This window comes from Lutjanus erythropterus, chromosome 6 (assembly GCF_056507025.1).
Source record: "Lutjanus erythropterus isolate fLutEry1 chromosome 6, fLutEry1.hap2, whole genome shotgun sequence".
Taxonomy (NCBI): Eukaryota; Metazoa; Chordata; class Actinopteri; order Lutjaniformes; family Lutjanidae; genus Lutjanus; species Lutjanus erythropterus.
The window spans coordinates 17913004-17985092 of NC_139322.1; the positions used below are offsets into that span (position 1 = coordinate 17913004).

At 40.5% G+C, this 72089-nt stretch overlaps 1 protein-coding gene and 1 pseudogene across 1 annotated transcript; one reads left to right on the plus strand and one right to left on the minus strand.

Moving 5' to 3' along the window:
- Window positions 1-26209: 26209 nt before the first annotated feature.
- LOC146325120 (uncharacterized) lies at window positions 26210-55521 on the minus strand (annotated as a pseudogene).
- mafba (MAF bZIP transcription factor Ba) lies at window positions 33897-37779 on the plus strand. Its single transcript, XM_084720946.1, has one exon. The coding sequence runs from the start codon at window positions 34368-34370 to the stop codon at window positions 35589-35591; it is 1224 nt and encodes a 407-aa protein (XP_084577072.1). The 5' UTR covers window positions 33897-34367; the 3' UTR covers window positions 35592-37779.
- Window positions 55522-72089: the final 16568 nt, after the last annotated feature.

The following is a 72089-nucleotide window of genomic DNA, read 5'->3' on the forward strand; positions in this document are numbered from 1 at the left end:
TGTTTGCATCAACCAAGCTCCATTCCATATCAACAGACTCAAAATCTATTTTGGGAGCACCTTCAGTTTATTTTTGTCATGCTAATGTACTGTGTCATGCTAATGAGGGCTTAACATTAAAGACAGAGGGTGTCATATGTTTTACAGATTAAAAAACCTCCTGAGGCAAATTATGATTTGTGATTTTTGACAAATTTCTGATGTGTATTAGTTATATGTATTAGTTGGAAACAAATATGTTCAGTTTATTGAACACATAATTAACTTTATGTTCTTTGGACATTTGTGGTGTGCATAGCCATCTCCCCTGTTTGTGGACAAAGTTTGTTAACACCTGCCTTCATTTTGTAACCTTCAAACACTATGTAACTTGATGAGTGAATGGATCTCTCCAGTGACGTTATTCCCAAAAGCAACTGACAACTGTTCAGCAGGACGATACTGAAGTATTCCAAAAGTAATTCAAAGTATTTTGAATACATCACTTAACTTGAGTAATCTAACGGAATATGTTTAAAATTAAATTTCAGGGCATGTATTCTGTAATCTGTATGTGAATATGTTTTAAAAGAAGTCTTCCCAACACTGTCTCTATCTATGTCTGCACAGGACACAGATATCTATCACAAATGTGAAAATAATGGAGCACATGAACACAGATAACCTCAGACAGTGTAACAAACAGACAAATCAGAAGCACAAGTAGAAAGATTACTCACTAAGTCGTTATGATATAATGTCTTTCAGCAACTTTATTATGGATCTATTTAGTTGCCATTTATTTACATGCAGTATTGATTCTATTATCCTGCTGGTAAAAAGGCTTCATAGAAGCCTGTGTTCATCTTAATGATGGAGCGTGTTTGTGTGTATGTCTGTGCACTGAAGCTCAAATCTATTTAAGCCACAGAGTGTATGTTAATGTTTGTGTGTGTGGGAGACAGAGAGAGAGGGAGAGAGTTATTTGGCCATCCCCGGGGGGACAAGGCTTCTGCTCCTCTCTCTTAGGTAATGGAAGCAATGTGTCCATAATCCCAGTGAATGACTAATAAAAGAGAGTAGCGCCTTGGGCCTGTTCCCTCAGCAATATTATGGCTGGGTATTAAACTGAGTGCCTGTGTAATACTGTCAAGTCACTGTTTTCTGAAACACATTCCACACACACACACTTTATTTATTTATCTTTCTTGCATATCTCCGTATTCACAAATGAAATCGAAAGTGCTCTTTATGAGGGGAGATTGTTCTCATCGGTGTGAGAGCTGTTTATAAAGTCCTGGATGCGTGAATCATCACATCACTGGCATTTGGATCCATCGAGACACCTGAGGCGCTCGTGAACGCAGCCTTAATGGAAACCAAACGCTGCTTGAATACTAATAAGCCATGACACCATAACCCGCAGCCCTCCACCCGATACCCCTGTACTCTCTTTAAACGCTCTTTAATGGCCATGTTAGTGTTATACAAGACGCTCATTAGACACTTTAATTGGTTTGGCCGATGTTGACAGCAGTGTTGATTGGCCGAGCCAGGCTATGGAGTTAGTGTGGTGGTTTGTGGGGGTCAGTAGTAGGGTGCTGAGGAGCTGATTAGGATGGGTGCTGGGTGGAGGGGGGATCTCCCTGTGGCAACATGAGGTCATACTGTCCTCTTCCTACCTTGTGAGTCTATGAAAACGTGGGCCGGAGGGGGGGCGGCAGTGTGGACTAATTAGAGGACAGCAGAGTTTTAAAATGATCGGCCTCCTGTTTTGTATTGATCATTCCAGTTTTGTGGGGATGATGTCACTTTCTCTGGATCTGTTGTCATGGCTGATATTGGTGATTGGAGAGGTGTGGTACTGCTGTTTTCTGACTTCATCTGTCCTTCATCTGTCTCTTGTGGCTTATAGACCAAAGTTAAAGGGGAACTCCACTGACTTCACACAACAAAATCGGTTTACAGGTGTTGGGTAGTACTACTATAGATCTTTAAAAAAACAGTTGTATAAAGCCTATTGTGCCTCCAAAGCAAGCTGCGCAAAGAGAGAAGTTGACTCATGTGATCACTTGAGGCTATTTGGGTCTGTTCTGAAGACTACAAGTTAAAAAATAACTAAATCTGGGCATGTGGAGTTACAAAGAAGTGATGGTACCAGACTTTGCATTGTGGGTAATAGTGCTCTAGTACTCAAGATGAGTTTTGAAGGGCTCTGTCTTGAAATCATTTGTATATTTCCTCAGTTTTGTCTCCGTCTCAGACAAAGAGAACGGCAGATTTTATTTCAAGACCAGTCAAGACCACAATGGTGGAGATATCACAAACTTTCCTGTGAAATGTCTAATTTATTTGTTAATGTCATACTATAACTCGATGCTAAACTTCCTGCTTCAAATGTAGCCAATAGCTTCACTCATTTCCAGTTTGATGCTTTTGTTACCATTACTGGCTGTCAGCCCTAACAGCTCTCATACCCTCCCTGCCCCCCATTTACACACACCACAAGAAAGTGAGTGTGGGAGAGAGGAGAAATAGTAATGGCTGTTGGGGAGGAGATGTCAGCCAAATCGTCTGTAATAAAGTTTGGCTACCTAAATCACAAAAAATTAATTTGCAAAGAGTTTTTATCTTCTATACTTCTATCAGCATTTAAAGAGGTTACATACAGAAAGGTACACTAAGTGGTAGTGATGCCATATTGTAACTATATAAACATAAGCTTTGTAACTAATGTATATGTAGTTATGCTTCATCAATATTAGCTAATGTCAGCGCTGACATAAACGCTACATGTCACTGTACCATTCTCAAACTGGGGTGAGACAGCTGGAGATGTGACAGCATCTGGTCTTGACTCAGTCTCTCCCTATCCTGGTCTTGGTCTTGACTTGGTCTCAACTCCTCAAAGTTTTAATCTGGTCAGTCTTTGACTACAACACTGGTGGGTAATGCTGACGCCATGTTTTGACAAGGTAGAAAAATTCATGGAATAAATTGATTGCACTGATTTTTGATCTGGTGAATCTGACAATGTTATAGGAGAGCAATGTTTGGTTCCAATTGTTGTCCTGGGTGTTACACCGGTGTTTTTGTTCATCATGGCTATTGATCATGCATTTTACTCACCATATCCTTGGGAAACACATGAACTCCAGCAAAAACAGTTTGAGTATGAAGCTGCCATGCACTGAGAAATTATCCCACATTTGTCTTTGGGTAATACACCTGGATGTGTCTGTAGCTGTTGGAGAACTGCATGGACAGGCAAGATCGGCGAAGTGGCCCAGAAGAGGATCTGCAGAACAATTTCCCTGAAAAGTCATGAAACAGCATTAAATAGAACTGGACATAAGAGTGAGGCTTGTGTAGGAGATTTATTAACTTCTTACCTTACTAGGCCTTGTTTACAGATGGCATTTGGACATGTCTCTGTAAGGAAGGACACATGTGACACTGTCAAGGGACACTTGAGTAGAACAGAGCCATTGGTAACGTTGTTAGTTAAACCTGTGCTTTTCCTACTATGAAAAGTTAAAATGTCTGCTGTGAAAAAGGCCCTTGACCATCCTGAGTACATGTAAGTACAGAGTAGATGCTCTTCTGTATTGCTCTTCAGTGAGCGTCTGACATGTAATTTTCTTTTTACTATTCATCTTTGATCAAACTATAAAAGGAGTGAATGGAGTCCAGTCATCCCTCTGTCCACTCGCTGCACTGTCCCGGACTGGCCTTCCTGTAATTATGATTGATTTGGGTCTGGGACATATATTGCTTGGCGGGCCTATTCTGACTGTACTTCATCACCAGGCATGGCTAAATGCTTTAAAAGCATTGATTTGCCTGAATTACAACATGGCATCAGACCTCTCACCTGTCTGTGGGAGACTCTGTGCATGTGAGTGTGTGTGTGTATGAGTTAGTGAATGTGTTAGAGAGGGCGTAAAGACAGATCTCACCTCCACATATCATAACACTCAGCTCTCCTCTCCCTTTATCCCCGTCATCCACCCCCCTATCATCTCCGTCCCATCGATTTGCCCCATAAAAGGTGTTTAATTCAATCAAGAGGAAAGTGAGTGCCTGTTTTTCTGGGTCCCTGTCGATAGCGGTATAATCAATTAGAGTGGACTTCCCTCCTTCTCTCTCTCACACACACACATTCACTCTTACACCGGTGGCTCAGTTTCTAAAAACTCTTGTCTATTTTTGTTCTGTGTGACCACCACGACTGCCTCACCATCTCTACACACATACCAACACGTGCATACATCCATGTAAGATAGGAAATCGGATTTTTAGATTGAATAGCACATCACTGTAAAACTGTTAATAAAATACAAAAATACAGGAACTACTTTCTTTGTATCATAAGAAAATAGTTCCTACATGAAACTGCTCACAACAAGGTCTGTGGAATATCTTGAATGTCATGATTTTTCATTATTTATTTATTTATTGCATTTTGCACCACAAGCCGCATGCCGTCAAGTTCCATTAGATTCAAGAGAAGGCAGAATTCTCTCTGGCCAATATCTCTAAAATTCTGTAACTCACACCAGAACAATCTAGATGGATAAACAACACTGAAGGCCAGAGGAAAAATATGTATTTTTGATTCTGGGGTCAACTGGCCCTTTAAAATTGCTCCTGCTGCTTTAAAAATTTGAGCTTCAGTTTATGACATAACTTGAAAAATTAATTCAAGTTCATCTTATGAGGCAGTGCTGATGTAAAGGCAATGAAGGAAAGTTTGCTGAACTTGAGATAATAAGAAAACTTAAGTTAAACTTTTCCAAGTCAAAAGACTTGAAGTTAGTCGGCTTTCTAAGGTCTGAGGTGGTCTAAACACTAACTTGAAATTAACAAAACCTAGAGGTATGAAAGGTTTACATTACATTTACATTAAGTCAGTGACAGAAGATGAGGTGATTCCTGCTGCAGGATATTACTTGTTATTATTACTAGATAACAAATAATTCCATTATTACAAGAAACATTCCTTGTTATAGTAACAAGTTTATTGTTATGCATGAACGTACCATAGTAAATTCCATACATGTGAAAAGTCACTGATTCTGATATCTTGTTATACAACTATGGATTAAGTTTCATTTGACACTTGGGAGACAGCTGATTGATGTACCATTTATCCATGACTTTATCTATCTATCTATAGACTACAACTATCTATATGACTTGTCCTGTGCAGGGTTGCAGAGAGCCTGGAATCTGACGTGAGCTTGCTCAGCCTGGACAGGTCATCAGTCTAACGCAGGGTTGACACAGAGAGACAAACAGACATACAGTTATACTTACATATCTACTTTCATATCTACAAATGGACAGCAAATGGACTGCATTTATAAAGCACTTCTCACACACACACACACACACACACACACACACACACACACACACACACACACTGATTGCAGACACTGCCGTGCAAAGTGCCTGAGACAAAACCAGGAGCCGTCTGATTGCTAGATGACCACTTTACCTCCTGAGTCATTCTGGGCCTCCAATCTACTGTCTACAGGCAACTTTTACAGGGGTTACAAGTTAAAATTTTGTTGTGTTTTTGTCCAGTTTTGTAGAAACTGGAGGTTATGGTAGATCTGTACTTGGCACTGCAAAATTTATGCTATTCAGTTTGCTGCATACTTTGAAACTGATGTATAGAGGTACAATATGGAGTCAGGAAGGGTAGGAAGGTCACATGACTACACATGCACAAACAACACCCTGTCACAAGTCCATATTATCATGTTTATCACTAACACAACATGCAGACTTAGGGAGTAACTGATTACATGTAATTTAATTACATAATTTGGATTTAAAAAAGGCAGCTGTATTCCATTACAGTTACAGACAGAAAAGATGTAATCAGATTACAGATACATTTTGTAAAAACTGGGATTACTTAACAGGATTACAATTTTAAAATACATTCAAAATGAAATATTACAGCCATTAACAAGTCTCAAGACCCTTCCGTCTCATGTGAAAACATAGCTTACCTAACAGTTGCCAATTCATTCTCATGACGCCTAGTGAAAAATTATTTTCACGGGATGGAAATTTCACCACGTTTTTGTCTTTAAATCAATCAACCAATAAATTGGGCACAACAAAGGAAGGAATGGCTAAACAAACTAATAAACCCAACAATGAACAGAAAATATTATACTAGGCTAAACAATTTTGCCATATTTTATATGAAGGTAATACAAAAGTATCTGAAAGTAATCAAGTTACATTAATTTAATATTGTGATACTTGGATTAGATTACTGAGTACATTTTTAAAGTAATCGTCCCAGCCCTGACCACATGATTAGTTTCAGTGTCTCTTTAGGCAATGATGGACCATTTTCTCATTTTAACATAATTTGTAAACTTCTTGTCATTATAACTTTTATGTTCTAAAAGTTTGTTTTAATAAAATATGTTGAGTTTGTGAATCAGTTTTGGGATATGAACAAGATGAAGTGATATTTTGTTATTATAAGAAACATTTCTTATGAAAACAGAACAATTTGGTATATTAACAAGACAATATGTTACAATAACATGAAAAATATCACATTATAACAGAACCAAATACATATTTTTTGTCATGGTGGCAGCAACACACTGCTAAATTCCTTTTACGGTGTAGATTTGTACTATATTTGTCATATATTGTCCCAGGGCCTTTAAGCAAGGCATCTCTTACAGTGCTTCTCCTCTGAGCTTTCATTTATCTAATATTTCCACAAATTAAACACACATTTTTGTCTGTTTGGCTGTAACCAGGATGTTGTAGTTCTATTCACATGGGTACCAACACTCAACACACTCGAGCGCACAAACGCACGACACCTAACCACTAGACAATAAAGGGAATGAAGAAATAAAAGGTCCGATTCATCAAAATCACACAAGACTCTACCACCCAGTAAATTAAACAATATTTCATAATCACTCTGACAATGAGACAAGAGACAGCAATTTGGGCAGAGAGCTCCTTCTCAGCGGAGGAGCACACGAAAATACACACACACACACACACACACACGGACACACGTAATTATCAGAGCGGACATGCTCTGGAGACCCCAGACACTCCCGTAGTACCTGCCCAATCAACTGTCCAACAACAGACACCCACCCAGCCTTCATTTATCTTGTCTGTGTGTGTGCGTGAGTGTGTGCATGTGTATGTGTATCAAGCTAATTACCACCATGAGCCATCCCACACACAGACCTAACCCAGACATTGTGGCGCTGTCCAGGGACATGGGAGGTGGGTAATTAGCCTTCCATTATTACACACACACACACACATATAACACACACATACACACACACACACACATAAGAGTCAACGGAGGGGCAGCAGGAGGGTTAGGAGGTTGTATTTCAGGGCTTGTTTTGAGTCTAAGGACACTGTAGGAGGTCAAAGTTAACAATCTGTGTTTAATATTGGTTGCCACGAAACAAAGCCAGTGATTTGATCATTTTGCATCGTCTTCGTTAAACAGACAACAGCTGGGCCAACAGTGGCATGAAGGACTTTTTGGGACAGCTTGGAACTAAGATTTTTTTTTTTTTACACCTTCAACCCACTTGACACCAGCCATCTTTAAACAGAGATCCCGCAATACTGCCACAAAAGAGGCTCGCCACCACGTTAGCTTTTTTGCCACACTGAATGAATCAACGGCAGTGTGTGATTTCTGGATGCAAAAGAGGCGGGACGTGTAACACAACAGGATTGGCATCTCGTCAGGGGTGGTTCTAGGGAGGACTGAAGCTGGACCCTCCTATTGCCCCCCTCAAAGAGTCTACAGTAATCACAGTTATCACTGTCTTATAATGGTATGGAGCTGACACCACGTTTCTGAGGCAATTTATTTAACTTTTTTTTGTGCGCTATTATGTTGTGTACCATTACTGTCCGGATCAAATGTACTCCTTTGACAAAACAACTTGCCCCAATCTGGCCCCCAAAGTAAAACTGGTCTAGCACTGTCACTGCGTCTAGTGTGATGGCTGCATGTCACATCCTGCCATCTCACCCTTTTTCACAGTATTTGATTCGGCTCTGTTGGAACCTCTGATGCTGGCTCAAGAGCAGAACAACAACGCCCCTGATTCTGTGTTTGTGTGATTTATACATAACGGTGAAAAAAAGTAACGGTGCAACTTCTCTTCCATAAACAGGAAGCATAAAAGGGGTTAGTCTCTCTTTGAAGCAGTAATAATGGCTGCTTTTAAGTAGCTAATGAATATTTACCAGTGTGCTTGTTTGCTTATTTACATATTTGTTTATTTATTTGCTCTATTGTATTGTAATTGCCATTGTCCACTTATTTAATTACTGTTTCTTTTGTTTTCTTACATGTGTAACAATGTCCATATGCCTCATTGTGGAATCAAAGAAAAGTCTAAAAGTAGTCATGATCACTATCATTGAATATGGCAACACAAATATTAGTTTCATTATGATGTTTCTAGTGTCAGATTTTAACCTTCATCCTAACAACATATTTAACGTAAACGGACAACTGACACGGGTCCCTGGAGACAGGGACATCATAGCAAAATGTTAACTTATTTCTTTTCTACAACATTATTAATTATACAATTAATTTTTGTAATACTGTGTAAAATGAAAATAGACAGAACACATAAAGAAATCTGTGACTGTCTCCCTGAAAATTACTGACAGGGTAAAATTAGGACCCATGGCAAACATGAACTCAATCAATGAATAGTTTCATCTGAGTGGTTAAAGTGTCATTAAACTGTAGTTTATCCACCTTGTTTCCCACCATTAATTGATACAGCTGATCAGCTGAATAGGCAAGGAAACTCTCAGCTTCAAATGGTAGATAAACTGAGTTTACATAGGTTTATCCCTCAATATGTTCCTTCTCAAGACCCCTAGTACACTGGTAACACTACTTAAAACAGAAAACATCGTGGGAACAAATTGATTCAAAGTCATGAAAATTTGGAATGATAGAAAAGAAAACTGTGATATATGATTAAAAACGAGTATACCCCGGAGTCTGCAGGTTCCACAGTTAGTAGGGTTAATGTTAAATATCTTAAACTATGAGGAAACGAAGAAAGTCTTCTGATTCTTCTGAGTCTTCTGAAAGTCTTCAATCTGATTTTTTTTTTTTTTTTTATTGTATCACGTTCAGTAGGAAAGTCAATGCAAAATGGATAACTCATTCTATCATTAAGTCAGTGGTACACATACTCAATAATGTCCTGCTTGCCACATACGTTCTCTGAATTGCTGCAGTAATAAGTCTGTTTATGCTTTAATTGTCATAATTATGTCCATTACATGGTCAGTTTTCTTCTGCCTGAATGGAGAGCAGATAGCAGAGGATGTAGAGAATAAGACATTAGTCATCTGCGATAAAACAGCCAACAAAAACACAACTCTTCTGCCCTCCAAGAAATCTCCACTTTGCGAAAGCAAACTCCACCTTGGGGCCATATGCAGAGCACGGGGAGAAGGTGCAGGTGGGCTGAAAGTGTAAAAATCTCATAACTCCAAGCTGGCCCGAAAAGTGCCCCATCCCACCGCTGGCCCAGCTGTTGTCTGGGGGTGTGTAATTGTGTCAAAACCTTCTCTTCCCCTCCAAGAGCGCCCCCCTAAAGCAGTTACACGCCTCCCCCCACATGGTCCTGGGCATCATCATTTTCCAGCAACCATCCATCTTCGGCCCGCGATTAATTCTCTTCATTTCCGAGCACAGGCCATAAATCCTGGCACACTTAATTAATTTCACGGCCAACGCGGGGCTCCCGTAAAGCGGGGATTGTTCTCGCAAAAGCCCATATTAATTATGCTATTTTACAGCCATCTCATTGAAGGCTGTGTTTCATCTTTCATAATTACATTTTCAACAACAACGGGGGCAACAAAAGGAGTCTAATTATGGATTTGGCGGCACGCACCCTTGTAATAAGTCAATGTTAGCATGGAGCCCTCGACATGGTGCTAAGGCGTTACGACACGGAGCGTAGTGTAGAATCAATGTGAGCCTCCATGTTTTATTATTGTTACTGTAACGATGGTTTTAGCTGAGATAATGCAGAACATACTGAAAGCATTTGGTGGCCTGCTGGCATAAATTGTGTTGATGAAGTTAGAGGAGATTATTGTCACATCGAGGCTCTGGTGATCATTACTCTTGTGACGGAGCTCATTGGGTCTCTGTAGTGAAGCACATCAGCTGCTCTCCTGATGTTCAGGCAGCAGCACCGCCCTCCCGTCAACCCACCACGCAACACATGTGTCTCTCATGTGTCCTAAATGTGCTTACAGGCCTGCAGAGAAGCACCACAGATTGAACATCTGAGCTAAAATCCAACAGTAGCCCCATTTGTGTCACGTTTCCCACTGTTGCACTCTCTCGCTGGTCTGTGCCACAGGTCACCACCCAGTCATGATGGGTGACAGAGCCTGTGTTAACAGCCACCCACACACTCCGTCCAGCGTCCACCCTTCCACCCACACACTCCTGAAACCGAGCAGTAATAATACACTCTCACACACATGCTCCTACAATGCAGAGCTGCCATAAGTATGCTGTGATGCATGGGCTGTCATGGCTGCCTGGTTGGTGGTGAGGTTGTGGCAGAAGGCCTGCACTTGTTAAGTCATGATGACGGGGCGTCACCTTTGACAGGAATAACTGACATGGCCGAGTGCTGAGATGATTAGCCAGTTAATCGATTAGTTGTTAATCATTTACTGGTCCCAGTTTCTCCAATGTGAAGATTTGCTGTTTTTCTCTGTTTTTATATCTTTGTGAATTTGAATGTTTGGATGTTGGTCAGACAAAACAAGAAATCTGAAGGAGTCAGCTTAAAGGATGTGCTTATAATTTTTAAAGTCTGTCTTACAAAAACAGTCAGGTGGCCACATTAGGCTTCTTAATTAGGCTAATTTAGGCCTTGTTCAGACTGCCAGCCCAAATCCATTTTTTTGGCATATCCAGATTTTAGCCAGATTGATTTTTAGAAAGTCTGAACGGCAAAAAAATAAATAAACAAATAAAATGTGATGTGCAAATTTGGCAGCGGTTTGAAATGTGATTCCACTCTGATTTCTACACATGCATCTCATTCAGGACACTCTGTCTGTCTCTGTCTCAAACTGGATTTCAAAGAGTCTTTTGCTCACTCACAACATGGCACATTTCACATCAAACAGTGAAGCCGGCTGTCACTACAGCATGGAACATTGCGGTGAATACCAGCCTCCTCCATCGCTGAGTTTGTCGGGTGCAACAGAGGAGGAGTGCACAGTGACTTGACAGCGTGATAGGTTGGAGGGTGAGATGATAGATTTCTCATTTCTCATTCTTCTGCGTTGTGTCACCAGTGTATGTAGTTACTGACGTCTGTGTCATTACCACATCAATGCGTGGAGATAGGTTGGTGACATCTGGACACACAAATCTGATCAGATCACCTACAGATAACTGTGGCGATCTGAGAGACAAATCTGATTTGCCTGCCAGTCTGAACAAAGCCTTAGACAAATCAAGAGGATATCTTCCAAAGTTAAAGCCTGTTTAGTACAAAATCTACCCTTCTTGTTATTATCCCTTCACCACAGCTCAACAGGAAAACACTGAAACTTTAAAAGAAACCTCATATTAGTTCCACATAAACTTCTGAATAGATGCTTTTATCACTCATTAATTATTTAAAGCAGATTAGAAAGAAAGTTACAGGAATAATTACAGCAAGCAAAAACAGTTTAAATGTTTATATGGGCACCTAAAAATGTTTACATCCACTTTACGTAACCTTACAATATCACATGTGCAGTTTATTTTGTATCCCCTTGAAGCAACTCTCTGGGTATATGATGCTGACAGTGAGGGAAATATTCAAACCCCAGACTCTATATTTACTATGTCTGCACCACTCCATCAGATAGAAATATTCTGGGATGTCCTGTGCATCATTTTATTCACATTTTCTCAAAATTCAGCCTCTCTAATAGAATTTTAAGTTCTGTGAACAAAGTTTGGCTGAATGGGTTTCTACTGACTGTCCCACCAGCGGTGTGTCAGACTTGAAAAACTATGAACCTATCTTTAAAACTCTGGGAAACTTCAATGGGTGTTTTTTTGACCATTCACATTGTATAGACAATTAATTAAAAACAAGAAATCAATAATGAAAATGACTGTTAGTTGCAGCCCTACATGGCACCTTATCATTGTAACACATGATTAACAAACAAACCTTGAGGAAACAAGTGTGGTTGAAATGTTCAGTGGAGTTGTGTTCAGTCACCCCATCTTCCACTACAGAAGACAGAGGACACATCAAGCTATAAAGATCATTGGTTCGATATTGCCATACCAAACCATGTGTTGTGCACGTTATCAGAGGGAAGACAATAACCCTTAAAGTGAATTTGTGATAGGGATGGTGGTAATAATGGCTGCCTGGCTGACCCGAGAGTGCAGCTATGTCACCTCTGATCAGTGGTGTTACAGTCCGCTGCCGGATAGTCCTTTCACTTCCTATTAGGCTCCTCACACTGAGAGTCTGCATGTGGTGGCAAGGGCCATAAGTCCTCTGACAGCGACCTTGAACATATGTGTGTGTGTTCATCCATGTGCAACAACGACCAGCGCGTGTTTGTGTGCTTGTGTATGTGTGTGATATCTCTTCCTCTCCCCTCCACTCCTTACTTGTCAAGGCCATCGGTGATCAGTGGAGGTTAAAAGTTACAAATCACCCCTCCTCCCCCACACTCTGCCCTCCAACCCACCCCCACCACGTTCCACCCCCTCCCCTCCCCACCTGTCCTCACACTCTCGCCCAGACGAGGGCCTCTGGGGGCCTGGGTCTCATTCGTATTTGGGGCCATGGCTCTCCTGTTGAGGGTCTGCAGGGGATCAGAGGCAGCGGAGGGCAATTACTCCTCTGCTTTAATTGGCATTATCATTTTAGCAGGCTGACAGAGATGGATCACCCGGCAGGACCCCGCTACTGTCGGTACAGAAGCGAAGGGAGGAGGGTGGAGGCAGAGCGGGAGAGGGAGAAAGTGTCGGCCTGGCGGGCACGATGAGAGAGAGGATAAGGGGGGAAGAAAATGTAGGTGGAAGAAGAGAGGAGCAGAAAATGAAGGGCAGAAGCAAGGAAATAAATCTGATACGAACAACTTGAACAAATAACCCCCATTATACAAGAAAGGTGTGTGGAGGAATTGTGTGGGCCAGTAGCTCTGCTTTGCTAGCCCTCATAAATGTGTGTGTATGGCTGATTTTATGTCCATGTGTGTCTGTGTGTGTGTGCAGGGGGGAAAGGGCAGGGGAGGAGGGGGGAAGGAGGTGTATTAGTGTAACCCAGTGTGAAGCCTGGCGAGAGCCTAACGAGCAGCATGGCTGTGGCTACATAACTCAGGTCCTGTAAAGCTGTCACTGGAATTAAGAGGCACCCATTATAGGTGCCCATACGAGTGCCTCAATGCAAAATACCAGTCTTCTCCCCGGGGCCAGCAGCGGCAGATAATTTTAGCTACTTAGTGAATCATCTTCAAAGCCAGAGCTGGAGCTTTTTCAGCTCTGGTTACAGTTTCTACTGTAAGTACACATTCTTCGGCTGCACTTTATTTTACAGCACACTAATAAGATGTAACAAGCTGTACTTTGCATCAAATCAGACAAAAACTAGAAATAATATGTTCTTTATTAGATAGTAAGAAAACACAGCTATGCCCTAATTAGACACTGTCAACTGTACTGTAAACTAAAGTGTATTATTTCCCACTATTACACCATTATTAGAGGGTAATTAACTAGGAACACATTAATACAGAGCTGCACTGTAAACTAAAGCATATTAATTCCCATTATAACATTATGTGATTTTACTTTAGTTTGCACTAATAAGGATTGAACACTGGGACACTTTAGTTTACAGTACAGTTCTGTTGTGTCTGTAATTACATCTAACAAAGTCTAATAAGGGTATAATAAGGGTCTACTGTCTATTAAAAACGTTACATTTTATCAGTGTACTGTAAAATATAGTGTGACCCATTCATTCTACTCTTTGAGCAGTTTCATTTGTGCTATTTGAGCTCAAGTTCTTTTCTTTGCTTCTTTCGTCACAGACTCCCAGGTCCTCCATCTAAGAATACCCCAAGATCCCCAGAGGCTGAACCCGACAACATGCCACAAAAACCCAGTGATGGATCGATGAAAAATTATTATGAAGCTGTCCAACCTGAATTATTGTGCTGTCTGTTGATAATCCCTTATTTGTCTCTTCCTGGCATCCAACAAAATCTGTCAGTCTGACTAAAAAAAGCGAGGGACGGTTGATGGAAGATGATGAAGTGAGTGGAAGGAGGGGGGGATGTGCGGCCCTCGCTTCCCGCCTCTTTTAGGGAAAGAACATACTTGAAGGGAATGCTGTGCGCGCTCTCCCCCTCTTTCTCTCCTTCTCTCCCCCGATATGAAAAATGAAAACTATAAGGGAGACAATAATAAAAATAGCAGAATGAGTGGACAGGCCGGAGCAGTCCATTACTCACAGCTGCTTTGGGCTGCGTGGTAAAAATGTGCTGCTTGCTGCAAAAGCATGCATCACCGCCGGCACAAAACAAATGGGCTGTCTCCAACGTATTTACCTCCAATTGTTCAAGCATTTGTGGGGAGAGCTACGGCCTGTCCAGACAACTCAGGCCTGTCCATCTGAGGGACGAGAGAGTGGGTTTTACTGGGAGACATGATGAGAGAGATGCCGGGTGCACTGGATGACAACAGCACAGGAGAGGAAGGACTGAGATGAAGGAAGAAAAACAGGAAGCAAGGAAAAATCTGTATCTGTGAGAATCTAAAAAAACACTTAACCAAGCTACAAGGAGTTTTTGACTGGTTATGAAACATTTTCAGTTTAATGCTGATGCCTCTATATGACATACATAAATAAACAAGACCATAAATGAGAAGATTGGCTATAGTTATTCTTAAAGCCTGTCTCCCGACTCCCCACAGAAACAGACAAATGGATTTACGGCACACAGAGTGGAAGAGAATGAGTGCATTTTCCCAGACAAAGTTTTTGCAGTGACTTGTACATTAAAAGGAAACTGGAGGATGAAGATTTTTCCTTTCGTTATATTTTGCAGTTATGGCTGATACTGGGGCAGGATCAGCAAAGAGAAAAAGAAAGGAATTAACTGAAGAACCATAAAAGCCTAATGGGACAGCGATAGAGCATAGTTAAAAACACGAGTCAACAAAAGTTTGTTCTGTCATGAAACAGATGGAGAGAAATGCGGGATTTGAACGTAAATCAAAACAAATCCTGTAATCATCCTCTTCCTTTGAGACAGACTGAACAACAGAATCTGTTAGTTGCAGGTTTGCATGTAAACTTGGTGTATGAATGGTACTAAAACAAAGTTCACTTTGTTTCACCACCATAATATTACAGTTATTCATCTTACATAACCACAAATAGACACATTATATCATCACTATGCATCCTGCAAACAGCTGTATTTACATGAGAACTAGAAGCACCACCTTCTGGTTGTATGCTTCTGCTGACCATTTCAGTGGCACTTTACATCCCTGTGTGTCCTTTTAAGGAACTTTATAAAAGGTATTAAGTGCACTCTGGCAAAATTTAAGTCTTCACTATATTGACATGTATGATTCTAGTTAATCATTTCCAGTGGGAAACATGCTGTCTTCACTTAGAAACTATTTTTCAAGTGTTTTTGCAGAACATTAAGAGGTCACAGTGATGCTGACCTTTTACCTTTTGGATGTAAAATGTCATCACTTCATGGTTTTATCCTATTAGACATTTGTGTGAAATTTTGGCATAATTTGTGTGTGAATTCTTGAGTTATGGCCAAAAACTAATCAGTTCATCCTCAAGTCAAAGTGGACGTGTTGGAGATGTTCTTACAGGAGATGTTCATGGGATTGGGACAGAAAGACGGGCAGACAGATAATCAGAAAACATAATTCCTGCAGCCATGGCTGTCAAGCTGTGGAGGCATAAAAAAAACATAAAAAATAAGTTGCATCTTTCTTCTGCATGCTTCCAAAGCAAATGCATGCCCTACCTAGATCAAGATTTTTCTTTTAGGAGTTGCTGGTGAACAAACCACTTTTGTCCACTGAGGTCACCAAAATCAACACTAAATTAAAGTTCCTTGTAGTTACTTTAAACCAAGAATGAGAGTAGTGGAATAAAATCATGTCCAACATTCACTGGTTCAAGGTTCTCAAATGTGATATTTAGCTGCTTTCTTCTGTTATATGTCACTATAGATTAACAACCGTGGGCTGTCAGTCGGACAAGAAAAGCAATCTGAAGACTATGTGGACATGAATGTACTAAATGATAATTAAAAAAAAGCAAAACGTAAGGTAATCATAGTTGAATAAAGCTTGAACCTTATATTCGGTTTTAAAAGTCTCACACTGGCTTTAAAGTTTGACTTGTAAAGCTTTTTTATTGTGAATGTCTCACAAAACCAGAAATATTATCGTTAATAAGTGGGAATTAGGTAAACAAGATAACTGTGGACAAGCTTAATGTCTTTCTTTCTAAAGCATGAGCATATTACTTATATATACATATATATTAGACTAAACGTTAAGTTCATTGATCTGGAAAGAGAAGCAAACCCTCCTTTAATTAGATATTTATTTGTATTGAGTGTGCATGCATATGTGTTAGTCTGTGTTACAGAGGAGTATGACTCCCATGATTATAGATCTATTAGTTTTCCACCGATGATTTTGGAAAGGGAGATGAGTATAAAAAGGGAGTGTTGTGTATAAACAGAGTGGAGGAGACAGAAGGAGCGAGGGAGTGAGATTCACATAAACTACAAATTCAACTCATCCCACCACCACCCGTCCCCCTCCTCATGCTATTGACTGAAGTTTGAGAGCGTCCCTGGGAGGCTGTGACTAGAGACCTTCAATGGTGGGTAATAATTTAACTTGGCTGCATGTTTCAGGCACTTATCCTTCTATTCTCGATCATTATGGATTTAAAGGGGCGATCAGAACAACAGTGAACCCCTGCGGAGCTCGAGGCAGGGGCCCGGGCCGGCTTCACAGTGCAGCTTTACAGCTCAACATCTCCCATATCCTGGTGTGATACAGCTGTGCGTAATGACAGAGCCCCACTCTTAAACGGCCCTCCTTGATTAAGATGGCTCTCCACATCGCCCCTGTTTATCTCCAGTGCGGTCGTTAGCCAGGATGGGCCCACTAATGATGAGTAGTTTACAATATGGCGCTCTGGCATAATCGGCCTCCTGTCATCATCTTGTGACAGCGAGGAGCCCGCCCAGCTCCAGCCTGTAGCTCTTTACACCAGCGTCCATCTGAAAGGCAGCAGATTTAGAGAGCATCACAGTGATGAACAGCAGCGAGTAAACATATTTTCACTTATGATGATACGTGCTTAAGTACGTCACATGTCGCCTGATGATGAGTGCATCAGATAATTTGCTGGAGGCAAAGTGGTAATCAGTGAAAAGCACCTTTATTGTCTCCATCACATTACAGGGAAATTTGTGATTGAAATGTATGTAACAACTGCATTATTATTATTATTATCACTCCCACAACATCAAGCTGACTGCTGCTGTGGGTTTGGGGTAGGGATGTACCCGAATCTGTATATGTTATTCAGGAGAGCACAAACGCAGGGTTTCTGCAGGTTTCGACAAGTTAAATTTAAAGGACAAATCTGTAATATATTTACTGTAATTTATTGGAAACTGATAACTCTGACAACAACGCCACAGCTACGGTGGCCTCGAGGCTGGAATAACTGTTTTTGTTTGCCTGTTTCACATTAGAGTTATGAGGCATAAGAAATCATAAATAATAAAGGAGTAGATATGAGCAATACGTTGATGGAGTCTGGCAGGCAGTGAGACAGGGAGTCACTGAACTCCAACTCCAAAGCGTCTATTTTCAGATCTTTTATTAAATAGGGATCCTACCTACTCAATATATCATCTATGGGTCCAACTCGCAGTACTCATTCTTGACATGCAGTTGCTACACATTGCTCTTTTAAGGCCTATTTCATGTCCATATTTGCAAAAAAAACAGTACATTGAATAATTTAGGAATGATTTAATATTAATTAAGGTCTTAATGAAATTTGCCAATCCAAATTGCATAATGTAAGAGTTCGTCCTTTCCACAAGGCTCCCAGTGTGCTACACTGTGAACAATACAAGTTTTTACAAAGAAAAAAAAAACATTTTAAAGTGAAACTGAAGTTAATGAAATGTTAACAATCATTTAAGGCACCAAGATTATTCGTCTGAAGCATATTTTCATATTGTTGTATATCTGCAGAGTTCCTATTTTCAATGTTTAATGTTTCTGATTTTTTATTTTCTCCCACCTAAAGGAGAGATGGAGGTGGAATTCAGACAGTTCATGAAACTTAGATAAACTAAAAGTAAAAAGAGAGCGTGATATAAAGGATGTGGAAATATTTAGTAATATGCAAATATCATTTGGATACACAACAGTTGCACTAACAATGAATATTAGGTAAGACAATACAATATCGTTCCAATTTAATGTGACTTCTGGTATAAATCTGTGGGTTGAACAAATACAGTTAATGACATGTCTGTGCACCTCTGATTTGGGCTTTGTGTGTGTGTGTGTGTGTGTGTGTGTGTGTGTGTTTGTTTGTGTTTGAAACAAGGAAACCAATATAAAATGTACAAATAAAATGACTAAAGCTTAGTGGAGTAGTATGAAAAGGGAATCTGGGAGGAACAGATGAGAGAAAACGTGAGAAGCAGAAGAGAGGGAGAGTGTGTGAGAGAGAGATGGTTATTTAATTTATGTGGGGAGTGGGAGAGAGTGGCAGTGATACATGGGTTTGTTAGTCAATTGATAAAGGAGAGGAAATTTCTAAAAAACATTCAGCACCGAGAGATATGGCCACCATACATCACCTATTTGCAAACAACTAGGGCTAATATTTATCCCTGGGAGGGACAGAATGACCCTCACACACACATAAACATGACTCACAGCTCACTGTGACCTAATTAAGCCAAGAGAATAGACCTTAATTGGAAAAAGAAACCCCTGAATTGTAAAGAAAACAACAAAATGGCAAACATCTCATCCCTTTATTGTAAAAGTGAATGCCTTTATGCTGTTGTGTGTGTGTGTGTGTGTTTTTTTTTTAAATACAGACACTTATTGCCCCACATGTGAGCTTTTAGTGTTTGTAGTAATGAAAGTTTCTGGAAGAAAAGGTCCAGATAAGGGAAGTGAAGAGCAGAGGTGGCAGAAGTACACACAATGTACTCGAGTACAAGTACAGATACTTGTGTAAAAAAGGAACAAGCACAGATTCAACTTCTTCACTCAAATAAAACTCTTCAGTCATTTTTGTCTTGTCATTTCTTTTACATTGTTTTCGTCTGTCTTGTTACGTCTTCTCAGTCGTTTCCATCTTTAATCTTTTCTTGCATCGTTTTCGTCTCATCACGTCTTGTTACACTGATTCCGTCTCATTATGTCTTTTACACCATTTTCCATCTTGTTGTGTCTTTTCAGTCATTTATGTCTTATTATGTCTTTTATGACTTTTCATCTTAGCGGAGTAATAGTTTTCATAATTTTATACTGTTTTTTGTCTTGTTACATTTATTTTGTCTTTTACTTCATTTTCACCCGTTTTGCTTTGTCTTTTCAGCCATTTTCATCGTGTTACATCTTTTACATCATTTTCATATTGTTACATCATTTTCTTCTCGCTACATCTGTCATGCTCGTGCATGAAAATCCACTGATGGTTACACCAAGGAATCTTCTTTTCTATGTGTTAATGTTTCATCCATTTAGGTCAGGAGATCAGTCTTGATGTGAAGGTGTTAATAAAAATATAATATAATATATATAATAATAATTCTCCTCAAATGTATTAAAACTAAAGTAACCAGCCTGTTTTCAAAATGTAATTAGTAAAAATTATAGTTACTTTTGTTAAAATGTAGGGAGTAAGAGTAAAATGTTATGAGAAAAATAAATACTCAAGTGAAGACACCTGAAAACTCTACTGAAGTACAGTAACAAAGTATTTTTACTTATTTACTTCCCACCACTGGTGAAGAGGAACCTGATAGGCCTACATGGTTTGTTGAAGGTACTTACTATGTCAGGAAATAACACTAGAGAGTGTGTGTGTGCATGAGCATAAGCTAAAAACAGTACAGCCGTGTGCTAACACACACACACACACAAAACACACACACACTTTCTCCCTGTAATGTATTAGATGTTGAATCCTTCTGATACATTGCTGCGGGCAGAATCTTTCATCTTTGCCTCTTTCCTCATTCAGTCGACTACGTGTGGGGAGACTTTTAAATTGTCAAGGCTGAAATTTAATTATTTAATCCCCCGTGATCGATCATTAGTTAAAACGCCCGATCCACAAACCCTACACCCCACAACCCCACCCCTCTGAACCACCCATTAAGACACAGACAGCATTTTTAAGGAAAGGTGGTGGTGAGGGGGGGGTGAAAAATCACATTTCATTCACAAAATAACAATAAATACACTTTCCAACCCCCCACTAGCAGTTTTCATTTAATTCAACAAACAAACAAACAAAAAAAGTGTAAATAAATATGGTTGCTGTGTGGGATGGGTGTTGGGTGTATGTGTGGACATGTGTGTGTGCGTTGGGGATGTATTGGGGGCGTCTTTGTTGCGACTCATAGTCCAGATGGATGACTTGTACGGGGGAGTGTATTTATTTTGCGGCGAGGCGACATCAGGAGATTTGTTATTCCCTGGCGTTGCCGAGTTTTTCACATTGCTCCACATCCCTGGGACCATATTTCATCCCCACACCCCCAATCCCCAAACAGATTTATTTACAGGCTCTCTTCCTGTACATATATACCCCCCTTCCAACACATGCATACATACTGCTACGGACACGTATACTCATGCATATACGCTGTAAACAGCAGACGTGTTCAAGCGCTCTGAGGACCACAAACACACCTTTTCTGAAATCAAATCTATGAACACACACGACATACATTTTTTATCTCGGTGGAGCAGTGCTCTCTATAAGGATACTCGACAATACTGCCATTTTACCATTCTGTTTAGGTCCACAGTCTCTTCATGATGGGGTTTTAATTGCTCTCATATATTCCACAAAGCAAAGGGCTCTTCCTCAACCTGGAAAGAGACAAAATGAGGAACCAAATAAGGTGCAACTGGGAAAGATTTGCTATTAATCCTGAATTATTATTATAAATATATCAAGGAAACTGTGCCAGAGGTTGTGTGTGTTTCACCTATACCTAAACTGAATGAGGGGAACATGGAAGTATTGATTTTGATGTGAATCTGTCTGCTGTGTTCATTAATATTAATTATGGTTATTTGAGAGTATCTCTACTAATACAGCCAGACAGCCTAGAAAATAACTTTTTTCTCTGTCTCACAATTTCTCTTTCAGCTGTCTCAGACTTAACAACTACTATCCCAAATTTAAGTAATTTTTTTCATTCTATATAATAAATATACTTTAATTAAACAGCACTTCTATCTATATAAAAAAATTAAATCACCTCAGGTGTTTGACCACTGTCAGTTTTTGTTATTCTTTTGATTGTTGGTTGAGTTACTGCTTCTTGTTTGTTTGTGACTGTTAGATTGATAAATGCATCATGGTAAACTGCAGTATAAAGTCAACCCGGTTTCTAATTGGAGTGCGTTGGTGGAAATTTACATGAACACACCTTGAGCATATCTCATAGTAAACATAATTTTATTTTAAACACCATGACAGTGTGTAAGTGCATGTGTGGCATAGCATAAATGTAATAATTCCATTTATAGTGATAAGTCTCTTCAGTTGTCTGTGACGCTGTATCCTTGTATTTTTATTATTGCCAGGACATCCTTAATCTCAAGCTCTGGTTCGTTGGGCGTCATGCATGATTGTTCTAATATTTTTCTTTTATATTTGTTCTTACACAAAGTAATAAAAAGGAAAATAAGAAAATCCTACATAGGATTCATGAAACATGTGCTCACAGTCAAGTCTGGTCTTACCCACCAGAGTATGTTGATGAATCGCATTTGATCTTAAATTGGATGTGTGTGCCAGGAAATCTGCAATTAGCATATGAAAACGCCCCAATAAATCTATATATGGGCAGCACACTTAAGCACCATGTGCAAACCACAAGCCAACAAGTCACTGACATCAGACAGGTAACGTTAAACTCAGACAAAAAGAAGAAAAGAAATTGAAAGGAAATTGCATCCAAGCGCAGCAAAAGGAACAAAAAACGTATTAACTGACATGGATGAGCACATTGGAGCCAACATTGGAGATGGGGTGCAGCAGGTGCAGTCAGATTGTGCGTGGCTTGGTATGGCTTATGTGTGGTCTAGGGAACTCTTAAAACTGTTTGCGCACACAATTTGAGATCAAAACTGGGCATATGAAGAGTTCATGCATGACACCCATTGACTTTTCCCGGGAACTGTCTGAAATGTCCATCATCAGTGTAAATCTATTATGTAGATCAGTGTTATGAACTTTTACAACAACTCTTGAGCCTGGAAGCTGCTGATAATTACTGTTAAGATATTTGAAACAAGTGTTCAAGCACATTTTGGTAGTTCATAGAGGTATTTTTTCATCCTTACCTTTGGTTTTGTGAAACAAGTAGCTGTCGGGGGCGGACACTTTCTCTAGAAGAAAGAGAGAAAAAGAGAGAACAAGACAGAGAGAGAGGGAGAAAGAGATGGAAATGAAAGATTAAGAGAAATGACGAGAGAACGGGTAAAGAGGAAAGGAGCAAACAAAGAGTATGAGGCCCAATCGAAAACCATCCCTCACTCCCCCTTTCCAAGAGGGAACCCGCAGCTTCAGTCTCTTAATAAAGGGGGGTGGATGTGGTGAAATGCCAGGCACTCTGCTTAGAAATGAATAACCTGGGGATATGTGTGTATCAGGGTGTGTGTGTTTGTGTGTGTGTGTGCGTGTGTGTGTGTGTGTGCGTCTGTGTAGGAAGGAGGAGGATGTTAGGGGTTCCTCGGCCCTGGGTCTCTCCCTATCTTCGTGAGTAATGATTCAGACTGCCAGTGTGGTGGTGTCGCCCCATCTATAACCATTTACACACGGGCGCACATACAAACAAACACACACACACACACACACACACACACAAAGAGCAGATTAATCAGACAGGAAACAGGGCAGGTGGATGGACATGGCGGCAGGCTGGGTTCATCTATTCAGTCTTAAAACAGATATGCTGTAAACACACAGGGAGAGCTGACCGACCAGCAGCCTCAGTGACAGCTTCACTAACACAGAGGAGAGAGGAATATTATGTTTTCACATGTACACACACACACACACACACACACACACACACACACACACACACACACACACACAGTTTCATTCACTGCTGCTCCATACATTTCACCTTAGAAGAATAATCCAGAGATAAAACAGACCCTGTAAGCTTTTAACAATAATATTAATAAGGGAGAAGACTATGAAATATGAGTATGAATATAATATTTGAGTTTTTACATACTGTATCACACAGAAGGTTGAGGAATTTTAAAGGTACTATGAGGAATTTTGAGAAAATTCTTGTTAATGACACTAGTGGCCATTAAAAGAACTGCAGTTAGCATCCTGTTGCTTGCTCTTTGTAGGTGTGAATGAGCATCCTGGGCATCATCCAAAACAGTGACATGGCATACAGTGAATGTGACTTACTGGCATTGGGTAGATAGGTAAAGTTAAGCTTCTGTTGTGGTGGATGCTGGTCATTTGTTGACGTTTGGCAGACTCCATTTCCGAGCTAACGTTACCTAGTGTTGCACGCTACTGGCTGTGGTGGAGAGCTGAACAGAGGCAAGGTGCAAACGTCATGAATATCCCATCCAAGTTTGGAAGAGGACTCATTTTTTTTAAGTTACATTAAAATCTGTCCACATATTTGCAATACAGGAGATTAATACATGTAAATTGCTTCACTCTGTACCTTTACAGTTCAGATCATTGATATACATAAAGACTAAATCTCAATTTGGAGCTTAAATGGCATTAACGAATATCTCTTGTTCACATTTTTCACAGGTCACACGTCTATCTCCTAACATTACTCACCTGTCCACGTATACAGCAAAATATCTGTTAACCATACTGGCTGTGAACGGACCCCTTTCCTAACATACCTCCAGTGCAAGTGTTGGTGGATAAAATCCCCCTTTTTGTGCAAAAATATATGTTAAAGTTCACCTAGTGTTAATTAGTCAAATCAAGTGTGCATTTTCATATACAGGGTTTCCTTGCTGAGCTGCAACAGAGGTCAAGTAAAACAAAGAGGGAGTTTTATTTAACTCAGACTGCTGAAACCTCACAGGTATGTGAGTATTGGTTTAAGACACACTTGAAGAAATGTGAAACTATCCTGTAATGTTCACATCATGTAGAGACAATGAATGCATATTTAAATATAAATTCCTACATGGCAAAATTAAATAAACCTGCATATAGACTGTCTGGGTACATATTATTTAACTTTGACCATATGACATGACACTTCTTAGATTTTAGGGAAAGCAGCTAAAATTTAGAATAGAGGACAAATATATGTGTGTCTGTAGAATTCAAATGGTTAAACATGTCAGTGTGAAGCTGTGTTTCAGCCAGTAAATAAAACAACCATTACATTAGGTGATGTAAGTGAACATGAGTCCTGCGTAAATAGCGCTTGTCCTGTGGGTTTAGAGTAGGTCGGGGTGTGGTCCAGTGGTCAGGGAAATGGCCGGATGACCTGAACTGTGCTGAGTCATGTCCCAGGTGAGGGATAGAGCTGCCTCCACTGGGCTCCGGGACGTGCACTTAACCTGCAGTAATTACTGGAAACAACACTGAGAACATGGCAACATGGAAGTCGTGGAAGTGGCTCGAAGATTTCAAATTACTCAGAGCCTCTCGAGGCACGCTGCGGGGAAGCCTGCCAGGATTGTAATGTGGATGCTCGAGCTGGTTTCTTAACATCCTCTGGATTTATCAGGCAGGAGCAAAGCACTCTGAAACAAAGGAGGGAAATAAGATTAGTCGCACTTTATTTTACAGTATACTACTAAGATGTAGCAAGCCATACTTTGCATCAAATTAGAAAAAATACTAGAATTAATACCCCCTTTATTAGACAGTAATTATACCCTTAATTAGACTTTATTTGAGACTAATTAGAGACACATTACAACAGAACTGTACTGTAAACTAAAGTGAAATCATATCTACTGCTACTTTAACACAGGGTCAGGTTGGGTCAGATGTGGCCCAAATGAGCTGACTTATTTTTTTTTTATTAATCAATTTATATTTATCATATTAAATGTGAAAACCTAAACATTTGTCTCCACAGTGATGTGTCAACTGAGTGTAAGACTGAGCTCTCACAAACAGTTTGTGCCCCCCTGTGGTTAGCCCAAGCCCCCTGATTAGATTTATGCTGCAGCTGACACCACTTAAATGTTTAAAAACAATATGTGAACCAGATTTATTATAATACTGTGGGCAGATACTGTGATTTGATCAGAGAAGTAGGCACTGGTCTTGGCTACTCTGCTAATTGTATGGGACCAGCCCAAGAAGGTGTCTCAAGCAGCAGAAATGTGATTTCACTTTAGTTTACAGTACAGTGTTAATGTTATTATAGTTTTTGTCAAATGTGATACAGTACATTACAGATTGTCATCATTCATGTACTGTAAAATAAAGTATTACCCAACCATTAGTGGTAATCACTTAAAATAAACACTTGTATGCGTAAATTGACCTCACAAAGTGAAGACACAGAATGGTCAACATTGATTGGGGTAACAGTGAAAGGGAGGAGGGGAGGAGTAAACCAGAGAGCAAAAAGTGAGAAAACAGGAGGTAGCATAGTAGAAAAAATAGGTTAAATGAAAAAAAGAGGACAGGATGAGTGGAGAAAAGAGGAAAAGGGCCAAAGAGAGAGAAAGAGAGAAGGACCCTGCGAATGAGACCCAAATGGCTGCTAAAAATCATTAATCTTGTGGGGATCTGTGTCAGCGAACGGCGGCGACACAAAGAGCTCTCGGAGCAGCACGGAGAGCAGCTCAGTGACCCGAACCCAATTGGCTGAGAAAGGCCCACCAGGCTTTAATAGACTTTTGCTGATCCGACACTTGTTTGCTAGGAGCCACAAAGAGGCGATTGCAGGGGCTGACAGGGGCCTGCAGGCCCAGGGGCTCCCCTCCTGGCCCATGATAAATGACCCAGGGTGGGCAGGGCCAGCGAGGGCCAGGGCCAGAGGAGAGGGGTGAGAGAGCCGAGAGGCAAGGAGGTCACCCAGCAAGGGAGGGAGGGTGGACAGAGGAGGAGAGAGGAAGAATAAAAGAAGAGGATACGGAAGAGTGGAGAGTAGAGATGTTTGATTAAAGCGAGCGTCTTCTGATTTGTGGTGAATGACAACAGGTCCAGAGATTATGATGGCATGCAGGGACAGTGTTGGATAGGAGCATCCTGATCATCCTGAGGAGGAAACACGAGGAGAGAAAAAAAACAGCTGGGGTGAAAGGAGAGAAAAATAAAAGAGAGGAGAGTAGAGCTGTAACTAAACATTATTTTTATTTAATTAATCTGCCAATCATTTCATGATTAATCAATTAATGGTTTAGTCTATAAAATGTTTTCAAAACATGTGAACCAAGCTCATCACAATTTCTCAGACCCCAAAGTGATGTCTTAAAATTTATTGACATATTTTACTTTTTTGTGCAAAAAACAAAGACTTTAAAGGAGTAATATATAACACCCAAGTGTTCAAAATTGAGTACTACAGTCAAATACCAAGTTGTAGCCATAGACGGTTTATTTAATAGGTTGAAACCCAATTTAATTTATGATCTACCCCTCCTCCCCAGGCTCGAAGCTTGGGCAGGATGCCTGCAGGTTGCAGGGACACTGAATTTACATGAGCACAAGAAAAGCACAACATTGTAATAGGACAACGACAAGTGACAATGAGTCATACACTGTACCTTGATCAACTGTTTGTATCTGTCAGCTGTCTCTCAGTGTAAAGTCATCCTGAAAACAAAAGCCCACTGCTCTGACAATATACACTCTGGAGTTTAGTGGTTCACTGTCTCACTACCTGCCAAACCCCATTAACATATTGTTCAATTTAACCTTTTTAAACTGCTACTCCTTCAAAAGGATCATTAATGACTTTTTTTATGACTCATAGACAGACCCTAACTAATTTGGTGAACAATCTGTATTAATTTCAACTCTATGCAAAGGGAATAATGTGAAATGAGCAAACAAAAACAGAAGTTCTGTAGTGTTGTTGTTAGTATGACTCCTTCATCTCTGATGACATATCAGGGTCATTTTATAATTTAGTACAGAAAATATATTACATATTTCTCTGTAATCAGCTAAATTTTAACATTTTGGCTTGAAAAATGAAACAATTATCAAAATATTTGGCAGCTCATTTTGTTCGACTGACTGATTAGTTAATTATAATTTATTTATATGAATCCTCTGGGAAGAGGGAGAACCCTCATTTACAATGGCACCAAGGTACAGACATGCAATAAGAAAACACACAATTAAAATCATTAAGAAAGCTTGTGAATTGGTAAAAGTGCAGAAATTGGCAGCAAGACAAAAAATAAATAAATAAAAAAACACAATAGCAAAAGTAGCAGACATTAATTATTAGCAATTCTCCTCTAGAACTGCAGCTAATCATTATAGTTTGAGAGGAGAGGAGAGGAGAGGAGAGGAGAGGAGAGGAGAGGAGAGGAGAGGAGAGGAGAGGAGAGGAGAGGAGAGGAGAGGAGAGGAGGACTCTGAGGCAGAAACATGTCAGAAGAAAAAATGCTGGTTCGCCCGCTGCAGCAGCCACCCACTTCCAGATCAATCATGCCCACACACTCATACACTGGCATAAAAGTGACCTCGGGGTCAGCTACCTAGTGATGCACACTGGTGAACAGTTAGGAAACATGCCTTTAACAAACTCTTAGCAAAAACATTTATTCCTTACACACTTGACAGGAAAATAAATAGTCTTCTAAGTTATTACACAGAGCTATTCGGGACCAGTTAAAAGCTTTTCTTTACTCTCCGCTTAATAACACACTAGTGCTGTTGTATATACTGCACTATGGATGATGCATATTTTCCAGAATATTATATGAAGTGGAAATTTAATAAAAGCCAGAGATGTGGCCTGACAGCTCCATGTGCAGATAATTAGAGAAGGCCATGAAAGGATGCTCCTCAGCACTGACAAGTTAATGCCAGACAGAGTCTCACAGAGACAACTGAGTCTGTGCAAGAAAAAAGCTAGAAAAAGACCATTTGATGCATGAAGTTTTTGTACATTGTTGTTCACGAGAAACAGGTGTTCCTCGTGAGTAGAAATTAACACAATTATGTCCTCAGTACATCACAAGAATTTAGATACTTGACGTTTCTGTAGAATTACAGTAGCCTGTTATTGGCTGAGAGGATACAGATGTAAATTGTGGTTATGACCAGAGAATACGGGCTTTAATTATGTTCTACCAGCACTCTGATATTTGGTTCTTGTGGTGTCGCCTACATTCTGTGGTCACACAGCCCCAGTTTATGATAAGACCCAATGTTATGCATGAGCCTCAGCAAAGAGCCAACTGGATGGAAGCCAAACTATTGTACATAGCATTGCAATTTACATTAATGAAATGACCACAGCAAAAGGCAGATTTATTGTTCTTTTTCTGCTGGGATTAAGCCAGTACAGTGCGTACTGACATTTATTTGTTGTTATATTTACAACATGTCAATCAGAGACATCTAATCTCAGAAAAGGCCTACAATTATACCTTGGCCTCGCCATCATATTTTTATACCCTCTCTGCCTCTGAAAAAGAGACTAAAAAAGAACAGAAGTTGGAGCTGTCTGCATGAGGTTAGTGCCAAAAAAAGGCTGCATGTCACTGATGATACACATCAAACTATTAGCTATGAGTAAATGCGCCACCAGAGGCGCCCTGTCACAAGAAATAAGCTCTAATTTTCCCTGCAAACACAACTACCTTCTTCTCAGCGGGTAACTGGTGAAAGTGAAGCTGCTGTCTGTGATAACACTGAAGAATTATGACTGTCAAAGGTAGGCCTGTGCACCAACAAGACAGCACGTAGAAGGATCCTTTTTAAAAGATAAACAATTTGTAATTCACTGTTAAATCGATACTTTTTCATATTAATGAGGTTGCCAGAATTTGCACTTATCTCACCTCTTGTTTTTTCCTGAAAAAACAAAAAACAAAAAACATCGTCAGTCAATTATCCTCCTGATGGGGATGTTAGCTTTCTCCAGAGGCTGGCCTCTGCCTGTTTACACAGACGACACGTCTTAATAATACATGTTTTCACAGAGATAATCGATCAGTCTGGAGTAAACAAGAATGCCTGAGTAACTTCACGTTGTAAAAACGGAAGATGTTAGATTAGTGATGCACGTTAGCCACTGTGCGTTTAATCAAACTGAGATTTTAGAAACAAATGGCTTTATCAGTTTTCTTAATGGGATTATGATTAATTTATGTCAAAGACACAGTGAGATAATTCCGGGAGACACCTGTTTACACACTGGGGAAACTGATCATAGAGTTGCACGGATAAAATGTATTTTTAATTAGTTGTAGCTATACATTTTAAGTAAAGAATTGAACTTGAATCAGTGGTAAACTACGGTATTCTTCGACATATTTCGGAAGTTTCTTTCTATAAAATCACAAAAACACAACATAAATCGGCAGCTGTGAGAGAAAGGTTCAACATTTAAATTTAAATTTACATTTGCATATATTAATTCTCCATGTGAAAGCTCAGTTATAACACTTTTCAAAACCTCTAGTCACTGTAAAGAAAGCGGTTACACGCGTAAAACTTTTGCACGGTGAAGCCGGGGCTGTGCGTATCTGCGCGTCTCTTTTCTCCCTCCTTCGTCAAAGCTCATGAAAGCAGCACTTCCGAAAGCACCGTCTCTCCATCTCCATCCCTCACTCCTCCTGTCAGGGGCCTTCCAGCTCGGCTACCGTCCGTTTTGTCCTGCAACATTTCCAGGAATAGTCGGGGGGACCGTTAAAGTTAATCATTACGCACGCCAAAAAAAACGACCGAATAAAACCAACTGTTTACCTCAGAGTGGGACAAACAGCCTGATTTTTTTTAAAGTATTCCTCATAGCCACTGCATCCTCCCATACAGACAAAGTTTGAGTTCCCTTAGATCCAAGCCGGTGTTGGCAGCAAACCCCGGCCTCCGGACAGCAGATCCACATGCATGGATAGGTCCTGGAGCAGAGTAGAAATCCATATTTGAGAGTGGGAATCATGTCTGGTCCTATAGACGCTCCATGGGCCTCCTGTGTGAGAGCAGCGGGCCTGTTGCAGGTGTGAGATGTGAGCTGTGGGAAGCTCTGCAGCCACTGCAGCCTCCATGCCTCAACTGTTAAATGTAACATTTTAAAGGTGATTTTATTTCTGTTATTCATTCCTAAAATCCGTAGGATGGGACTCTCATTAGGGGCGAATAAGCAAGCATCAACACTTTTTTTCGCTGTCCATAAGCACACGGATCACTTAATAGATCATTAACCACCGATATGCTGCTGACATGGACGCTTTTTTACATCTCGTCTCTCCATTACAGCCCGTTATTACCGAAGGGGGAGAGCCGCCGGCAGGCCTGCCTGGATCTATTAGACGGTGGACTCGGGCTATATTAGAGAGCATTACAACCTAATGGGGCTGCCGGCGGGTCGGCCTCGCTCACTGGGAGGAGGCTTTAGAGCTGCTCGGCTCGGTACGGCACGACGCGCTCCGGGCGCTTTTTGAAGTTGGAGATGAGAAGTGAGAAGCTCGCCTGCTTCTTTCCACAGGTTCAGGGAATTTAAAAAAAAAAGAGAATGTCAGACACATAAACGCTACCTGCTTAACTACCTGTTTTTGATTGTGCGTTAAGAAGAAATTGGCTTGAATGTGTATTTGAGTGTATCAGGATGAAATGATAACCAGGCGCTCTGAAGCTGAAAAAGAAAGAGTAGTGAGTGTCTAAATGGGCTTTAGATGTGAGACAGGGTCAGGATAAATGACCGGTGTCTGTTGATTTCTGCTAAATATCACATGAGGATTTAAAACAATCCAGAGCCGCTTGGAAGTGCAATTTAATGAGCCTTGAATCAAAATAGACAATTATTATGATGTGGTTTGGTGTAAAATGTTGAGGCATGCGCATAAAATTGTATAAAATGTCTATTTTACACGATAATAATAATAATAATAATAATAATAATAATAATAATAATAATAATAATAATAGGTAAGTGATTACCATAAATCATTCTGCCGTTCTTCAAAGTTTCTGTCTCTTCCTCATTAATGCGTCATGAAAATGTTGATATTCTGTGTGACTGTTTTCTAATTTCATATAATTTAGCTTTATTTTTTTTAATAGTTGTATTTATCATTTCAGGTCAGACTTGTAGCTGTAATTAAAAAATATTCTTAAACTACCCAAACAGCTGAATAAATTGAATTGCATTTTTTAAAAATAATGTTTAACGATGATGATTTATGATGTGTTGTATTCAGAGTTCATCACTGCTGTGCGACTCACACTGATTAAGAATTTAACCCAAACAAATAAGCCCTTCATTATCGGCTCTCATCTTTGGCAGCCTCCTCTCACATCCAGCCTGATCAATACGCGCTGGTCGCGGCTGTACTCAACCGTGGATATGAGGTGGAAACGAAATGATAATCCAATCGATCCTTGAAAATTGACTCATTTACAAGCGCTTTCTTTTTGCAGGGAAGCGAGACATTTGCTCACGCTACTTCTTTTTTTGGCAGGCAATTAAAATACAGATAAAAATCAACGACACACACACACACTCACATGCTGGAGGATCTCATCCTATTTTGGCCAAACTACCTGTTACAGTGTCAGAGAGATGATTAAACATGTGACACTGGGTGTTTGCGAGGCTCAAATGACAGAGATTAATTGTTGTCAGTCATAATTGCAGGATGTGACCTTTTAAAACGAGCAATTAGTGCGGAGATAAAAATCCGAGCAGCAAAATAAAAGGAAATCTATACGAGCAGCATCGCAGCATGCGGCTCCATGCGCCTGTTCCCGTGCTGTCCACACAGGGGCAGCCTTGAGCCTGTTTTCTGCTCCATCCCCCTGATGCTGCTGCTGGCCGCCCGGTGTAAAACAAACTGTCCGAGCCGAAGAGAGGAGCCTGATGTGGGAATCTGAGAGTAATAACAGGCTCTGAACAAAGTCAACTTTACTTTAACCAGGAAAAATACACTTAATAGCCCATAATGAGTATAACACGGGTTACATAAACACACACATCAGTGCTGCGGTCGTATCACAGCAAAATTATTTAAAAAATCTATTAAGTTCAGCAGTAAGGTCACCAAGTAGTCTCTATTAAGGATCACAGATATATAAGTTATACTAAGAATTGTTTAGAGGTTTGATATGATTCCCCATTGTGGGTAATATTATAGTCTAAACCTCAAAATGTTGCTGTAAGACGAGTGTGTTCGTGACTGCATCATTAATAACAGCAGAATAACACAATTTATTTAGGCTATTTGAAGCCGCTGCCGAGGTAGAAACCACTTTTCCTGGAATCCATACAAATAAACATTACATCATAATGGGAAGCAATTAAAAATCTAAAGAAAGGGGAGATAAAACAACATTAAAAAACTACAAAAAAAAAAACTAAATAACAACGAAATAAACACCAATAAAAAAATACTAGTAACGATAATAAGAATTCCTTCCAAACAAGTCCCTAAATTGTATCTAAAAATAGTCAGAAAAACATTTGATACTGCTCAAAAGAAAAAGCAGTTCCACAAAGAGAGTATTCAGTCAGTGAGAAAATAACAGTGAAGTGTCCTTGTTTGCCAGAAAGGTCAACATTCAACTTTTCGACATTGTTAAAATGGTCACCTCGACCTTTAACTGTTAAAAAAATACAGCAACAGGCAATTATGATTCAATTTTATGTAAACTCGTGAAAGCACTGCAGCATATGTCTACTGGGTGTAAAAACTCATTTAATTAGTCAAATAACTCGATTTAATCGACTATTATTGATTCATTAAGTGGTGAGAGTAAGGGAACAGCGTGCACTGTCTTTCAAATAGTTCCAAGTGTTTTTTTGGAAACAACTGGAACAACTGTTAGGCTTCTCAGTTGTCCATCCTTCAGTTCAGTTCAATTCAGTTCAATAACAGTATTGCCATTTGAACGACAGTTGATAAATGTGTTTCCTGTGTGCTCCACGCAAGAAAAACATAACATAATCAAATAAAACGATTTAATAATGCATATTTTCTTATTTTTTAAGTTTTCTAATGGAGTTTCTTGCCATAAAAGCGCTATCAGATGATTTTTCACTTGGCTTTAACTCACTCACATTACTCTCACTGAGAAACGTAGCTCTCCTTAAACAGAGGACCAGAAGCGGTGCGTTTCACCGGAGAGTGTCCATGAAGTGAAGGCATTTCTCCTCCACTTTTCCTCCCACCTTCTGCTTTTAGGGAAGTCGGTCAGCTGACTGTAGCTGTCAAGACTGTATTGTGCGCCCTCCTCCTCCTCCTTCTCTTCCTCTATTTGAGCGCTTGAGTCCCGCTCCCATTGGAGAGCGGAGCGCTCGGGATCCAGCCTTTCGGCTCGACGTCACGGCGCGCTATAAGGATAAAGCGCTGCTGGCTCCGAGCGCAGTCTGCTGGATACCAGAGTGGGAGAGAGAGGAGAGAGAGGCGAGCCTTTAAATCTCTGCGGTGCAGAGCTGGAAAAGCTGCTTCTCAGCGAAATTCAGACGCTCTATTTACTCTGCTTCTTATTCGCTCCTGTTATTTTCCTGGAGAAAAAAGGGACTTACAACCAAGAAACGAGGACTGGTGCCCGTCTCAGCGAACAAACTTGGTATTTCTTTTAATATTATTTATGCTGATTTTTGTTTTGGTGCGCGAGCACACTTCTACTGAAGGGACTGAGGTTTTTACTTTTGCACTGAGACGCATTTTTCTCTACCTCCTGCCTGCCTGTTCTCTCTGCCAGATTATCCCAGCAGAAGTAGGCTATATGACGCAAACCGTGTGCAGAGCATTAGTCTGAAACTTTTCCTCCACTACTTTTTTTTCCCCTTTTTTTCCACCAATCACACGGTGTTTCATGCTACAGCAAGTCAGCGCTCAGCAGCGGTGGAGGAGCCAAAAGAACTATTGCATGAAACAAGAAAGGAAAGAAGAGACGCTGATTAATAAGTCAGTTTTTGCGACGCTTGCGAGCACCTTCGCGTATCTGCAAAAGAGTCGCGACAGCAACATGAGCACAGAGCTGAGCATGGGCCCGGAGCTACCCAGCAGCCCTCTGGCTCTGGAATATGTCAACGATTTTGACCTGATGAAGTTTGACGTGAAGAAGGAAGGCCTGGCCGGGCTTGAGCGCAACGGGGTGCGCCAGTGCAACCGTCTCCAGCCGCAGGGCTCCGTGTCCTCCACCCCCATCAGCACACCGTGCAGCTCGGTGCCCTCCTCACCCAGCTTCAGCCCCACAGAGCAGAAGAGCCACCTGGAGGAGCTCTACTGGATGCCCAACAGCGGTTACCACCAGCAGATAGACCCGCAGACGCTCAGCCTGACCCCGGAGGACGCGGTGGAGGCCCTGATCGGAGCCACAGCTCACGGCCACCCTCCACCCCCGCACGTCCAGCAGCAGCTGCAGCAGCAGGGCGCCTTCGAGGGCTACAGGGGCCCGCACCACCACCACAGCCACCATGGCCACGGCCAACAGCACCATCACCCATATGCGGGGGGCATCCCTCACCACGCCGAGGACCTGTCCGGGCACCCAGGCGCACACCCACACAGCCAGCACCACCACCACCACAGCCAGGACCCCGACAGCCCGTCCCCGGTGTCCCCAGAGTCCCACCAGCCGCTCCATCACCACCGCCACCATCACCACCACCACGCACACGGCCACCTGAGCCAATCGGCGGCGCACCACGGTTCCGGGGGCGGCCTGAACGTGGAGGACCGCTTCTCTGACGACCAGCTGGTGTCCATGTCGGTGCGGGAGCTCAACAGACACCTACGGGGCTTCACCAAGGACGAAGTCATCCGCCTGAAGCAGAAGAGGAGGACCCTGAAGAACCGGGGGTACGCGCAGTCCTGCAGGTTCAAGCGGGTGCAGCAGAAACACGTGCTGGAGAACGAGAAGACGCAGCTGATCAACCAGGTGGAGCAGCTGAAGGCGGAGATCAGCCGGCTGGCGAGGGAGAGGGACGCCTACAAACTCAAGTGCGAGAAACTGACGGGCTCGGGGGCCAATAACGGGTTCCGTGAGGCCGGCTCGACCAGTGACAACCCTTCATCACCAGAGTTCTTCATGTGAGTTGTCAAACAAACTCTCCCCTCCACCACCAACCACCCCACCACCTTTCCTTTCTCCACAAATGACTGACTGGCTGATGATAATAATCCACACCTCCTCCCATACTGTTTATGATTATACTAATAACGGTTAATAACAATTATATTCATATTAGAAGAATAATCCATCGAATAGTATCCTCATATATACTCACCTCTCCATCCACGTGTCAACTGAGATACAAAGAGCAATGTAGAGAGTCCGATCAGTCGCAGCATCTTTGTAGATTAGTTGCTTATGTAGTGAAGAGACTTTTGTCTTTCTTCTTCAAAGAAGAAGAGGAGGATCGGCTGATGAACTTTTTCTTTTTTTTTTTTTCTTTTTTTTTGTTTTTCCTTTTTGAGGCTTTTTGAAATAATCTGTAAAGTAGTGTGGGGGATGGATGGCGTCGAGGTCTTGTAATTTTGTTCTCCCAAAAACAAGCAGGCCTGGCCTCACATTCATCCAAGTGTAAGCTGAGGAAAATCTCCAAAAAGCAAAGACTCCACTTTATGCAAAATTTAAACTTCTGTCTGTCTACTAACCCGTCACCCGGGAGGGAGGGGAGGGAGGGAAAGGGGGGACATTTTATGCAACATCTCAACATTGATTTATTGCCTGCTTGGTTATATTCGAATATATATTGAAAACAAAAAATCTGCATTAAATATTAATCCTGCATGCTGGACATGTACGGTAATAATTTCTATTTTGTACTTTCATCTTCTCGTGTATATTAATAAGAGCATGTTGTTGATCTGCGCTTCTCCATAGTTTTTTGTGGGGGGTTTTAGAGAAATGCAGCGGGGACAGAACAGCAGGACTGCCGGTGCAGTAGTATTATCATATGGTGTGGGGGTTTTTTTTGTTTGTTTGTTTGTTTGTTTTTTGGGGGGGCTTGTAAATATTATGCAACCGCAAAACTGCACAACAAGATTGAGGAGGCTGGTTTGAACTTCTTTCTTTCTTTGTGTTGTGTTTTCATTTATTTTGTACGATTATTTTTTGTTGTTGTTATCATTTGGGGGTATTGATTGATTGATTGAGAGACAGAGAGAGGAGGAGTGCATTTTTTCAGTTGCATTTAAATACAAACAAAACTTTGTGTCAAGTGCACTTTTTTGGATATGATGATTTGAACGTTTTCATTTTGAAATTTGTGCACACCTCCCTCCAGGAAGACATACTATGATACTATACTGTAATATTTAGGCCTGAGTGCAAAGTTTAAGAGTAATATTTGGACACGTGTTCTGAGAGAAACGTGGCCACAATATTATTGGACCCAGATTGCACACAAGAGGCTATTGCGCACCAAGTTTTGATGTTTAACACACACAAAGTGAGTTAATGCTCTCTGTCTTTTTTAATTCAAAGTGGCTTTTAATTCAGAAAAGTGTTGTTCTGCCTTTATATTAACTCTAAACAAAAGCTCATGCTCTCATTCCGATTGGCAGCCACCTGTAGCACATTATCACTGGGCCTGATATTAGTGATTTATATTTTTTAACAGTATTTAGAACAAAAGTGCAACTTGTCAGGGGTTTTATGTAGAGTTAATATTTAGATAACGCGAGCAATTTAATAGAAATTTTGATCACTAATGCTCTATGTTTTCCTGATTTTTTTTCCTGCCGGTCAGTAAAAAAGGGGACTCAGGTTGTGCAAATTCTCAAAATGAAAACAAATGTGTATGTTATGTAATACGTTTGTTTTTTGTGTCTGTTTTATTATTATTTGATGATTCTGGTTCTGCTGGCCAGATGCATAGTTAAAAAGTTTTTATTTTAATGATTTAAATTAACAAACTGTCAGATCATATCGAATAAGCATGGTGCTTGCATTTGAAACTATTGTTGAAAAGTCATGCATTTAACAATCTTTTTTTTTTTTTTTTTTTTTTTTTTTTGGTTTGTTACTGATTCAACTGTGTTGAAATCGAACTGAAACTGCAGCAGCGGGTTGTTGTTTTGTTTTCACCTATTACCATGTACGTACTTTGCGATGATGGGGGATCAATTTTCAATCCTGTTTATATGAATAATAGTTAAAAAACACTTAAATTTGAACTGTTCCATTCAGGCTGGTTTCTGTTTTGTCTTATTTTTTGGTTGTTTTTGGAAGAAATTGTTTCCTATTTTGCTTATTAAAGTCATTGAAATGGCAAGAATTACTTCTCAGACTTTTTTTCTGCCGCCATAGGGAAAAAAAAACTTGCATGAGTCATATTAACATAAAACCAGTAATTAATAATACCACACACGCTTAAGTCACGGTAGCGCCTTAACACACTCAAAAAGAAAATGTTTTCATAGTTGAAGAGCAGAATTTTGCGCAGAGCTTTCGGAAAAATATTTTAGCTTTTCAGGACTTATTTACACCAACCTTTAAATTGCACTTCATGTGTCCTTTGCCTTTATTTTTTTATTTTCAGACTTAAGAATGATGTGGAAACTTTGGATCAAAGCCCACACTGGCCTGCTGTGATTAGATCACCGGGTCTGGCCGTTTATGTGGCGCTGCAGGGAGATTCCTATACAAGCTGCTGGCCTCTGCTGGCATGCTGACTTCTGCAGAAACCCCGCCGCGTAAAAGGAGATCTTTGACCTTGCAACATACCAGAAACGAGATGAAAACCTCAGATTTACATTAAGTGGTAAAGCATTTTTAAGGTATTCGGCGTGCATGTGTTTGAATACACTTAAAGGCTCAATCTGACGGGTTGTTGTACAATTAGAGTCTTAAAAAGTCGCGCAACGCGCTGCGCCAGACCTCAGCTTCAAAATAATCCCTTGTGCGCGCCTGCGGGTGTGATATTTTTATGGTTAACATTAATGGAATTTATGATTGCCATGTGTCAACACACTTGCAATATATTAGAAGTCTGCAGGCCCGATCCCTCTAAATCTTCGCTGCATACGAATATGAGCACAAAATATTACATTTTAGGAGTAAAAATACAAAAATATCAACAATGTGTCGTTCTTCAATCTGTATATCCGGATAGTGTGACAATAAAAGCAGTGAAAAAGAAGTGGAAGAAGAAGGGAGTAAGTGTTGATCTGGTCCCGGGCTAGAGTTTCTGGTGTCAGAACATTATCTGCCCCGTGTCTGCACATTCTCAAGGACAAAACCGCTAGGCAGGGAATCAACCAATGAGACCCAAGGAAGGCGAGTCTAGTTTACATTCTCCCTCCTCTCCCTCTCTGGACATGCAGCCGCAGCCTGGGGGCAGGAGTGCAGCTGGGGTGAACCAGCACAGAGACAGAGGCCTATATTTACAGTGACGATAAAATCACAAAAACAACTGTTTTTAGGTGTCTATAGGGGATCCTTTTCACCTTCTTCTTCTGCAGATTTTATATAGAAGCTGCTGTGTGAGTGGGTCAGACACACATACAGAAGAGGAAAACAGGCTTTGTGTGTGTTATGTACAGTATCATATGGTGTATTATGACTCCAGAACTCAACACACATGTTGACGCTCAGCTGGACTCACAAGAAAAGAAAGAGCAAGAGCCTGACAGCAAAGGTGTAGATATTTCCAACACATGCATTTGTCCCCCGTAAACCATGAAAGTATTTATTTTGACGAACCACTTCCTTGAGAGCTTTACTGCATTCTATTCCATTATATTTTGAATTGTAACCTGTGTTTTCCTTGACTTAAAGCTAGTTATTTTAACTGGTTATAAAATAGTCTCAATTTAATATGGCTTTGTATGACCTATGTAAGTTAAGGTGCCCATCAGCAAGAAGATTATTTCTAAATAGCTATTCTTAATGCCTGCCAGTGAGTTGGATTCCATGTGACATTACATGAAACAAGCCTGTGTTTACATTTTCATGGGCAAAGTTATAGTTTTTTTTTTAAAAAAAAAGCAGGAGAATATTTTTATTTAGGGAACTTTTAATATTTGACGCTATATATTGTGATTATAACTGTGAAAGCACTGCCACTTTTGTCCACAGGCGCCTCTAAAATCAACAAAATATGAATTTTCCTTGTAGTAGGTTTGAACCATGGCATTTCCACTATAAATTAGTGCAAAAAAAATCACCAGTGTGTTTGACACTCCTGGGAGAGGACATCCACTTAATATGACCCCCCTCCAATGTTGAAACAAAGGCGACGCCCTTGGTTGACAGAAATCAAACACATAACTAAACAGTCATTTCTGTCATATGAATAAAAGCTGTCTGACTGTGCGCTGTTTCACAAAAGAGGCTCAAAGTCTATTTACACCTCCTGGATGACAAATCTCTAAAAGCATTCAACTAATATTAGACCGTTTGTGAAAAGTGAATCCTAATAATGTATTGGTAATCTGGTTTATAAATCAAAACACTACGATGCATTGTGTAATGTTTTGTTGCATTATTGCTGATTGCGTCATCCCTGATTTGCGTGCACAATTCAAACACTGCAGAGAGGACAGCCTGAAGGCAACTTTTTCACAGATTTTCACCTACAGGAACCTTTTTTTTTTTTCAATTTTGTGTAGAATATCATGTTTTAGTTGAGAACCAATGATGTGTAGTACTTCAGAGAAATGGATAGTGGGGGAAAAAAGGGGAAAGAAAAAGTAGGGAAGAAAAAGACAGAGGAGGAAAGCATCAGGCTCTGCTCAGCGGAAGAGCCAAGGACACAGTGACCAGGCGTACTGTAATGATTTTAGTCTCCGATCACACATTCACGCCCCCCCACAGAGATCCTATCTGCATTCAGCCCGCTCTGCCAGCCTCCACCTCCAGATCCTTGTATCAGCAGCAGCAGCAGCAGCAGCAGCAGTGAGGAGCCCCCAACCCCTGGCCAGCTTCTGTTCATCGCTCTGGACCCCACAATGTTTTTTCAGGAGTCAGCTACAGCAGGCCAGCGGCTTTTAGAAACTCTCCAAGCGTTAGTCTGAGCCCTGCTGCAGGTATTTCACAGCCTGGTTTTCAGCTAGTTCTATACATTGAGACCTGAAACACCATGAACTCATTTGCATCTCGCATAATTAGTAAGAGTGTGTGTTTGCTAATTTTACTGTATTTACTCCATTCTCAGGGCCACATATGGTTATTTTAATTACCAGCAGCTTCTGTGTGGTTTGAACTCCGTCTGTGTTATCATGTTGATTTAATTACATTTAGATAAAATTCCATTTCAGTATATTACAAACACACACCCTTAAACTGAGATACACACACACAGGCAGTCCAGCCCACTGCCACACCAGCAGTCCATTGACTTTCATTGGAAGTGACTTCCCTGCTACTCTAAATCACAATGATTTCCCAGGGAATTAAAGCAGGCTTTTCCCGAGGGACACACACACACACACACACACTTGAGAACATTAACCAGTTACTGAGAGGGGTTTTTCAGAGCGTGTATGTGTGTGTGTGTGTGTGTTGGTGTTCACCTACCAGTGTGAACACAATAAGAATAAGGGATGAAAGTAATATGTTGTTCTAATTACTCTTTGTCTATTTTGTGTTTTATTTTATACTGACGAGTGTAATCAGACAAACTGCTTATGTTTTCCAACTATTCATCTTCTCTCATTGGTGTGTGTGTGTGTGTGCATGTGTTTCAGACTGGTTGTTGGAACCTCACAGTTTTCAGTGCACTGGACCAGAGTCAATGGCAATCAATCTTCACCATCTTCTTCTCCTCCTCCTCATCTCGTCTCTCCATCCTTCTCTTCATCTCCTCTCCTCCAATCTCCAGCCGAGCCCGGCCCCGTCTGTCTGCAGTTCAGATCAAGACGGCATCACTGTGTCTGTTATTTATCTTCTGCTTGTTACACTCCAGACACACACACACACACACACACACACACACACACACATACACACAAACACACCCAAATACACACAAAAGATGCACACTCTTAAATAACTGCACACAAATAATCACATCACATATTTGACTAACAAAACACAGATTGAAACAAAAAAAACAGTCAGAATTTTTTTTTTTGCAATACATGGCTATTACATGTTGCCATACATGCAGACATACACATACAAACTAAGGCTGTCACGATATCAGATTTTCACTGCACGATTATCTCAGCCAAAAGAATTCATGATAAAGATATTATTATGATATCTATAGAAAATTCTGAAAAACAAATCCATAATGCTATTCATTCTAATTCACCTTTAACTTTGTTTATTGTGGTTTCTGTCTCTCTTTTGGCAAATGAAGTACACTCAGAATATGAGTGTAAAGAGGTGGAGAGAGTCTGGAACCACAACTGTACAAAAGTGTACAAAAAGTGCAGTCACACTCAGTGGATAATGAAAAGGAGTTTGTGTGGCGTCTTGTGAGAGGCAGAGAAAGCAGTTGTTGTTAATACTGGTATATCACAACAACCCTAATACAAACAAAACCATACACTGACCTGATACTTAAATTAGTAAGTTTGTGGTCAAATATTTACTTTTGCATGCTACATTCTGATGTAGGAAATCATAAGTGACAGAAAACATGATTTTTCATAAATGCATGCCTGTCCAATGCTCAACAGGAGCTCTACATCAGGGGTTGTAGAGTTATTGTTGCCCCTCCCTCCTGCCTGTGACACAATGTCAAAAATATAATATAATCTGACCCACAGAATTATTTTATTTAATTATTTTTTCATACCAATTTAAACATCCCCCTCAACTGAATACAACTGAAATAATTATATCTCCAGGAAAGAATGGCTTGTTCCACAATATTTCTCCATCTGCAAAGACAGTGGATTAGCAAGATATCAGGTGACATTTAGGATCAGTTACATGACAAAGTTTTCACGGCATACTCTGAGCATTGTCGGTTTCGTCTGTGCCTTCGTCAAATGCCACAACTAGCTAATTTCATCAGGGGTATTAATGGCCAATTCGAAGTGACAGAAGAGTTGCTGAGTTTGTCTCCAATGTATGGCTAACTAATATATTTAAAAATATATAGGAACTTCTGTTTGCATTTTTTGCAGCATGACATATGTTAGTAACGGAAACAAAAAAGTACATTTTCAGAAATATTTCACTTTTTCACTTGAATGTTGAGGTTGACCCCCTATGAGAAGACAATACTATCAGTGACCCCAACTCAACTGTATGAGTGTGAGACCCCTGATCTACAACTAACTTTTTATAACTCTATGCCCATGTTATACTATAATTACATCAACATTAATGGTAATATCTCAAATGGCTTCTTTGCCGCATGGCTGCAGCCGCTGCTTTCTGCTGACCTCGTTCACCGCAGCCTCTCTTTGTGATGAATTCGTACCTTCATGGTCACAACCAGTCAATGGTCTGTATGATGGATACCTATGGCCATGGCCGCAGTGAGTCGATGAAAGTGACCCATGTGTACATCTCTGCTTCCGGGATGTGAAACCCAATTCCGGGTGGGATTGATCCATGTCTGGCCGCTGCAGGGATAAGGCCACGGGGAGAAGATAAGAGCAGACACCGAGCGGTCAATGATACGTTTGAACCATCAACCTCTAATGCAAACAGGACGCTATAATGCCCACCCCCCTGCAGATTTTTAAAGGTGCACGGACCGCTTTCTGTTGTTTAAGCACTGCGGACTTTCACTGAAAATCAGCGGTGGAGGAAACATTCATATCTTCTATTCAGAGCAGCAATGCCTCAAAATAAATGTACTCAATTACAATAAAAGTCCTGCATTCAGCAGCTGAAGAAGTATTCAGATCTGATATTTAAATACCACAATGTAGAAATACTCTACAACTAAAAGTCCTGCATTTAAAACCTAATTTAAACAAAAGTATGTAAGTATTGGCATCATAGTATACTTATATAAAAGTATCCGTACGACTGCTTTAAAATACTCTGATACAAGTAGGAAGTCCTGCATTCAAAACCCTACTAGTAAAAAATTCATCAACCAGTGAAAGTACACAAGCACTAGTATCATAATATACTTAAAGTATTACAAATAAAAGTTTTGTTTTGCAGAAAATGAACATGTCAGAATGATTATAATTAGTGATGTATCAATCCATAAGCATCCCTAATAGTTGCGCTAATAAAAGCATGTAATATACTGCTGGATAGCGTCATCCATAACAATATATCATAATTTATTATCTGATTTATATTTTGTATGAATAATCTAAATCTGCAAGATAACTAGTAACTACTGTCATCAAATAAGTCATTTAAACAGTATAATATCGTCTTCTAAAATGCAGTGGAGTAGAGGTATAAAGTAACATAAAATGGAAATACTCAAGTAAATCTTTGTAAGTATTTCAAAATCCACTTACTTTCCGCCATGGCCTCCACTGACAATGTCATTATTAAGTATGACTTAAAGTAAAGTACTCATAATTCAGAAAAATGGCCTCTGTGAGTGTTATACTATTATATATTAAATTATTAGATTATTACTGATGTATTAATATGTGAGCAGCATTTTACTGTTGGTCAAAGTGGAGGTAATTTTAACCCTCCCCAATACTATTGAGTAGTTCAACTTATAACAGTGCATCATATTGCACAAACTTTTATATGTTATGTAAAATATGTAAAGTAACAATAGCTGTCAAAAGGCACAAGAATAAAAAATGCAACATTTGTCTTTAAAATGTAGTGGAGTATAAATTGTATTATATTTATTAATTAGCGTCAAATGGAAACACTCAAGTAAAGTACAAGTACTTCAAATTCACACTGAAGTACAGAACTTCAGTAAATGTAATGAGTTATATTCGACCAATGATGAAAATATTACAGATGTGCTCGAATATTAAGTCTGTAGCAACATGGCGGTTCAACATGGCGGTTCAACATGGCAGCCTCCATAGAAGAGGAGCTGTGCTCTCTGTAGATATTAATGACTCGTTCTAAGGTCATGAAAACACAACAATTCTAATTTTCAGGTGGTTATACACTAATGAAAACATACTTTTTAATACTATATTCAATTTCTGCCATACTCTGCTCATAAATCTTACACACTGGACTTTTAACAGACTAAACCATGAAAAAAAATAATCAAATAGTCAAATTAATTCCACGTGTCTATAAAAATTATTTTCTATTCATCAGTACACTATAGATGTAAAATCATACCAGTCAATTAACGCTACCGAGTACCTGGACGGCCGTGCCTGAGCGCTGTCAGTGTGCTGTATCATCTCCAGCCTGTGTACTGCGCTCTGGCCTGTTGTCGCCCTAAGATGTGAAGTAAATAATTGAATGGATCCATTAATAAATAAAGTGCAGGGGGGAGAGAAGAAGAGGAGGGAGGGAGAGGAGAGATGGGAGAGACAGGTCACTCATCTTTACAATCACTGTGCAGGGAGTGGCATGACTGCAAACACGCCGCCACTTCTCTCCCTCGCTGTGCGCTCTCTGTTTCTCCCTCGGAGGTGTCTGGACATAATAAGCATTAGCCATAGTGAACTCTGACTCTGAGCTCGGAGCAGGATGTGGCATTTCAACACATTTCCTCTCTGATCCACCGGGACAAGGCTACTTCCTGTAAAACAGGTGGAGGGAGGTAACGCAGAGCTACCACCGCAGAGCTGCGCCAAGTCTACCTTCGACCAAGCCAAACTGTTTTCCAGTAGGCTTCGGTAGATTCCAACCAGTGGGTGTTATTCCTATATGCTACAGCCTGCTATTTCATATAAAAACCTGCCCAGGGAGCCGTAACTGGAAAAGCGAATATGAAGTTGTGGTTTTGAACCATATAGAATTTTATGACGATTCATTATCAGCTATTGAAAAGCTGCAGAAGCTTGCTGAAAATGTATGTTTCCTGTTACAGTAGGTGCCTTTCTGGCCAATAATAATTATATGCCAGCTTTATCTTCCCCCTAAGAAAACCAACTTTGCTGCGGACTTTAGTCAGAGGTGGCAAGTAACAAGATACAAATGCTTTGTTAGTGTACTCAAGTAGTTTTCAGGTAGCTGTACTTTATTTAACTATTTTTTTTTAAACCTTTTAGTTTTACTCCCTACTTCTTAACAGAAATATCTGTACTCTCTGCTCCTTATATTTTGAAAACAGGCATGATACTTAAGCTTAATGCATTTAGGGGAAATTATTGATTGTTTTTTTTTTTTTTTTTTTGCATCATTGCACGCCATCTTCCCAACCTCAAGACTGATTTTAACCCAAATGGATGGGACAAGAACACATAGAAAAGACAACTTCTCATTGTATCCATCAGAGCATATCACAAACTATAGATCTGACTAGAAGAGGTCACTTAGTAGAGTGCAGATCCCTGCCAGGCAACAGATGGTGAAACACCTACTGCAATGCTACCACAACTGTCAGATGCAACCAGCAAAGATTTGTTCAGTTCTGCCAGCATTAACATGACCTACAGATGTGTTGACCCGAGCTGAAACAAGAGCTCAAACTGAAGCAGTTGTTGATCACTTGCAGAAACAGAGCAGAGCAAAACAGAGCAGTCAAAAAGATAGAATTACTGCCTCACAGTTGTATGACTCCACCCAGCAGTCAAGTTACAATTTATATCAATGTCAGTCCAGACTTGTGTGTTGTATGCAGTTAAGACTATGAAGGAATTTAACATGGCACTTACCTCTAAATTAACCTGCAACTTTTAAGGAAATTAATAAAAGATATGTAGTGTATTTTTTATTTTTTATTTTTTATTTTTGGCATAATGGAAGTCATCACCATATTGACACGAATGATTCCAGTGAATTATTTCCAGCGAGATTCCTGCTGTTTTCACTGAAAGACTATTTTTACAGATGAGTACAGAGGAGCTGAGCATTATGATGTCACAGTGAAGTTGAAGACTTGAAAAAAACAGCATGCACATCCAAAGGTGATGAGTACTGGACCAAGAACACAGAACAAAACAGAAGTATAAAATTAAGTCAGCACACCACAAACTGCTCCTCATAGTGTTTTTAACAGTATCACCATGTGTGACGTTTTGGGCCTGATGAAGGGCTGAGACCTGAAATGTCACACATGGTGATATTTTTAAAAGGAGCAGTTTCTGTTGCACAGACTTAATTTTATACTTTGGTCACAGTGAAATTGACCTTTGACCTTTTGGATATAATTTTGTCATAATTAGTGCATGAATTTTCGAGTTATGGCCAAAAATGTGTTTAGTGAGGTCACTGTGACCTTTGAGCACAAAAATCAGTTCATCCTTGAGACCAGCTGGATGCTTGTACCAAGTCTGAAGAAATACCCTCCAAGCGTTCCTCAGATATTGCCTTCACAAGAATGGAGGACACATGAAATCGCAGTGAGCTTTTACCACCAAAGTTTTATCAGTTCATCCTTGAGTCCAAGTGGTCATTTGTGTCAAGTTTGAAGACAATCCCTCCAGGCATTCTTGAGATATTGTGTTCGCAAGAATGGGGTGACCAGGAAACATAATGCCTGTGGCCACGGCTGTCGACAGCGTGGAGCCACAGAAATTAGGCCAATCAGTCCAGCAGTCTGCAAGATAAGCTGCGGACAAGCTTCAGGCCTGTTGATCACGCATGCACGCAAGCAATTGCATATTAAGATGAAACTATGAAAATGACATAAAAGACGTAACATCACAAAAACGATGCAATATGTAACAAGACCAAACAGACAGGAGGGAAACTTGACAACAGAGAAAATGTGACATTCAGTTAGGTTTGTGCAGAAACAGTGCTTCAGAGAACTCCTTTTTACTTTCTGAGTACATTTCAGTGCCTGTACTTTTTCACTTGCACTTGAGTAAAGAAATTGAACCAGTAATTCTACTTTTTTTACACAAGTATCTATACTTCTACTTGAGAAGGAATGGTTTTTTTTGCCATCTCTGACTTTAGTGTTTATTTCTGCCTACATTTGTCTGTCGTTGGGGAAACAATCAGAAAATGCAATTGTGGGTGAGAAACACCAGGGTTTGAATCCAAGTTCTACGGACCAAAAAATAAAGCAGCCCTCAACTCACATTACTGCTCTTACACTCCCAGAAAGTATTAGTTTTTTCTCTCTACTGATTCTACACTAATGCTCACTCATTGCTGTCTTTCTGTCTCATCCATTCACCCCATTTTCACGTTTGCTCTCTTGCTTTCCCCTTGTTTTCTCTTTCTCCAGGCCTTCTTTTTTATTTTACAGCCTGATCTCTATTTAGATTTCCTCGTTTGGAGTTGCCACAACGCTCCCCGCTGCCAACATCTGTAAGTGGTTTGGAGTCAAGAGACACTATGGAAAAACATCAAAAAATAAAAAGAGCAGAACGGCGCTCTACTACTACCAGGGTTAGATAGAACAGAGGCTGTGAAAAGGATACAAACGGCACTACGATCACAGGCACACGACGGGCTCTGTCTGACTGAACGTATGAGGCTGGCGGTGGCGATAACTGTCTGAATCAGGGAGAGACATTCATATTTTGTCAGAGATGGAAAAAGTACACACATTTTGGACTCAAGCAGAAGTACAGAATCCTTTGCAAAAAAAAAAAAAAGACTGGTTAATTACTGATTCAACTTCTTCTTTTACGTCTTTTTTGTCTTTTTACATTTATTATGTTGTTTTTTTGTCCTGTTGTGCCTTTATTTTTCTTATGTCAATTTTTGTTACATCTGTTCTGCTTGATATGTACTGATGTTGAAATCAGTTTTGATATTAGGAAGAAGGCACGCAATAACGCAGAGTTAAACTCAGGTAAAACTGAAAAAGTACATGCTCTGAATTGCTCCCAAAGTGTAAGAGTAAAAAGTAGCCCCCTGAAGGACATTGCCGCCTGTTTCTGGGCAAACCTTTGCTTTCACCTTTTCTCTGCGGTCGAGCCGTTGCCGTCCTCATTGTGTTACATATTTTTCATTTTGTTACATCTTTGACTTCGTTTTAGTGTTGTCATGTCTTTTTAATCTTTAGTTTTTCATCTGGTTACGTCTTTTTTGTCGTACGTCTTTTTTGTTGTTTTCTGTCCTGCTATGCCTTTTTTTAAGTCTGGTTATATTCTTTTTTGTCTTGTTAAATCTTTTATGTAATTTTTCATCTAGGTACGTCATCTTTGTCTTGTTATGTCTTTTTTTTATCTTCTATGTTGTGTTTTATGTCTCATTTTTTATGTCTATTCTTCCCCTTGCATATATTTTACATTTGTTTTTGTCTTGTTATGTCTTTTTCGTCTTGTTGTGTTGGTTTTGTTTTGTTATGTCTTTTGTGTTGTTTTTCATCCAGGTAAGTCTTTTTTGTCTTGTTATGTCCTTTTTATGTCTTATGTCATTTTTATCTTGTTATGTCTGTTGTGGTTGATATTCACTGAACGATCACCAGCACCAAGAAATCATCTTTCCTGTGTGTTGTTTTCCCATTCATTTAGGTTGAAATATCAGGTGTGATGAAAAAGTAAGAATAATCAATAATTCCACTCAGGTCTGTTTTGAAAATATACAGAGTAGAAAGCACGGATATTTGTGATCAAATGCAGGGAGTAAAAGTAAAAAGTTCTCAGAAAAATAAATCCTCAAGGAGAGTACAGATATCTGAAAACATAACTGCACGTACTGTACTGCACCTTAGATGGGTGGGGGTTGTGTGTGGAGTTCTTGGGACCCCACAGTTTGGGGTTTTAGTGTGGATTGACCTCAATCACGTGTCAGGTTTTAGCCAGATTGGACTTAAGCTGCAGCACTTTTAAAGAGATTATGTTATTGTAACAGATTAGGGGAAGTAGATACATTGAAGGGAGCTAATGAGGGGTTTCTCCCCTCCCCAGCTGCCAGCCTAATTCAGTGCTCACTGTCCTGTTGATAATACACACTACAATAGTATTACTGTGGCATTAGAGGCTTTACAGTGTTGTGGCAGTGAGAGCCACTCTGTTGACAGTGTGGTGGAGGTTCAGATGGTTGTGTATTGCGTTTACTGTACCATTTAGTGTGAGCATGTGGCTGCTCTTTATATACACATGTGTAAAGGGGGAGAGAGTTTGTGTGTACAGTAGGGTCTCATTAGGTAATGAGGATGATTACGCTGCATTAGGTGGTGGAGAGGAGAGGCAACAGCCACAGGGTGGGAGGGGAGAAGAGAACATGTGTCTGTGATTTGCGGCATAAGCACATACCATTTAATTGACACAAGTACTCTCTGTCTCCTGATTGGTGCAGAGCTGTCCTCTGCATGTCTGCTTGGCCCTCTCTGTCCTTGACTCGCAGGGCAGAGAGACAGATGTGGTGTGAAGGGGGCGGAGTAGGGGAATACAGAGAGTGTGGAAAGGTACTGGACTGAAAGTCGGCTGCAGTTCGAGGTGGAGAGTGGAATATTGGACGTGTGTTAAAGTGTTTTGTAGGTCAGTCTGTCGCTGCCATGTAAAGCAGAAGAAGATGGAAAGGTTTTGTCTGGGAGTCCCCATGACAGAATGTTAAGTAATGCTGTATGCCTCATCTAAAACAGTGGTTCTCATCCTGGGGGTCGCGACATAAATTCTGGAGGTCACCAGAGGGTTGTGGAGAATAAAATAAAAGAATATGTTGTGGCAAGCAGCATGGAATGAGAGCCAGGAAGCAGCTCTCAGCGATGTTAGTCAGACATTCAACTTAAGGGAAAAGCACTAGAAAATGTGCAAAATAGAGCTAGCCTCAAGAAATTTAACAGTAACCTCACTAGGGCTGTGACAGTATGGATTTTCTCTTAAAGTGGTGACAAAGCAACACATTCCCACTGAATGGCGGTGTACTGTGACTGCCTTAATAATTAGATTTTATGGGACTTTATTGAAGTGTACTTGTCATAAGCGTAGCGTAACTCCTTTAAGGAATAGGGCAGTGTGCAAGTGAGGTAGAGCGAGCAAGCAGCAGGCTAGTGACGGCGCTGCTCATAATGGAGCAGAAAATTAAACTTAAGAGTAAGTTGTCAATCTGGCAGTAAATGTACAGTGCAAATTACAGTGTGTCAATTAATATATGTCACAGCTTCTCAATAAAAGTTTCACCTGTTTTTTCCCCAGCTTTTAGAAGAGGGAAGGAGGTTACCCCCAAAGTAAGCTAAGCAGGAAAGGCTGACAAGAAGTGAATGCTAAAGCTGTTGTACCTTTGCAATGTTAGCTCAACTGCATCCCTTTCAGAGTCTCTGTAATCAAGTCTTGAACTGCTGTGTCTTTTTGGAGACATAAATCCATCATGACAACAACATTCAGTGTCTTCTGTGATTAATTATCCATTTTAACAGCTTAAAAAACAGTTGTTGTCGTTGTTGTTGTTGTTGTTACCATGTTATTAGCCACCCACTGGCAATCCCAAGATGCTTTGAGTTGATTCTGTCAACCAATCAGAGGCTGTCCTCCTTACTTGTATGTGACAGCGCTGATCTTAAGGTGCGTTAATAGATCGATGCGCTGATCTCAACATGAGATCAGTGCAAAATAAAATGTGCGGTGATGGCAGTAATGAGCTCAACCTTACAGTAGGCATCACATGACCACAGAATTGTGGAAATGTGGTTATCATCACAGCCCTACAAGTCACTAATGGTTAAAACTTTAATTTCTGTTACTTTTGGATTACCTCAATAACAAATATGGTTAAATTGTTTAGCTTAATATGTTTTATGTTTGTTGTTAAGTTTATTAATTGTTTTTCCAGCTATTCCGTAATGAATTGGCAGCTGTAAGATTAGCTGGTTTTACTGAGACCACAGTAGTGCTGTGAGTCTGTTTGCATGGTAGTATATCATTCTTTATTTTAAAATGTTCTTTAAAATTGTAATCCTGCTAAATAATCCCCATTTTTAATAATGTAGTAAATGTAATTGTAATCTGATTACATCTTTTTTTTCCGTAACTGTAATGCAATACAGTAACAGCATTTTTTTTTCTTTTTTTGTACTATGATTATGTGATCCCGTTACATGTAATCCGTTACTCTCAAAGCCTGGATATAATGTGAGTTTGGTAGCTTTCAAGTGGTACACAGTAATTCCTGAACAGGCTCAGGCAGACAGGGTGGCGGGGGGTCACTAACACCAACCTGACTTTTCTGGAGGGTCACGACTCAAAAAGGTTGAAAATCAAAGGAGCAGTGGAGAAACTACAAGAGCATCGCCAAACACGGATGTGTGAAGACAGGCTTCCCTTTAGCTGCCCTCTCTATTCCCCTTCTATAAGTAGGCAGGTATTTTTACCCAGGATAAAGTGCTGACCCAGTCTCAGGTAATTACACCCCTGTTGGGCTTTGGCACAGACATGTCAGGGCGGTGCTGAGTGCACCTTACACCCTAGCTACGGGTAAACCACACTTATCTCACTATTTACAAGCGAGTATAGAGCCTTGCTCCACATGAGGCAGAGGGAGGAGGGCATACCTTGGCAAAGCCAGGAAACCTTTCTCCTGGCAGAGACCCACTGACATCCCATCTCCCATCAAAGAACACAAAAGGACACAAAAGAAATGAAACTATATTCCATATTTATGCACAGGGTGTAATCAAAGTAGGGAAAAAAGCAACATAAATGCTGCCAAACTGAATGATTCTGGCAATGCTGTGCCCGTGTGTGGTACATTTCCTGGCATGAATTCAATCCAATAATCCCTAAGAGGGTTAGGCATGTTCTAATCACTTCTAACATAATAATGTTGAATGATCATGAATGATGCATATCTCTCTTAGAAGAGGTGTTCAAAAAAACAACAAAAAAACAATGGCTCTTTTTTTAACATGTCAGGATGTGTTGATGCTTCAAAATGATTATAGAAGCTTCACACTGACTGTGTTTTTAGACAGCGTTGTTAATAACAGAATAATATAACACCACCATATGATCCTGTCTAAACATACAGTACATGAAGGTATTTAAGGTCTGCAGCCAGGCCCAAGGCCAACAGAACCTGAGGGTGTTTGGGCTGAATTCAGTTTCATTTTCTGGCACAAGCCTTAAGTATAAATAATACCACTGAACATGCAATGTTACTATAGGTACAGGTACTGGATTTGCATTAAAGGACAGTTCACTGCAAAACTCAAAAATAGATATTTTTCTTGTTACCCGTAGTGCTATTTATCCATCTAGACTGTTTTGGTGTGACTTGTAGAGTTTTGGAGATATTGGCCGTAGAGGTGTCTGGCTTCTCTCTCTGGATGTAATTCCACTACATGGCGCTCTGCTTGTGGTGCTCAATGCACCAGACAAAAATGCAACAGTAATATCTATTTTTGGTAATCATGACCCAGTTACTCAAGACAATCCAAAGGCCTTATTGTGAGCAGTTTCATATACAGTAGGAACTCTTTTCTTCCTACCGAATGCCAACCATGTTAACATTCAAAAGGAAGCGTGCATATCTACTCTGGAGGAGATGGAGGAGAGGTTACACCTCAGCTGAGGAGGATACCATTAATGTTTATATCTCGTGCTGTCAAGAACACGAGCCTCTTGTCCATGAGAGGATGCATGCTTCCTTCTGCACAACGATAGGGTTGGCATTCTGTAAAAAAGAAAATAATTCCTTCATGAACCTGCTCACTACAAGGTCTTTTGATTATCTTCAGTAACCAGGTTATGATTTCTGGAAAGAAACATTGCTGTTGAATTTTTCAGATGTTTTTTTCTGCAAGCTGAGGGCCATCAGGTCCATCATATTCAAGAGAAGGCAGAAATCTTGACAGCTGATAACTCTGTAACTCAAACCAAAACTATCTAGATGGATAAAAAGCACTACAAGTAAGAGGAAAAATATGTATTTTTGATTTTGTGGTGCACACTAATCATTTTGTCCTTGTCTCACACACACATGACAAGTAATGGAAAGTCAACAGGTTGCAACTTGCTTACTTGGCAAGTCTGACTGTATTGGACAGATTGTTATACAGAATATAAATCAAATATAATGGGGAAGGCAAAACTTCAGTCCAAACAGTCCAAATGTTGTCTGCATTTGAGAACACTTTTGAACTTTGTTTTCATCATCATTTGTTCCTCACGACAAGGCAAATTGACTTTCCGATTGACTTTAATAGAGAAAAAGATCGTTTTGACATAAAAATATTGGCTTCAAGCTTCAGGCTGAGGTTTTGTAGTTGTCAGCCCAGGCTGGGCTGTGGACTGAACAAGGCCGGGTCACAGTTTTCAAGCTGAATTTTCAAGCCAATGCCGTGTCTGACATAAACAGTTTTACTAGCTTCAGAATGATGGAGGCTTCAAATTATGATCACTTTGAATAATTTTGTTTAACAATGATTACTCTTTGTGTAAAAGCTGGACCAAACCCATAACAATAAAAACATAACCCACCATCACCACAAGGCAAAGTAATTACATTGGTGGTGTTTCATTTATCATAACCATACCCTGTATTTAATGTTGCTGTCACGATGATATTAGCCTACTTTCAGCCTCCATGCCATGTACAGTCTTCCACTACAAGCCTTTAAGAGGAACGTCTGCTCTAAAGCCACTGAACATGTGTTTTTCAGACTTTGTCTGAGAGCAGAGCAGGAAATCTTTAGACCCAGTTGTCTTTACAAGAGACTTTCACCAGTATCTATATATCTTCTCTCCCATTAAATGCATGTTCTATGGAAACTATGTGCTGTGTGTTGCTAGGCAAGGCAGAGGCTAAGGGAAATGGCTGTGGTCAGACCATAGTCCTTGAAGGAGAGGAGGAGAGGAACGCAAGAAGAAGACAGAGGGGGAGAAAAGAAAAGATGGAAAAGTGAAGTACTTTCTGAATTTGAATGATTTACCTACGTACGCATGCATACATATATGCATGCACACACACAAACACGCACTAGGACTGTTCCAGCTGAAGTGCTGTTTGTAATAATACGCTGGTGGGAATGTGCCACTGCACGTTAATTCTCCCTTCACGCTTGCGTTGAGGAACACAGAGCCTCTAATTGATGCTAAACAAACTGCTGACCCAGACTCAGGATGAAGGTCTGTCACTGATGCACACGCAGAAACACACACTGGTACACAAACCATAAAATGTACTATTTCCCCCTATTTCACAAAACACGAACATGCACAACTCCAGCTGAACAAATCCAAGGTTTCCTAAATTGTCAAACACTTTTTGTGTGTTCTATAAGAGGCTTAAAGGTGCAGGGCTTGAAAGTCACCCACCACACGCACCAGAATGAGACGCCGAGGTTGCAATCTGCAATGTCCTTGGCTTTTTGGAGGTGTGTTTGTACGCCTGCGTTAGGAGAACCTTCTGGAGGGTGGGGGGCCTGAGAAGGTAAACTCCTACTCATCCTTGTCACACACAAACACAGGCATGCATACACACATGCTGGCCCCTAAAGGAAGCTCCAGGGAGGCACAACGACGCCTTTGTGCGGGCCAGATTTCCCATGTCTCCCTGCTCCAACACACAGATAGATCATTTCAGTATAGCCTGCTGCATGAAGGGCAAGTGCATGCACGCCGTGCAGAGAAAGAAAAAAGAGGGCGGGAGAAAGAGAGTGGAAGAGTGGGAAAGAAGTTATACCCCAAACCACTTCTTTCCTTTCTCTTTTCACACTTTCCCCTTGTCTCACATCTCCCCTGTCTTTCTCTCTCCCTCTCTCCCTTCGTACACTCCTCCTTTTCTCTCCCTCTCTCCGCAGAGGAATCCAGTCTCTCCGTTGGGATTGAAGCTCTTTGAAGGTGATCCAGAACTGTACTGCTCACTGCCTCTGCTCTCCTCCCTCTCCTCCCTACCTCCACCACCCCCTCTCTACCCTCCGCTCCCACCCCTCAGCCCTCAGGGGGCCTGGATCCCGCTCAACCGAGAGCAGCCGTGCTCCAAATCCAGGCCTGGGCTTAGCGCTCCTGCCGCAGGCCTCGCTGGCTGTCCCACTGCACCACAGAGAGACAGAGAGGTGGGAGGCCTGGGAAGAGAAGAGCATGGGGGGGAATGACAGAGGAAGAAACGAGGGAGGTGGGGGGTAAGAGGGGTGTTTGGTCACATTCATAGTTGATATCTCAGACACAGAGAATGGGTTGCACCAACAAATATTAAAGTCATAATCAGAGTGTAGCAAAACTGGGTTTAAAATGAGTAAATCCTGATTTAAAAATTAGCAGAGCTCTGTCACACAATTTATTGATGTAAACTGATATTAAATAATTTAATTAAGGAAAGAAAATGTTGCATTGTTTGCTAGCTAACTAAAAAGTAAAAACCAAAACTTGTATTGCTTGCTCACTGACTAAAAAGTTTAAGCTGTTATAATGTTTGCTAACTTGCCAAAAAGAAAGAAAACAGAAGTAACTAAAGTAACTAAAAAGTTTGAAAAACAAAAAAACTGTTATATTGTTTGCTAGCTAGGTAATGAAAAGGTTATATTGTTTGCCAGCTAGTTGAAAAGTTAACAAAATGTGACATTATGTGCCAGTTGGCTAAAGGGTTGTTTAGACTTGTTGGTTAAAAGTTGGTTAGCCTAGTTAGCCTAGATATGATGGCTCAAGCTATCCCAAAAAAGCAACTGTTTTAAAGTTAAACATTTAGAGTAAAAACTAAACTATGGTTTAAAGAGAGATTCAAATCTAATCTTTTCTTAATTTTAAGCTAGTTAAAAAGTTTGGTGCAACATAAAATAAAGTTCAATCATGATTTAATGGGGGTTAAAAATTAATCGTTGTTGGTGCAACACAGCCAGAGAGATTAGGAAAGAGCTGCTCCATCAGGCTAAAGTTCCTCTAAATCCAGCTCTCCCCTTCCTCACCCATCATTTCTCCCCTTTCCCCTCACTCCTTCACACGACTGTTTATTTTCCCTTTCATTTCATCCTCACACTCCCTCCCTTTTTCCATCCCACTTCCCCTCTCTTCCCTTCCCCTCTTCCCTCCATCCCAAGGGCACGCTCTTCACAGACTCGTCGGACTGGTTTCTTTGGCACACCTCGAACACACAAACACACACTCAGATGCCAACATACACTCTTCACTTTAAAAGAGGGTCCTTCACTCAATGCCTCAGAGTTGAGCAGGAAAAGACAGAGAATGACAAACAGACAGAGGAGGAAAGAAAAAAAGAGAAAGAGGCAGATAAAGGGAGGGAGTGAACTGGAGAGATGTGCATTCCTTTGGCTTGCCTGGCTCGGGAGTGCAGGAGACGTGTTGCTGGCTGTTCGGTTTATTATCCCCAAGCCATATGGGTTGGCAAGCTTTTGGGGCGTGGTGGGATACATTTGTGTGTGTGTGTGTGTGGTGTGTGTGAGAGTGTGTGTGAGAGAGAGTGTGTGTGTGTGTGTCAGGGTAAGGCAGAGAGTGTGATTATACTTACATTATGTCTTTTATCACCTACAGTACACATCTGTGTGTGTTCCAGGCCACAATAACCTGAGGAACCACACTTCCAGATTACTGCCTTCAATAAAACATAAAGAGCTTCCAGTACCTCTTAACCTTCATACCAATTCATACCACACATGCACACACAAGCAAATTTACACAAGCTGGTAATTTCAGCTACTTGTGACATAAAGCAACTTAATTGTAATCACATGATGGGATGGTACCATGCGGCAGTTGTTCTGATACAGCGCTATTTCGTATTCAAGGATAATTCAGGTTTATTGCAGCTTGAGTCTGATTTTCATAGTTGTGGCCATCATTCATATTGGTTGTGATAAGATAATTGCACTCACAAAAGTAAATGCTCAATTCTGGGAACATAAACAAGTATCTGGATTGTCTTGTAAATTTGTTATCTGCACTATGACTAAGTATTTTCGACATAAACCAAGGTCAAATTCCTATTATATGACAGCATACTTGTATAATGATTCTGATCCTGTTACATATGTTGATCAAAGTTTATAGATACCTACATTGAACAGTCTGGGGAAATAATTCTACTAAGTAGGTTTGGTTGAGCTAGAGATTTCTTTAAAACCTGTATCATCATGTGACTGCTCAGGCCTGTTGCCGGATTATTCCGAAACCCCAGTTTAGGGTTTGTCATTCTATATTTTAACTGTTTTAATGAGTGATTGACTGTTGCTCTCTAATCGAGGTAAAACTGAGGATTTTATCCCAGCATTGGCTGTAAAATTGCTTGAAATGTCGTTTGGTGAACATTGATCGCCCTCACCTCGATTCAGCACAGACAGGTCCGGCAGTAATTGAACTAATACGATGTTCTACTCAAAGTCTGAGGTCAGAATTTCCCTTTTGAAATTTCCAGGTGTGCAATGCCAAACGTAAATAAAAAACATGGCTGACTGTGGCAGATTGATTTTTCTTTCGCAACTGAACACACAGAGGAGAAATGTTGCATGGGGTAACAAATCCTATTATATATTTTATTTTATAGCACTTAATAATATTGGTGACATATTTTGACATCAATTTACATGCAGAACAGGTTTTAGTCTGATAATATGTATTATTTTAGGCCTCAATGGGTGCTGCCAGTGTTGGGTGACATCAGACTTCTGTTTCCTCATGGAGTTGGAGTAGATGGATTTGCTCCAAGTTTACAAGCAGGAACTCTCACTTTGAGTGGCATGTCATTGTACTTTTTCTAGTATGAGGAGGTATGAGGAGATTTTTGAGTTCAGAGTTGTCTGGAACTCAGCATAACAACGCAGGGAGAGGTAAGTAACAGGCCTTCTGAGCAATTGGTGTTTGTTTTTTGGATAGCAGGCTGTCATGCAAACAGGCTTTTGGTCCAGTGGAACATTTTTCAGACTACTGGGGTTTTGGAATAATTGGCTGAACAATGGCATGGCACCAATAGTGATGAGTAAAATGTAAATATCCAATCAGCTTATTGCAAAACAATGCACTTATATAGTAAGTACAACATTATTAAACTTTTTATGGTTATGTTTAGGCACTCGGTTAGGCTTAGCAAAAGACTGTGGTTCTTAGTTTAATGCAAAAAAGTCCAAAGTGACTTGTTCATGATGTTCATTGTGTTTACCAGCATTCAACCAAAACCATGATCTTTCTCTGACCTTAACCAAAGTGCTTTTGCTGCTTAAAGTAGACCACTGAAAGGAGTCTGGATGCAAACTCTGGTCTCTTGTGTCTGAGTTCTGAACTCTGAACACCCACAATCTAACCTGATCACCTCTCTGCAACTCTGGTGTTGTTCATAAATGTAGCGCTTCATTCACTCAACCAAAAAGTTGCCTCTGAACTTAGTCCAGGCCGCAATTATGTTTTGTTTTGTTTTGTTTTTTCTTTTTTTATATTCACAACTTAATTGGGAAAACAACTGGGAGACTGCATTAGTGTTCCCAGAGCTAAGCTATGAACTTAGTGACTACATTACTATTGTTTAAAGGAATAATGGCAAGAGCTACAAAATAAGATTATAAGACTTATTCTTTAAATTTCACAGCCAATCAGCAGCTCCATAAGCACATCCTTTATTTTCTGCATTCCTCAGTTATTTCCTCCATCCATTGAAATTCTTCTGACTCTGTTACTTTCATCTTAATCACCTCTTTCTGGTTTCTCCCTGTTCTGCCCCTTCAACGTCACAAGGGTCAGCAGCGGTGTGTAGGCTGTGTGTGCCCGAGCGGGACTGCTGCTGAAGGTGTGTGTGCCTTTTGTGTGTATGTGTATGTGTGCAAGGAGCAAGCTATCTATAGCCTGTGTATCCCTGGGGATTTGAGTCTTAAACTCCATATTCATGACACATCACTGTGGGGATTAGAAGGGCATCATCAGATAGAGGGGCTTACGTCAGCGGGTGCACACAGGCACACACGCACGCACACACACACACACACACACACACAGAATATAACACGGGCACACACTCTCAGCAGCAGTCTCACCAGTCTCACCCTGGAAAGCACAGCATACACACTTTCCAGGAAGTTGTACTCTCTTATTCCTACTCTTATTCCTGAACGAGATGCCTTTCTTCCATACAAACACATTAACTATTGTGGATGGGGTCAGCAAAAAGACAAACAAACAAACAAACAAACAAACAAACAAACAAAAACACATTTAAGCCACTTAAACAAAAGTCCACCTAAAACAATCAATGTCAGTGTTGGAGCCTAAATGCAATTCACTGATTTTTGGTTTAAAAGGAAAGGAAAAAGGAAGTAATAAATAATTTAAGATTAAATTAATTTTAAAACAGTTAAAAATAACAGTAATGTAGGTTAAATGATTTAGAAGTAATTAAAAGGCAGTCCATATGTACAATTTTGTAATAAGTTAATCAATTAAAATGCAATTGGATCGTTTCAAATAGATGGAGCTGTCCCTCTTTTCCTCTCATTGTTGATTTTATTTTGATGTAATGGATGTTTGATGGATACTTTGCACACTTTTGATATTTTGTCTGTACCACCCGTTTTGTTTTTGGCTAAGTGAACTGATAAAACTTTACGAGTGGTCCAGTGGATTTTTTACTGATGTGGGTCATGATGAGGGGAACAGTTAAGAGTTTCAAGCTGAGCTTCATTCTGTGGAAACCTACAGTCAGTTTAAGTATACGCTATGTTTATAATATTTTCACTGCTTTATTTTGCTGTCAGCCTGTTCTGATGGAGAACTGCTGTTTCATAAGCCTCTCTCACTCAACCTCCATGGGCGAAATCAATCATTTTATTGCCAACTGCTGCCTCGATCTGTTACTTTGTCTGTGTTATTGTGGGACTTTTGTGAATCCAAACTGTCCTTTAAAACGTTAAAGTCACACAGTAACACAAAGATCAAGGCAGGTGTAGACTAGCAGCTTCTGTGTTCTGTAAGGTTTTGTTGCTATCTGCAGCATTACATTACTTTAGAGCTGCAACTAACACTTATTTTCATGGTCAATTATTCCGTGGATTATTTTCTTGATATATTGATTAATAGTTGTTTGTGTTAAAATGTCATAAAATGTTAAGTCCAAGATGATGTCCTCAAAAGCCTTGTATTTTTCACAAACAACGATGTTAAATTTACTTTACTTAAAGTAAAGAAACCAAAAATTATTCACATTTAAGAAGCTGAAATCTGAGAATTTTGACTTTTCTTCTTGAAAAATTATTCAAACTGATTAATCGATTGTCAAAATAGCTGATGATTAATTTCATAATCGATTAATAACCAATTGATCGATTAATCATTGCAGCTATACATTGCTTGCTTGCTTCTACAAACTCAGGCATGCCAACCGTCATTTACGGTAGGTGACTACCTCATACAACCCCGTTTCAAATAATCCAAAATATCCCTTTAATAAAGCAATGAAAGGACAGTTGTTATGGCAGCCAGGATGATTGCTTTGTATCACTAGAATAGTTCAGTGCTAATTTGAGCAGTGATTATTTGCCTATTTGAAACTAACAGCCTCCAGCATTCGTCTAGCCCCGCCAATTCAAACACTTTGACTTGGACCAGTGAGTGCAAATTGTTGAGATGAGAACAAACCAAAATTTGCTGGGGGGGTGGGGGGTTACGCAGGGGGTTGATTAAGGCCAAACCATGTGGTAGCTTATCTGCAGGGGAGGTGGAGAGGGAGGGGGTGTTAGTGCAGGGACAGCACGGGTCTGTGTTGTGATTGTTTGTTCATGGCTGTGTGTGTGTGCATCCATGTGAATGCGTACGCTCTTATCTCCTCTGGTCCACAGCAGCAGGAGCATCAGAGGAAGCACGGCCTTTCCTTCCTGTGCCTTTCACACTGTCACAACACACATGAGCCATAAAACTCCGTCCAACGTATAGAGAGAGAGGGGAGAAAGAGAAAGGGGGGCTTTTTTGATTGTGAGTGCAGAACATGTGTGTGATTTGCGGCATACGGCACATACCATTTAATTGACACAATCTCCTTCTTCTGTTTGGCGCAGTGTTGTTTTCTACTGGGAGAGAAACAAGGAGCAATTGAGGGCGAGATGGAGAAACAGCTGAGGTGAGTGAGGAGGGAAAGTGGCCCAGCAGCAGTAGAGGGTACTGGGACAGTAGGGAGGTTCAGTATGGGCTGGTGCCCTCCACGGGGGAGCTGAGGAAGGACACTTCTCTACCCTACATTCTGCACCTGGCGCTGGGCTCTGGCAGGCAGCCATTCCCCCGTTTCCACCCTGTGCTTTCCATCCATGGCTCAGCAGCACCTCAGTCGCCCCTCTCTGTCAGTCCCAGAGTTGTCAGTCGCACATCATTCACAGAGTGGTTTGCACAGTGGAGACAGGGAGGCACACTGAAAAATGTGATCATTGAGAGATGTTATATGTGAATACTTTACAATTTCTTTTCAAATTCACAAAAATGAGTTTCTGTAAATATTTGTTTCATGGAAGCTATCCTAATTTGATAGTTATATTCTGTTTATCTGTGTCTGTGAATCACACAGTGTCAACAAGGAGGACTGGTGGAAGAAGTTTGAAGCTGCCTTTCAGTTAGCGGGTGACGAAACTAGCTTGCAAAGAGAGGAAATCCTCTGTTTTACACTGAGTAAAATAAACACTGTGTGAATGATAAAGGATTTAATGTTTGAACTGTCTTGTCTGAATTGATGAGGATGTTTCCTGCAGTGGACCTTAACAGAGATGGTCCCTCTTGCTCTAAGTAAAGACTCCTCTAAAGACTTTCTCTGGTAATGAGAAATTAGAAGAGCATGCTCAAAAGAGTGCAGATCTCCAACCTGAAAAGAATATTTGAATGTGGCCAAAAATATGTTTTGAGAAGTCATAGTGACCTCGACCTTTGACCATCACAATCCAAGCAGTTCCTTCATGAGTCCAAGCGGATGCTTGTACCAAATTTGAAGAAATCCCCAAAGTGTTCCTGAGATATTGCAGTCATGAGAGTGTAATGGGTGTGAGGTCACAGTGACTTTTGTCCACCAAAACAAAATTAGTTCACTCTTGAGCCCAACTGGTCATTTGTGTCAAGTTTGAAGAAATTTCCGCGAAGTGTTCTTCAGATATCACCTACACAAGAATGGCATGATGCAAAAACATAATGCCTCTCGCCACGACTGTCGCCAGCGTGGAGGCATCTAAAAAAAGGTTTTTCAGGTGGTCTGATGGCTCAGTTGGCAGAGCATTCACCTCATGTGCTGATGCTGAGTCCTCTGCAGTGGCTGTGTGTTTGACTCCCACCTGTGCCCCCTCGCTGCATGTCAGTACCCTGCTCTCCCTCCCCGATTCCTGTCGAGACTAAAGTTGTGCTGTCAATTAAAGGCATAATAGCCCCAAATATATATATATATATAAAAGGTTTTTCAAAAATCTGAAACGTAGAGGTATTTTACCATGCACTTATGAATATGCACAAAAAAATTAGGCTGATGGGTCCAGTAGTATTTGAGATTAGCTGTGGACGAAGCTGTGTTGGACTGCTGGTCACAGATGCACGTACACACATACATAAGAGCTTACAGGCTTCCACCTGGTAGAGATAAAAATGATTACACAAAAAGCTTGTTATTATTGGTGGATTATGTTTACATCAGCTCCATTATGTGTTGAAACATCACATACACATGACTTATCAATTCTCATGTTAATATCGCCTTCCACAGTCTGTCAGACTTCACATCTGCTGATTCTTCATTTACAGTTATAAATGCTGCACTAAAAAAATGTATGTGTGACTGTTCTTAGCTTAATATCCATCAAAAGGTGTTAAACCAGTACTAAAACCTTAAGAGGGCATTTTTCAGTGACAAACGGTGAGATAATGTGTTGGTACTTGATGTCATCATTATGTCAGCATTAGTTCATCATGAAAAGTAAAACATTTTTTTAAACTAAACTTTTTACACTGTATGTTCATGATTGCCCTTTTGCAGCCAGAAGAGGATAAAAAATAAGCACATATCGAACCTAACTCAGTGTTCAGTATTGATAATTTGTTGTACTCTGAAAGATCAGTTGGTAGGTGTAGTCAGCTTGGATTCACATCAGTTATAATAGACTCTACTGATAAACCAAAGTCCTGGCAAAAAAATAACAAATAAATAGAAGAAAAAGAAAAAGACGGTATGTTTCAAACAATATTTTCTTTGCAAGCAAACTACAAAATATGCTACTTCTGGCACATCTTCTGGCTCTGGCACATCTCAGAGCCATGTTTCAGGTCTGTCCAAAAAATCCAGAGGACAGAAACTGTGAACAACAGTTTACCATTTTAATTCCAGAATTCAGTATTACATAGTTGTCAGTCTGTTCACATGTTTTCATCAACTATTTTCTAACATGTATCATGGTTTTGGAAGAAGAACTCCCTTTTTTCCTTTACACAATCAAAAAATCTTTCCAGAATTGACACACTATCACAAAACAAGAAGGTGGTGGACACAAAACCAACACATCCACAAGGTTATCTCCACTGCCCCAAATTATCTAAGCTTTCTCACACAAAGATCTGCAAAAAAACAGAGGTAAAATTGTGAAAATATTAGTCCAACCATCACAAAACCATAGGTGCCATGCAACACCAACTTTAGTGATCAAGTTACTTGTTTTTTGGAAACACCAAATGACTTGTTTAAACATATTTAATTTGCTTATAATATGAAGAATTATAAAATATAATTTCTATGAGGCTGTGTCAGGCAGTGACAGATCATAGGCCATGGACTTGGAAGTTCCATGCATAGTTAATATTATGTACAGTACAATGTTGATTGATGGAGTTCTTTTGCCTCATTAATCATTAATACCACCAGATAATACACTGAAACAGTCAGGTTTGGAACACACATTTCTTCTTGTTACATATGTTGCCTGAAATATGACCAAAGTGTTTTGACTGTAGCTGAAATTATACCTTAAAAACAAGTGCATTTCCCAGAAAACATCAGTATAATCTGCCTCTGTTCCCCGGACAGAAAATGTTTATTTTCAGGAAAAATATTAACCTCTTCTTCTCACCACATCACATCATCTAACATTTCTTTACCCCCCAAGTTGGCGCCCACCAGTATTGGTGCACTATTTGAGCAAGTAGGTCAAATAAAAGAAGCTGCTTCAGTAGATAATTTTTGGGCCATTCAAATTCAAATAGCTTTTTTATTGGCATGACCATAGCAAAATACAATATTGCCATTCGTATGCAGAAGAATCAACCCGTTCATCTAAAGAGGGATTCTTGTAATATGAATGCTCTGAAATGCAGAAGCCTGAAGAGTGTTTTCAGAGTGCGCCCCCTTCGAATGAATGGGACGCTGCTTTAAAGCACTGACACTGACAGCCACGCTGTAACACTGTCCAAAAAAATATATAATATACAGTGTATGAAATTAATTGCTTTTACACTTTATATTTGTGTAACAAATCTACAATCACAATATATAAAACTGGAGGAAATGTTGGTCGATGTGTACACAGGTGGTGTTGTGCTGCACACACACATGTGCACACATACACAAACACTCTCTTTCCATAGAGTGCTGAGGTGGGCACGGTGCCAAACCAACACTTCATTTCAATTTCAAATCCAAGGCCTGACTTTGACCTTTCAACACAAAACTAGTTATAGACTCACTCTCAGCGCCGCTCTCTCTCTCTCCACGTCTGTTCTGCTGCTTGTCAACACACACTCCTCACCATCGTTTTAGAATTTCAATAAGATTTTTCTTTTTCGTTTCTGCATTTGAGTATTCCGTCACACCTCATTTTCTGACGACTTCCTAAGTGTCCTCACGAGTAACGGTAAGTGGCTCGTACAGCTCATCCTTGGTAACTTCCTGTTTCCTGTGGCCTTTGAGCAGTGCTTCCTGTCTCTGAGAGGTCTGTGGAATGTCACCTTTCATCATTATGGGACAGTGACACATCTGCCGCAGAAAAAATGTGAGAGCATTTCTCTCTGCAGTTAAACTGTCAACGCTGATTGTGTGAAACAGAGAAAAAATAGAGGTAGGAGGGAAAGTGAGAAACTTGAGAAAAAAAAAGGGTGTGGGCAGAGGAATGAGTCTGTAGCCAGTAAGGACACGTTTTTATCAAAATTTGCATTTGTGCATACAAGAGTTTTTCAAAATGAATCCCACTAACAATGCCAAAGATCCCTGTAGGTATAGCTTTAAAGGGGCAGATCACCCTAAAATAAAAAATAAATATTTTTTCTCTTACTTGTAGCACTATTGATCCATCAAGATTTTTTTGGTGTGAGTTGCTAATTTGGAAAAAGCGGACATAGGAGTGTCTCTTTCAAGCTCATGCTCATGACAGTTCTTGATGTAAACATTACTGGTGTCCTCCTCAGCTGTGCTTTAACCTCTCACCCATGAGTAGATGCACGCTGTTGTCTGCACAGGGATTCGGTTCATGGATGTAATTCGGTAGAAAGAAAACAGTTCCTATGAAACTGCTCACAACAAAGTCTGAAATCTTGAGTAAGTCTGTCATCATTTCTGGAAAGAATCATTGTTGTTGTGTTTTTCAACTGCAGGGATAGACGCTAATATTTTTAATCACTGGCTACAGGGACCACCAAGCCCCTAAATTTGGTTGCCAAAGTACATTTTTGTTGGCCCAAATGTAAGCTTATATAAATACAGTACAGAAAAGGCAACCTAAAATAACTGTGACACCTGTGTTGTCCACTTTTCCAATGAATTGAAATGTTGTGTTTCCAATGAAAAACAAGCTTGAGTTGAGGACACTGGCAGCACAAACCGCAGCACATTATGTCCTTAGATGTTTTATATTCTAGCCACTTAAACCTAGGCTTCCATTCACTCCTACGTTTCTGTTGCTGTTTTGTTTTGTCATAGTCCACCTTTTGTGTCGTTATGGATAGCAGTTTGAGTCAGCCTAGTAAATCCATACTTCAGTAGTCCCACATATCAGTAGTACTGTTTGCTGTTTTCAGAGAATGTTGAACAAAAAGGTGCAGCAGAATCGGGATGTTTGTGGAACTTTGGGAAAGCTCGCAGTATGGAGAAGAAACTTGGCGGCCCTAGGGTTGGGTGTCGTTTGGATTTTTTCTGATACCAGTACTAAAACGATACCTTTAACATGGTACTGGTGCCTAAACGGTGCTCCTGAACGACACATATTTTTTTAAGCACAAAAAGACAGTAGCTGACATGAAAGAACGGCTTTTTTAACATATCAATAATTCCCATCGCTGGGGTCAGGGGCGCCCACAATTCTGTCCACTGTTGCAATCCTTTTGAGTGAAATACAGCCACACATTAGCCAGCTTCGTTCAGCACTTCTAACCCGTTTAAGATAGCTACTAGTTAATGGAAGGCTACCTATTGCCAGAGACTGCTGTCATTTCAGACAGTAAATGAGAAGTCTTTGGGGATTGGACTGTTGGTTGGACAAAAGAAGAAATCTGAAGTTGTAACTTTGGTTTCTGTGAAATTGTGATGAACATTTTTCACTGTTTTTTTTTTTCATTTTAAATGATTAATTGATAAATAATGAAAACAATCAGCAGATTAATTGATACTCAAAATAATTGTGAGTTGCGGCCCTAGAGAGAAGGCAGACGGTTTATATCTCCAAAACTCTGCAACTGACACCAAAAACTCTAAATGGATAATTAGGGTTATAGACCAGAAGAAACTTGAGTATATTTGATTTAGGAGTGAACTGTCCCTTTAAGAAACATTTTGGGAAACTTCCATTTATTTCAGGATGCGATTGTGACATAACAAGTGACGTAGGACCATCAGTAGTATCACAGAATGAGATTTACAATCATTTCTCACCTCAACCTCCAAATGTGAAGTTTTCTGATCACCAAATGGCAGTTACACAACACTGGTGACGGGAGTGTGCTGCTCTAAGCCAGAGGAAGGGTGTGTGAGTGTAAAACAACACCAAAAACTACACCAAAGGAAGAGAAGGAGATGGAGAAAAAGAGTGGGAGAGATGGAGAGGGGGTGTTCCAAAAACCTGTCAAGGTATTTCCTTCTGCAAACACACAATTTGTGGGACTACACAGGCACACATACACACAAAATCCAACGTATGACGCTAAAAATACACACGAGTGGTCAACAGTCCAACTTTGATTTAACACATTCTTTGATTGGGTAGGTCTCAGGCCAACTCCTGTTTTCCTGTATGGCAGTGTCTGGAGTCCACAGCTGTACGCGCACACACACACACACACACACACACACACACACACACACACACACACACACACACACACACACACACACACACACACTTAATGAGCCATTCAATACCCCCACAAGCTCCAGACTTTTGTGAGCTTCCTCGCCAGTGTCCAAGTCCCTTGGTATCTCATGCCTGTAACACTCCCACTCCAGATACACTCAGTCACACATGCACACACACACACACACACACACACAGACACACACACACACACACACACACACACACACACACACACACACACACTATTCCTTCATTTGGTCAATGTCTCCTCACTCCTAATTCCACCACGCATATGCCTGCATGCTCTCACATAAATATGTACACACCTACGCACACACACAGACACACACTATGTCCCACTGCTCTCCTTCTACGCCAGCTGTAGTCCACCCAATGTGTTTACATAGCCTGCTGAACCAAGATGGAGAGAGAGCAGAGAGAGAGTACTGGATGGACGGAGCAGGGCTGTTTGTCTGAAGGGGCTTTCCTGTTCTCACAGGAAATGGCAAAAGAGGGGGAAACCAGGAGCAGGAGGAGAGACGAAAGCAAGATGAAAATAAATGAGACAACAAACCAAATCACAGGAGAATGATACCAGGCATGAGGAGACGGAGACAGTAGTGACGGCTCGAGTAAAGAAAAGGTCATGGATGCTCATGAAAACATCTGTCCTGCTGTTCAGATAAGCCACAAGACAGCGAGCGCAAAAAACTGGGAATCTCAATGTAGATCACAGATTAGACTGTTATGTATACCTGCAGGATATTATAACAGCTGTGTAGCATTTTGACTTCACCACCTGTGGTTATTGACTCACAGGCTACAGCTCAGTGTGGACTCTTTGTGGCAAACGTCTCGACATTACCCACCATTACTTTGAAATCAGCTGTGAACGGATGTCAATGATTTGCCTATAGTGTGTGTTTTCCTGTTGCAGTGTCACCGTGGTGAGTTTGGGTGGGTCTGTGGCGTGTAGTTGGTGCCCTCTGGTCATGGATGGGGTTAACAGTGTGTCTGCCTCGGCTGGATGTCTAGACCCAATGACTCCAATATGTGTGTGTCCATGTATGTTTGATGATGATGGTGCTGGTGGAGGAGGAGTAAACAACCATGAATCACTAAATATTGATCTAAAGCTGCTAATTACTCCTCAGTATCCTCAGGTGAAGACAGCATGAGTGAAAAACTAGCTTTCTGACATTTCCATGCCCTCTTGTTCTGTTCTCCTCTCTTCCATCTTTCCCAGAGTGCAGCATCTTTAAAAGGCCGCCATCTTATATGTAGCTCTCACTGGATAACTGACAAAGATTCAATCATCTTGTAGTGTGTATATAATTTATAGACTACACTTTTACCCTCTGTATAACATCTTGATGAGCTCCCTGTGCTAAAACCTGTTGGTTGCATTAAGACCAGACTTTTGTTATCTACTACAGTCCTGTTGCAGGGAAGACTGCAGGTAAAATTATTTGTATATATTTGAATTCATGGGTACAGGTAAAAATTACTTAGATTAGGGTGAAATAAAGGTGCCATGCCATTCTTCTGATGGCCAACTATTCCATTACCCCAGTAGTCCAAAAAATGTCCCACTGGACCAAAAGCTCATTTGTTCAACAGCCCATTATCCCAAAAACAAAAGCCTACTGTTCAAAGACCCCACTGCTCTGAAAATACACACTCTTGCTGCAGTAACAGACTAAATCTATGCTGTAAAATTTGGAGAAATGTGAATTTTTGTGATAACGGGCCGTCAGACAAATGGGCTTTCAGTCCAATGGAACAATTTTCAAACTATTGGTGTTTCAGAAAGATGGTCTGTCGAAAGGGCATGGATGGGCAGTCCACAAAATAAAGCAGAGAAACAGAAAAAGAAAAGAAAAACATCTTTACCAGCATGATTTAAGTAATTCAAATAGTCTACAATCATACTCATGAGTTTTAAAACTGTGACTGAACTGTGTGTTTAAAGGAATAGTTTGACATTTCAGGTAATGACATTATTTGCTTTACTGACAAGAGTTAGATAAGAATATTGATACAAGTTATGTGCTGGAACTATTTCTTGTCTGGGCTGGTGACGTCCAGGACTCTTGTCACCCCTGTGAGGTTGGTTATTCCACTAAGCCTAAAAAACTTGTTTGAGCACATAACAACATTTTAAACTTTTTTACCTGTGGACAGAGACAGACCAGCTGTTTTCCCTGTTTTTATGCTAAGCTAAGCTAACCGACTGCTGACTCTAGCTTCACATTTAGCACGCAAATATAAGCATGGTATCAACATGCTCTTCTTGGGTATTTTCCACAGCCATGATGCCAAGAAAAGTGCTTTAATAATAAAAATCTACCTTATTCACAAAAACATCAAACCAGGTAGGTTTTTGATCTATCTGCAACATGTGAATGCAACTGAAGACACACCCTTATTCTCTATTTAATGTCTGTTAAGCTGTTGTCCTTCAGTACCATGAAGAAGACTGCCATACTAAAGTTTCGGAACCTATTAAAACACATTTTTTCGCATCATGGCTAAAAGTGTGTAACTATTTTCCTCCACACCTGTGCTTTTACAGTGGTCGGCATCTTGCCAACAACGGTGAGCATTCGTCTGTCCTACCCAACCCATGTGCTATTAAACATCCATTCAGGCTGGTTTAGACTTTCTTTGTTTGTTGGCTGAGCTCATATCACAGATAAAAAACATTAGTGAGTGTATATATTTGAACGTGGGTCACAGGTTTGACATTTGATCTGTTTGGGTCTAGATGTTTAGAAATGCTGTAACGGCAGAAAACAGGTTGGTTTTGGTACCGAGCTGTGCAGGTTTGAGTCAGGTAGGAGTCTGTATATCTGGCTGTGAGTAGAAGTCTTCTGTCTCTATACATCTACTCCCCACTGCTATGTGTCATTTCCTTTGTGGTGTTGTTTTGAGGGTGCTTGAGGAGAAGAACTGTCCACCTCTTACTGGAAGGCACTCCTCCTCCTCCTCCTCCTCCTCCTCCTCCTCCTCCTCCTCTCCCTTTCTCCCACTGTCACACAGTACATCCTCCCTCCTCCAGCAGCCCCTGCTACATTCTTTCATCTGTAACACTTCCATAATATTTTTTTCCCTATATAATATTCGACTCTCTTTCCCTCTGCTCCTTCTCCCCCTCCCTCCCTCTCTCCTCCCCCGTCTGTTCTCTGTATGTATAGCAGAGTGAAGGGCCTCTCAGCAGCTTGTTTGACCTGTGATAAGGATTGAGGGGAGACAAATATTGTTGCTCAGTGGAGCCGGGCACACACTGTTCCATTCTGATCCTGCCGAGAGCCAAACGCGCAAATGCACAGACGTAAAAGACACACATGAACAAATCAGGGAAAGTCAGAGAGAGTGTGAGAGTGAGAGGTGGCGAGGGAGCGGGATGCGACGTATAATTGTGCTCTAATGAAACATAAACAGTGCAGTCTGAGGGAGTGTGTCTGGGCAGGGCCCCCGGCTGGCCTAAAGGCCTAAAGGCTCTGCTCTCTTAGGCTCTTAATTATGACTGAGGAGGTCAGTCACGCCTCCTCTAACCCGTCACCAAATACTCTAAGTATTGTAAATATTGTGTGTGTGTTTGCAAGTCTGTGTGTTTATGTGCGCTATGTGCGTCAGAGAAAAATACAGACAATGTCGACTTTGCGGGAACCAACTGCTCTGAATGTTCTCCAGACCAGTTTCATTCGCCGCTGGACAATGACAAACCTAACTGCAGATGCCCACCTGTCTTTTTTTATGCTCAGTTGTGGTCGCATTCAGCAGGAGCACCGTCTCTTTTATAACCTTGTACTTTCCTTTCTCTTTAGGAAAAGAGCAGCTGTTACATACCTCTGTTTCAGGGGTCACACTTGTCTTGGGATTATGCCACAGAGGAGACTGTCCCTTTGTTTTCTAGGATGTTTTCTGTGTGCCCACGCTCCCATGGGACCTCCCACCACCAGACAAGACCTTAAAATATTTTAAGACATGCAAAAAACACTCACGCTCATATTTCTGATTATTCTCAGAAAAGGGTTAGAAATGAATGGTTCAGTTTGTTCTGTAGCCCTGTTGTGTCATTGTTTATTTGAAGCAGGTGTGTGTCCATACACTTACATGTGTGGGAATGCGACTTGCGGCCAGGCTAAGGTTTAACTAACAGAGGGGTATTCCCAGCCAAACAGTCTGGCCACAAAACCCAGACTAACTAACCTCAGTGTCTGGGTGGCTGGTCTGAACCTCGCCGTCAAAGTCCTAATCAGCCAGCACATTACACACTATTATGGTTACAGCGAGGGAGGGAGAGGGTGAGAGCAGGAGAAACATCAAGAAAGAAAAGAGACTTCAGTTGGTGTAATTGTTGCACAGTTCATAGTTTTGTTCATTTTCTTCTTTAAAGTTTATGTCAGAAATAAAATCCAAACAGACTGTGTCAGAACAATGAGACAGAGTCCATGATTCAAGCCACCTGTTCACTTTTGTGTCTTCACTTT

Coding starts and splice junctions, on each gene's coding strand:
- mafba (XM_084720946.1), top strand. CDS start 34,368: ATGCTACAGCAAGTCAGCGCTCAGCAGCGGTGGAGGAGCCAAAAGAAC.